Genomic DNA, 72089 nt, shown 5'->3' with positions numbered 1-72089 from the left:
TTAGATATACCTCCCATATACAGTTTCCTCCGATTTCATGTAAATGGTGCCCCAAAGTCCCTATATATCTTTCGATTTCCACGAAATTTGGCATATCGTACTGAATTAAGCCTAGAGTGATGTCTGTCAAGTTTCGTGAAAATCGGTCCTGATTTAGATATAGCTCCCATATATAGTTTCGTCCGATTTTATATAAATGGTGCCCCAAAGTCCCTATATATCTTTCGATTTCCACGAAATTTGGCATATCGTACTGAATTAAGCCTAGAGTGATGTCTGCCAAGTTTCGAGAAAATCGGTCCAGATTTAGATATAGCTTCCATATATAGTTTCGTCCGATTTCATGTAAATGGTGCCACAAAGTACTTATATATCTTTCGATTTGCACGATATTTGGCAATTTGCTAAGTTTCGTGAAAATCATATATAGTTTCGTCCGATTTCATATAAATGGTGCACCAAAGTCCCTATATATCCTTCGATTTGCACGAAATTTGGCATAACGTACTGAATTGAGCCTAGAGTGATGTCTGCCAAGTTTCGAGAAAATCGGTCTATATAGCTCCCATATATATTTCATGTTAATAGTCCTGTTTAATATACCCATAGTGGTGAAGGGTATCATATAGTCGGCCCCGTCCGACTTTACTACTTTCCTTACTGGTTTTTTTGCTGCAGTTTGTAGGGAGTGGACAATTCTCTGCCATTGTGCTTCTATATTATTATCGGGACCAGGGGTGCTTTCGTCAAGCAGTTGGGTAAGTTGAGCGGAGGAGGCCTCGGCTATCTGTTGTGTTTGCAGCTTTTCGACGTTGAGTTTCCGTGATACATTAGATCGCACCATTGCTGCTACATTAAGACCGGTGCGAACCCTGCTACAAGGTAGTGTTCCGAATCGATATTCGCTCCTCGGATCGATAGAACGTCTTATACACTGGATGAATGCAGTCCGTCTATCACAACATGATCAATTTGATTTCTCTTCTCGTTGCATGATCAGGAGAAATCCAGGTGGCCTTGCGTATATCGAGATGCTTGAATGTGGTGCTGCTAACTACAATGTTTTTTACTGCCGCGAAGTCAATCAACCTCATGCCTTTGTCGTATGTTTCTTCATGAAGGCTGAATTTTTCGACGGTGGGGCCAAAGATATTTTCCCTTCAGATTGTTGCATTAAAATCTCGTAGCAGAATTTTAATGTCATGGCCAGGGCAGCGTTCATATGCTGTTTCCAGGCGCTTGTAAAAAAATGTCTTTGGTCTGTTCATCTTTGCCTTCCGTCGGAGCATGGACGCAAATAAGACTGATGTAGAAGAACTTCGCTTTTATACGGATTATAGCAATTCGCTCATCTACTGGAGTGAATCTGGAGACAAGGTCTTTTATTCTCCTGTTAACCATAAATCCGCAGCCAAATTCATGTCTCGTTTCATGGCAGCTATAATACAGGGCGTAATCATCTGATTTACTTACGTCAGTCCATTTCCATCGCATTTCCTGTTAGGCTATAATATCGGCTTTGTACTTCTTGAGTACATCCGCCAAAGCGAACACTGCGCCAGTTCTGTACAACGTGCTCACACTCCAACTGCAGATTCGCAGATCGTGGTCCTTTATACGTATGCGGGGGTCGTCAACATTGGGGGGTTTGGTTTTCTTTTTCGTTGCTTTTTCATATAAGGAGGGGTTTTCTGAGAGTGGGCAACTAACCCGACGCCTCAACCCATTGGTGAACTCGCGGCACATATCAGCTCACTATTTCATCGGGTGATGAAAATAGCTACCCTAGGTGGCATCACGGACCAAGATAAACCTGGACTTCTCCATGTTAAAGCCAATCAGAGCCTTTGCTTGGTATTTATCATCCCCTACGTCACTCCACGCCCACCTACGCCTTATATAGGCTGAGAACAAAAATTATTAAAACCAGTAAGGAAAGTAGTAAAGTCGGACGGGGCCGACTATATGATACCCTTCACAACTATGGGTATATTAAACAGGACTATTAGCATGAAATGGGATGAAATAAAATATGTGATATTTTTTTAAATGTGAATCTACCTAGATCTATCCATAAAGTATGTAAATCGACATCAAACAAATATAAATAGGTCATCCCTGGGCTATGTCTGTACTTCTAGAAAACGCAACTACGTTATTCTATGCTCAATTTTCTACGTTGTGCAAAATGTGATGTCATTCTGACTAACATGAGGAGTTTGATGCCCAATTTACTTGAAGCTCTATCCAAATATTAAGCGATTTCAAACAAACTTGTCACAGCTTAGGTTATACTAATTTCAGAACGTTCTTGGTTCCCTGGTGCGTCAATTATTTAAAATCAATCTATAATAAAAGGGAGCTATATCTAAATCTGGACCGATTTTCTCGAAACTTGGCAGACACCACTGTAGGCTGTAGTACGTTATGCCAAATTTCGTGCAAATCGAAGGATACATAGGGACTTTGGTGCACCACTTACATAGAATCGGACGAAACTATATGTGGGAGCTATATCTAAATCAGGACCGATTTTCTCGAAAATTGGCTGACATCACTCTAGGCTCAATTGAGTACGTTATGCCAAATTTTGTGCAAATCGAAGGATACATAGGGACTTTGGTGCACCATTTACATAAAATCGGACGAAACTATATATGGGAGCTATATCTAAATCAGAACCGATTTTCACGAAACTTGGCAGACATCATTCTAGACTCAATTCAGTACGTTATGCCAAATTTCGTGCAAATCGAAGGATATATAAAGACTTTGGTGCACCATTTACATAAAATCGGACGAAAATATATATGGGAGCTATATCTAAATTTGGACCGATTTTCTAGAAACTTGGCACACATCATTCTACACCCAATTTAGTACCCTATGGCAAATTTCGTACAAATCGAAAGATATATAGGGACTTTGGTGCACCATTTACATAAAATCGGACAGAAATATATATGGGAACTATTTCAAAATCTGGACCGATTTTCAGGAAACTTAACAAACATCATTTTAGACTCAATTCAGTACGCTATGCCAAATTTCGTGCAAATCGAATGATATATAGGGACTTTGGTGCACTATTTACCTAAAATCGGGCGAAAATCTACTTGGGAGCTATATCCAAATCTGAACCGATTTTCACGAAATTTAAAATACATCATTCTAGACTTAATTCAGTTCTAAATCTGAACTGATTTTCTCGAAATACACATCATTCTATACCCTATTCAGTACGCTATGCTAAATTTCGTGCAAATCGAAAGATATATAGGGACTTTGGTGCGCCATTTACGTAAAATCGGATGAAAATCTAAATCTGAACCGATCTTTTTAATAGGGTTCGTCCTTCTGCCAAATAAGTGACTTGTGCCAAATTTCATCCAAATCGAATCATAAATGTGACCTGTACTTTGTTTACAATTTAACATGGACAGACGGACGGATGGACGGACATGCATAAATCAGACAGCGATTCTATGCATATTCTCAAAAGGAACCATGTGTCGATCTTGTTTCCTTTTGCCTGTTACAAACATATACACAAAGACATAATACCCTGTACCACAGTGTGGTGAAGGGTATAAAAATGCACGCCTTATATAGGTTGAGGAAAAAATTGCTTTAAAAATCCACGTCTTTTATAGGTTGAGGAAAAAATTATTTAAAAAATTCACGCCTTATGTAGGTCTTGTAAAAATATCCGCGCCTTAATTTCTTGGAAAAAAAAATATTTTATAAATCTACGCTTTATGTGGATCTCTAAAAAAATTATCTCTCTCATTCAAAACAAACATCTCAAAGCTCTCTATTTGTTAATTTACAAATAATTGTTCAAACTTTGCTATAGCCTTCTAGGGCAGGTTGCGAATAGAAAAAGAAGCGAATCAGCAGAATGCCAAAAGCTAAGACAATTAGAATGGAAATGAAAAAAAGGAACGATGCCACATCCTGTGTGAAATACCACAATTCTGTGTTGGAGATCATAATTTGTATCAAGGACGAGGCAAAAAAAACAGAAAAAAATCTACATCCTGGACAAAAGCATCCGAACGTATAGCTTGTTAACTTTTGCCATATATTTTGCTTAAGGTTAACTTGATTCTTGTTTCCCCCCATTCATTTTCAAATTGAATTATTGGAAAATTTTGTTCTCATTTCCCTCTAGTTTGGAAAAATAGGAAAACGGATGCATTTAAAGGTGCTTTCCATAACACCTTCAGTCAACATTCATCATCATCATCATCATCGTTGTCGTCATCGTCCTCATCATCGTCAACATCACCAATATGGACAAGTTTAAATAATATTGCATTGCTTTGATTTGCTTCCCTTTGCTCTCTTCTCCCTCTACCTCTCCCTCTCTCTCTCCCTCCGTCTTTGTTTGATTGGCCAATAAGTCCTTGATTGGCATTCACACAAAGTGACGACCAACTTACCTAAGTGATGATGATGATGATGGGTAAGCGGTTGCATATGTGTGTGTGTGTGTGGGAGAGAGAGGGGGAAAGAGTGTTTGATTTCCTTTTCTTGACTTTTGCCATGGTTTCCCTTTTGCCAACCTCATAACCGTGTAATCAACACTTTTCTGGCCAACATTGATTGAGTCAATACTGGCCCAGCCCGGGCCAGGACTTTTTGTTGTATGGCTTTGTAATAACCTTGAGGGGTTTGCTGGGTCTTATAAAGGGAAATCCAAAAAAAAAAGAATTGAAAAAAAAATCCCAGAAACAGAAACCCCCAGCATTTGATTGTCTTTATTAAAGATGAATGGGGTTTCTATTTCCATTCTGGCAAATTACAAACAAATTGCCAACAGCCTCATCTCCTCTCCTCTACCCTCCCTTTCCCTTCTTCAGCCCTCTTTTATGTTTTCAAATCCTTCTCTTTCTCTTTGTTGTTTTTTTCTCTCAAAAATCTCAGCAGGTGTTTTTATTACAAATCATGTCATCATAATTTACACCTAGCCGCCTGTGACCTGTGTTCCAAAGTTTCTGCGACAGATTGTTTGCCATGCAAAACATCGGAGCACAAGAAGGTCATAAATAAAAAGTCAGCAACTAGCTTTTCATTTTTTTTCTTTGCTTCTATGTTTCTTTGCCAAGTTTTTTTTATTGGTGACAAAAATTATCATGTTAAAACATGATTTAAATGCTAGGGATAATTATACCCTTCACAACTATGTTGTCAGGGTATTATAGCTTTGTGCAGCCCCAAGGGTTTGTGACGCCGCGAAATATTGGTCCTAGACCCAACTTTAAGGCCCACCGATCATCATATCTCGACTAGCTGAGTCGATCTAGACATGTGTGTCCGTCCGTCCGTCCGTCTGTCCATTATAATTTATAAACGCGGTACCGGCCACAGTTATTGGCCAATCTTCACGAAATTTTGCATGTAGGATGGGTTCGGCCCAATGAAGACCACCATTTTTATACCTTTCACCACACTGTGGTACAGGGTATTATGTCTTTGTGCATATGTTTGTAACAGGCAAAAGGAAACGAGATAGACACATGGTTCCTTTTGAGAATATGCATAGAATCACTTTCTGAGTCGATTTATGCATGTCCGTCCTTCCGTCCGTCTGCCTGTCTGTCCATGTTAAATTGTAAACAAAGTACAGGTCGCATTTATGATCCGAATTGGATGAAATTTGGCATAGGTCACTTATTCGGCCCAAGGACGAACCCTATTGAAATTGGGAAAACCGGTTCAGTTTTAGATATAGCTCCCATATATAGTTTCGTCCGATTTCATGCAAATGGTGCACCAAAGTCCCTAGATATCCTTAGATTTGCACGAAATTTGGCATAACATGCTGAATTGAGTCTAGAATGATGTCTGCCAAGTTTCGTGAAAATTGGTCCAGATTTAGATATAGCTCCCATATATAGTTTCGTCCGATTTCATGTAAATGGTGCACCAAAGTCCCTATATATCCTTCGATTTGCACGAAATTTGGCATAAGGTACTGAATTGAGCCTAGAGTGATGTCTGCCTTGTTTCGTGAAAATCGGTCCAGATTTAGATATAGCTCCATTTTATTATAGATTGATTTTAAGTAATTGACGCACCAAGGAACCAATAATTTTAGGGGACAAAATGGGACAATATTAGGGGACAAAATGGACCAAATACTTAATTTTTGTCGATTTTTCTGGTCGCTCTGCAATTATGGCCCAAACATCGAATTTTTACATGGAGATGGATTGGGCCAGAGAATATGCATGCCTGCTTTGATAAAGATCTTTGTGAAAAATGACAAAATTTTTATTCTATACCGTATATATTTACTCCTGAAGGATATAGACCCGAGAAGTTGTTGGTATATCCAAGAGGAGTGGTTGGCCTTATGTTGAAGTTGGAGTTACACATAAATATTTACAGGTGCTTACGTACTGAGATATTATTTAATAACCAATTTCAACACTGGAGGGCGAAAATATAGCGCTGATCGGTTTGAAATTTTCCATAAGGGTCCAGATATGGTCAAGGATAACGCCTTTAATTTACGGTGATGATTAGATAATAATTTTGGGATGAAGTGGAGCGAAAACTTTTTTTTTGCTGTGTTTTTCGAGGCCACAATTATAAGGCGAACATCACAACACAGCCCACGGTGAAGGGAATCTGGACAAGTACTGAATGTTAGTAATATTCGGAATATATGTCTGTGTAGGAAGAGGTGCTGTTGACCTCTAATCGGGCAATAGGGTGAAAATATCGCGAAATATTGCCCAGGCTCAGAATAAATATCCGCAGAAAGTTAGAGTTCCGTGGAAGTTGTGTAGGGTCGGCTGCGTCCGACTATACTGCTCCGCTCACTGGTTTCAATTTTTTTAAATAATTTTTTCCATGACCCATATAAGGCGTGGATTTTTAAAATATTTTTTTTCGAAGACCCATATACACATGTTTTCTACTTGGTCTTTCCATCTGATTCGTGGCCTTCCCCTTCTACGGGAACCATCAGTTGGCTCGCCTCTATATATGCCTTTTGAGCTGGGGCATTCTCATTCATTCGCAGAACATGGCCTAGTCATCGTAGTCGCTGCAGCACAATGCGACTGACTATGTCGATGTCCGCGTATAAATTGTAAAGCTCGTGATTCATTCGAGGCCGATATTCACAGTCGACTCAGACCGGCCCGTAGATCTTTCGAAGAATTTTTCAGACACCACAAGAGCTGCCTCATCTGCTTTCATAAGTACCCCTAAACTGCTTACTTAGACCATAGTAGCATCTGTTGGCCATCACAATCCTTCTCCGAATTTCAAAACTGATGTCATTCGTTTTATTTATGACGGTACCAAGGTATATAAAATCTTTGACTACCTCGAAGCTGTAGTTCTCAAGTTCCACAGTTGGTCCGAGTCTACTGGACGTCTTGCGCGATGATACCATTAGCTTGGTCTTCTCGCCGTTTACTGTCAGACCCACTTTGGTAGACTTCTTCTCAAATTGTTCAAAGGTGGCTGTTACCGTTCGCAATGTTCGACCCATTATATCGATGACATCGGCGTAGACGAGTAACTGGTGTTGTTTGGTGTACATAGTGCCATTTCTGTTCACCTTTGCCTCTTGTATGACCTTTCCCAGCAGGATGATAAAAAGGTCACTCGACAAACTGTCACCTTGCCTGAATCCTCGTTCGGTATTGAAGGGCTCCGAAAAGTCCTTTCCGACTTTAACTGCTGACCTTGTGCCACTTAAAGTTACCCTGCATAGCCAAATTAATTTTGCAGGAATACCAAACGCAGCCATGGCTTTAAACACATCTGAACGGATAGGGCTGTCAAATGCGGGTTTATAGTCGACGAATAGGTGGAATGTGTCGATATGTTTTTCGTGGGTCTTTTCCAGGATTTGGCGCAGAGTGAAAATCTGGACAATCATGGATTTGCATGGGTCTGAATCCGCATTGGTATGGTCCAATAATGTCATTGACCATTGGCTTCAATCGTTCACACAGCACAATTGATAGCGAAGGGAAGGAGACGGATTACTCTATAGTTGGCACACATATCGTCTAGTCTCCCTTTTTGTGCACGGGACACAGGATGCTGAGGTTCCAATCATTAGGCATACATTCCTCTATCCAAATTGTACTAATCAGCTGGTGCATGATCCAGACCAGCATCTGACCACCAGTCTTAAATAGTTCGGCAGGTAACCCGTCGGCTCCTGCTGCATTATTATTCTTGAGCCGATTAATTGATTTTATGACCTCATCTTGGCTAGGTAGTATACACTCTATACCGTCATTATTGGTTCTTGGGTATCGTCTTCACCGTTACTATTTGATACCACAAATTTTTCAAAATGCTCCTTTCAGATCCTCAACACGCTGTCTGCAGCGTGTTCCTGTACATCTCGATTTGCTCACGCTCATGTTTATCATTTTCTTTCTTCTTTTTTCTGAAAATATGTTTCTCCTCTCTCCTTTTCTCTCGATAATTCTCTATCGCACTGCGTGTTGCTACTGTCTGCAGGGTTGCCCTACACGCTACGTTTTTCACATCAGTAGCATTACGACACTCCCGATCGTGCCATGGGTTTCTTGATGGTGGTTTTTGGTACCCAAATGTTGCTTTTGCTGCAGTTGTGGGGCAATTCTTTGCCATTGTGCTTCTATGCTATTATAGGGACAAGAAGTGCTTTCGTCAAGCAGGTGGGTAAGTTGAGCGGAGTAGGCCTCGGTTACCTCTTGTTTTTGCAGGTTTTCGACGTCGAGTTTCCGTGTTGTGTTAGATCGCACCTTTGCTGCTTCATTATGACGGGTGCGAACCTTGGCTGCCACAAGGTAATGGTCCGAGTCGATATTCGCTCCTCGGATCGATCGAACGTCTAATACACTGAATGAATGCCTTTCGTCTATCACAACATGATCAATTTGATTTCTCGTTGTTCGATCGGGAGAAATCCAGGTGACCTTGTGTATATCGAGATGCTTGAATCTGGTGCTGATAACTACCATGTTTTTGCTGCCGCGACGTCAATCAACCTCATGCCGTTGTCGGATGTTTCTTCATGAAGGCTGAATTTTCCGGCGGTGGTGGCTAATAATATTTTCCATTCCGATTTTTGCATTAAAATCTCCTAGCAGAATTTTTATGTCATGGCCAGGGCAGCGATCATATGCTGTTTCTAGGCGCTCGTAAAATATGTCTTTGGTCTGTTCACCTTTATCTTTGGTCGGAGCATGGGCGCAAATGAGACTGATGTAGAAGAACATCGCTTTTATACGGATTATTACAATTCGCTCATCTACTGGATTGAATCTCGAGACGAGGTATTTTATTCTCCTGTTGACCATAGATCCGCAGCCAAATTCATGTCTCGTTTCATGGCAGCTATACTACAGTGCGTAATCGTCTGATTTACTTACGTCTGTCCCTTTCCATCGCATTTTCTGTAAGACAATAATATCGGCTTTGTACTTCTCGGGTACATCCGCCAAAGCGAAAACTGCGCCTGTTCTGTACAAGGTGAGCACATTCCATGTGCAGATTCGCAGATCGTGGTCCTTTACACGTTTGCGGGGGTCGTCAACATTAGGTGGGTTTGGTTTTCGTTTTCTTTGCTTTTTCATAATAGGAGGGGTTTTCCGAGTGTGGGCAACTAACCCGACGCCTCAACCCATTTTTTTATAGTTCTTATGGGTGAAATTGCGGCCCATATCAGCTCACTATTTCAACGGGTGATTAAAATAGCTACACCAGGTGACACCGCGGGTAGGTCAGTGGTGCGCCCTATATAAGGCGTAGATTTTTAAAATAATTTTTTCGGGGCCCTATATAAGGCGTAGATTTTTAAAATAATTTTTTCGGGGCCCTATATAAGGCGTAGATTTTTAAAATAATTTTTTCGGCGGCCTATATAAGTCGTAGATTTTTAAAGTAATTTTTTTCGGGGCCCTATATAAGGCGTAGATTTTTAAAATAATTTTTTTCGGGGCCCTATATAAGGCGTAGATTTTTAAAATAATTGTTTTCGGGGCCCTATATAAGGCGTAGATTTTTAAAATAATTTTTTTCGGGGCCCTATATAAGGCGTAGATTTTTAAAATAATTTTTTCTGAGCCCTATATAAGGCGTAGATTTTTAAAATAATTTTTTTCGGGGCCCTATATAAGGCGTAGATTTTTAAAATAATTTTTTTCGGGGCCCTATATAAGGCGTAGATTTTTAAAATAATTTTTTCTGAGCCCTATATAAGGCGTAGATTTTTAAAATAATTTTTCGGCGGCCTATATAAGTCGTAGATTTTTAAAGTAATTTTTTTCGGGGCCCTATATAAGGCTTGGATTTTTAATATAATTTTTTCGGGGCCCTATATAAGGCGCAGATTTTTGAAATACTTTTTTCGGGGCCCTATATAAGGCGTAGATTTTTAAAATAATTTTTTCGGGGCCCTATATAAGGTGTAGATTTTTAAAATAATTTTTTCGGGGCCCTATATAAGGCGTAGATTTTTAAAATAAATTTTTCGGGGTCCTAGATAAGGCGTAGATTTTTTAAATAATTTTTTCGGGGCCCTCTATAAGGCGTAGATTTTTAAAATAATTTTTTTGGGGCCCTATATAAGGCGTAGATTTTTAAAAATAATTTTTTCCAAATCTGACTTTGTTTTCGTTTCGGTTCGCTGTATTTCATGCCCACATGCCGTGTCCTTTCTTAAGAACAACTACTTCTCCGATTCATTCCAGCCTTTGTTTTTCCTTGTCTTTTCTATTATTATCTCCTTTGTTAGAAACAAAAGCTGGAATGAATGGAATAAAAAGTCATCCTGCAGAGCAAATTGCAACTAGATGCTGCTCAACATGGCCATTAAATCAGCCAGGCAGCCATCCAATGGCTTGGCATGAGTTATGATGGCGGCCAGGAATGCCACAAATCTTGTTGTTGCACACGCAGCGGCTGCATGCAACAAATGCAAAATTCTCGCTGCGTAAATGATGATGAATGAAAATGGGAAATTTTGTTCTAAGGAAAACGTGGTTTTCCTTGGCTCAGTTTGCGGGATAATTTCAATATAGAATTTCAAGGATAAGAAAGACAAATGGATGTGTGGAGAGGTTAATAGGAAATTAAACAGAAAATTGTCAATGAACCAAAAAAGGAATTTTTAAAATACCTTTGCTTTGAAATTATTGAGGCCATCTTAAGAAGCCAAGGCAATCCACAGCTTCCATCCTTGGCCAGAAATCCTTTAGATCCTTACAAATCTAATCAGATGGCTGTTGAAATTCCTTTTTATTCGAAAATATAAGTTGTCATTCTCAGCTGCAGCTGCATCATCAAATGTTTTCAATTTTTTTCTGTCTTCTTCTTCTTTCGTGCATTTTCTAGTTCTGTTCCAAATCTCCACATAAAAATGGAAACATCCCGTTAAATTTTACAATTACCGATGCTCTGACATTTTCGAAGACAACGAAATTTTGTTGGCAAAACAATTTCTTTTCATTTCTTGGTCATCATTAAAAATGTATGAATGAAGTGGTGTGTGTGTGTCAGTACGTGTATATATGTGTGTGTATACGTGTGTCTGTCAAAGCCTTGCCATTCGACGAAGAGTGTTTTCGACATTGGCTGCAGGTTAAAAATAAATAGCAGAACGAACAACAAAAAATTGGCCTCTGCAACATTTTTTTAAAAAAAGTTGTCAATAAGCGATTACAACAGCAGACTGCAGAACCGCCAGGGAGGTAAATCGGACAGTTGGTGGAATTGTTGAAACAGCAATAAAACTCGGATTAGATGAAGTATTTCAAAACAAATTTTTCAAGATCCTAAATAAGGCATCGATTTTTAAAATAATTTTTTGCCAAGGCCCATATAAGGCGTAGATATTTAACATAATTTTTTCCAAGGCCCATATAAGGCGTAGATTTTTAAAATATTTTTTTCCAAGGCCCATATAAGGCGTAGATTTTTAAAATAATTTTTCCCAAGACCCATATAAGGCGTAGATTTTTAAAATAATTTTTTCAGAGTCCCATATAAGGCGTAGATTTTTAAAATAATTTTTTCCAAGGCCCATATAAGACGTAGATTTTTAAATTAATTTTTTCCAAGGCCCATATAAGGCGTAGATTTTTAAAATAATTTTTCTCAAGGCCCACATAAGGCGCAGATTTTTAAAATAATTTTTTCCCAAGGCCCACATAAGGCGTAGATTTTTAAAATAATTTTTTCCAAGGCCCATATAAGGCGTAGATTTTAAAAATAATTTTTTCCATGGCCCATATAAGGCGTAGATTTTTAACATAATTTTTTCCAAGGCCCATATAAGGCGTAGATTTTTAAAATATTTTTTTCCAAGGCCCATATAAGGCGTAGATTTTTAAAATAATTTTTCCCAAGACCCATATAAGGCGTAGATTTTTAAAATAATTTTTTCAGAGTCCCATATAAGGCGTAGATTTTTAAAATAATTTTTTCCAAGGCCCATATAAGACGTAGATTTTTAAATTAATTTTTTCCAAGGCCCATATAAGGCGTAGATTTTTAAAATAATTTTTCTCAAGGCCCACATAAGGCGCAGATTTTTAAAATAATTTTTTCCCAAGGCCCACATAAGGCGTAGATTTTTAAAATAATTTTTTCCAAGGCCCATATAAGGCGTAGATTTTTAAAATAATTTTTTCCAAGGCCCATATAAGGCGTAGATTTTTAAAATAATTTTTTCCAAGGCCCATATAAGGCGTAGATTTTTAAAATAATTTTTTCCAAGGCCCATATAAGGCGTAGATTTTTAAAATAAGTTTTTCCAGGCCCTATATAAGGTGTGACGTAGGGGATGATAGATACCAAGCAACGGCTGTGATTGGCTTTACAATGGCAAAGTCCAGGCTTATCATGGTCCCCCTTTCATCTCAATTGTGGACACTGACCTCCCCGCGGTGTCACCTGGGTTAACAATTTTCATCACCCGTTAAAATTGTGAGCTATAAACTATAAAAAATGGGTTTAGGCGTCGGGTTAATTGCCCACACTCGGAAAACCCCTCCTACTACGAAAAAGCAAAGAAAAAGAAAACCAAATTCCCCCAATGTTTACGACCCCCGCAAACATATAAAGGACCACGATCTGCGAATCTGCACTTGGAATGTGCGCACGTTGTACAGAACAGGCGCAGTTCTCGCTTTGGCGGATGTACTCAAGAAGTACAAAGCCGATGTTATTGCCTTACAGGTAATGCGATGGAAAGGGACTGGCATAAGTAAATCAGATGATTACGCCCTCTAGTATAGCTGCCATGAAACGAGACGTGAATTTGGTTGCGGATTTATGGTCAACAAGAGAATAAAAGACTTCGTCCCCGATTCATTCCAGTAGATGAGCGAATTGCTATAATCCGTATAAAAGCGAAATTCTTCTATATCAGTATTATTTGCGCCCATTCTCCGACCGAAGTCAAAGATGAGCAGACCAAAGACATATTTTATGAGCGCCTAGAAACAGTATATGACCGTTGCCCTGGCCATGACATTAAAATGCTGTTAGAAGATTTTAATCCATAAATCGGAAGGGAAAATATCTTTGGCCGAAAAATTCAGCCTCCACGAAGAAACATCCGACAACGGCATGAGGTTGATTGACTTCGGGGCAGCAAAAACATGGTCGTTAGCAGCACCAGATTCAAGCATCTCGATATACATAAGGCCACCTGGATTTCTCCTGATCAAGGAACGAGAAATCAAATTGACCATGTTGTGATAGATGAAAGGCATTCATCCAGTGTATTCGATGTTTGATCGATACGAGGAGCGAATATCGATTCGGACCATTACCTTGTGGCAGCCAAGGTACGCACCCGTCTTAATGTAGCAGCAAAGGTGCGATCTAACACAACACGGAAACTCGACGTCGAAAAGCTGCAAACACAACAGATAGCTAAGGGCTACTCCGCTCAACTTACCCACCTGCTTGACGAAAGCACTTCTTGTCCCGATAATAGTATAGAAGCATAATGGCAAAGAATTGCCCACACCCTTCAAACTGCAGCAAAAGCAAAACTTGGGTACCAAAAACCACCATCAAGAAATCCATGGTACGATCAGGAGTGTCGTAATGCTACTGATGTGAATAACGCAGCGTATAGGGCAACCCTGCAGAGAGTAGCAACACGTAATGCGATGGAGAATTATCGCACAAAAAATAAGACAAGACGATATGTGCCAACTATAGAGGAATATGTCTCCTTCCCATCGCATATAAAGTGCTATCCAGCGTACTGTGTGAACGACTGAATGGTCAATGACATTATTGGACCATACCAATGCGGCTTCAGACCTGGCAAATCCACCATTGACCATATTTTCACTCTGCGCCAAACCAAACTCACACTCTACAAGACACTGATACTACCCGTGCTATTATATGGATCTGAAGCATGGGTACTTATGCAAGCAGATGAGCCAGCTCTTGGAGTATTTGAGAGAACAATTTTCCGAAAGATCTATGGGCTGATCTGCGTTGACGGTGAATATAGCCGTCGAATGAACCATGAGCTGTACCAGCTATTCTCGGACATCGACATTGTTAGACATATTGAGCTGCAGCGACTACTTTGGCTAGGTCATGTTATGAGAATGGATGAAGATGCCCCAGCCCAAAAGGCATATAAAAGGAAACCCGCTGATGGTTCCCGTGGAAGGGGAAGGCCACGAATAAGATGGAAAGATCAAGTGGAGGACAATATTGCCGAATATGGTCTTTCAAACTGGAAAAAAATGCGCAAAAGACCGATGCGCCTGGAAATATTTGTATACCCGTCACCACACTGTGGTACAGGGTATTATGTCTTTGTGCATATGTTTGTAACAGGCAAAAGGCATCGAGATAGACACATGGTTCCTTTTGAGAATATACATAGAATCGCTTTCTGAATCGATTTATGCATGTCCGTCAGTCCGTCCGTCCGTCTCTTGATGTTAAATTGTAAACAAAGTACAGGTCGCATTTATAATCCGATTTGAATGAAAATTGGCACAAGTCACTTATTTGACACAAGGATGAACCCTATTGAAATTGGAGAATATCGGTTAAGATTTAGATATAGCTCCCATATATATTTTCGTCCGATTTTAGGTAAATGGCGCTCCAAAGTCCCAAAAAAACATTGTAATGAATTAGGTCTAGAATGATGTGTGTTAAGTTTCCTGAAAATCGCTTCAGATTTAGATATAGTTCCCATATATATTATCGTCCGATTATAGGTAAATGGTGCACCAAAATCCCTATATGTCTTCGATTTGCACGAAATTTGGCACATCGTACTGAATTAGGTCTAGAATGATGTGTGGTAAGTTTCCTGAAACTCGGTTCAGATTTAGATATAGCTCCCATATATATTTTCGTCCGATTTTAAGTAAATGTTGCACAAAAGTCCCTATATGTACTTCGATTTGCACGAAATTTGGTACAGCGTACAGAATTTAGCCTAGAATGATGTGTGGTAAGTTTCATGAAAATCGGTTTAGATTTAGATATAGCTCCCATATATATCTTCGTCCGATTTTAGGTAAATGGTGAACAAAAGTCCCTACATGTCCTTCGAGTTGCACGAAATGTGGTACATCGTACTGAATTAGGTCTAGAATGATGTGTGTCAAGCTTCGAGAAAATCGGATCAGATTTAGATATAGCTCCCATATATATTTTCGTCTGATTTGAGGTAAATGGTGGTATCGGCGAGTTAAATGGGAGGTAAACTGATGCCAGCTAAATGTTCCCATTCCCGTGCTTCAGTATGGTTGCGTCTGGTGTTGACAACTCTGGAGAGAATAAAAATCATACGTTTTTGTGACATATTATGCAGGTTCTCGGTCGGGAACCTGCATTTGCATAGAATAATTGGTAATTTATGTGGTTTAATCCAGAGACCTTGTAACAGACCATGGTTCCTGGATTAGACCGATGTGTATATTACAATTAATTAGTTTTTCCAGCAGAGCCATTGTTGCCGTCTCACTCCGATGGAGGTTTATTTGAATGACTTCGATTATTCTTCATCCAAAAGGTGATCTTCTTGGGAGTCAGTTATCTTCTCTTCGACTCCCTCGCCACTCTTTTTGGCTTCTTCTTCTCCGATCTTGAAGTAGACAGCGTTTGACACGTAGTGGGTCTCGCCTTTAGTCTTGGCCAGACTTGCCATTGAAGACCTGTCCAAGCCTACCACAAGGAGGGTCCCGTCTTTGTTCTCCTCGCCTTTAGTCTTGGCCAGACTTGCCATTGAAGACCTGTCCAAGCCTACCACAAGGAGGGTCCCGTCTTTGTTCTCCTCTCTGTGGAAGACTTCCCATTTCTTCACCAGCAGTGTCATGGGCTCTCCTCCTTGCCGCCGGTGCTCCATGATCTTTTTGTTGACCGCATTCATCACCTCATCATGCGTCTCCTTTTTAAGTTTACCGGATGCACTACATTCATCGATTACTGCATAGCAGAGCTCGTCCCTGTAGCGCCTTCTGGCAACCTTTGCATAAGACGGCGGCTCCTTACCGATTGTTGCTACTGCCTTCCTCTTACGCGAAGACCGGGCGTTCCTTTTGGTATTCCCAGTGTTGTCGGAAGATTTCGGTGTAGCGCCCGTCTTTTCGACATTAGAGCCAGCTTCGCCACCCTCAGTCGATAGATTCTGTGGACAGCCTCCTTGACTGGGGGTCATGCTAAGCCTTCTCTTGCTATCGGTCAACGTGAAGCTCTTTTTCTTTTTTGCAGGTTTGGCATTGGTCTGCTCCTCCGGAGACCTAATCCTCTTCGCCGCTTCCGAGGAAGTGGAGGGAAGGTCAGGCTTATCCTTCAGGGCATCCCTTTCCTGTTTGATTTTGTTTCTCCGGTTCATCCTGGCCAGTTTTCGCCATTGTGCCTTTGTGTTGTGAGCTTCGCTATGTCCTTGCTCACTTCTTCCACCATCCTATCGGCCTCTTCTCTCTTCCGGCATTCTAGGACTGTTATATCGATCTTGCTTTCTTGGTCAGACCCGGAGTTAGAATTTGAGTCCCAACCTGCCTCTGAAGATTGGGTCAGGCTTTCCCCTCCCCTATGGTGACCGTAGTCTAAGTTGTTTGTGCCTGCTGGCTGAGTGCTTGTAGCGATACCTCGACTACATCTTTAGGAGATTTTTGCTCACGATCACTGGATGACGACGGGGCGTGACTCGTGGGCAGATCAACGACACCCGCCGGTACTAAGTTATTTAGGCTCTGCACCGTAACTTTTATTTTATCTTCCTTGTTTTCCATCTTTGTTTTTTGTTTTAAGGGAACACCCCCGTAGTCAGTTTTGGTCCTTTACCTCCAGGGTTTAGCTGATAGTAATGAGATAGTCTGATCATCCAACTTCCCCCCATCCGCCGCCTGGGGACGCGCCCGGTAGGAGACTGACAAACTCCCTCGGGAAAAGACCTATATAAGGCTTGGATTTTTCAAATAATTTTTCTCAACCTATATAAGGCGTAGATTTCCAAGACCCTACATAAGGCCTGGGTTTTTAAAAAAATATTTTTTTATTTATTAGTTTTCCCAGCCTCTCACAACCTCCCTCGTTGTTCTCTACCAAAAAATGATATCCTTATAAAACTATACTCAAAGGATAATCGAAATGCTACAACACCAACAATTACCAAAATTCGTACATGTGTTTGTGTGTGTGTTTGGAAAATTGAATTCAGTTGAATCTTGTGTTTTTGATATTTGACAAACGGATAACACATTTGACAATGCGAATCGAAAAACAACAACAAGAATTTTTGGTATTTTTCAGAATTTTTTTTCGAAACGATACACTTTTGTTGTTGGCCACAAAGGAGTTTGTGACGAATTGCCTGGAAGGATAGATATACTTCTTCGGTGGAGAAATGGTCACAGGGATACAATTTCTTCAACTAAATTTAATTTCGAAAGAAACATTCAAAGCTAAAGACAGGGAATGAACGATTTGAAATGAGTACTCGCCACTTTAAGGATCAAGGATATTTTTTGTTGTGTCCTTTTTTGAAAGAAATAAAATAAAATTTCTCATTCAACTGCAGTGAAGCATCGATTTTTGCTGATTGGTTTGTAGGTCTATGCAGCAGTGGCACCGTGATGTTTAAAGGATTGTCACTACAAAATGTCCTTTAAGGATATCCAAATATTCTCCACATTTCGTCAGCGATAACCACAGTTTCGAAACAAAATCTCTTCAACAGATTTCTTGTGCTAACTTTATTTCTCTACAGAGTCTTTAGTTTTGCATTCCCAAAAAAAACAGAGACTCTCTACTCGAAGGATAAACACAAAATAGGATTTCCTTCACAAAAATAACAACACCAGCAACCCGAACAACTTCCAAACTCAACTGAAATAGATTTACGTTGAACATTTCTTGCATTGCTGATGACGAGGATGAGGACAACAACGACGATGATGGTATCCTGCAGTAGCAGCAGTTTTGGTTCCCATTGCCAGTTTTGGGCCAAAAGGATTGGAAATGGAAACGACAATGACTCGAAAGTGTCCTTTTGGTCCTTTACTAGGATTTGCGTATCTACTCGGCTAATGGTTTATAGTTGTTTTGTTGTTCTTTGCCTTGTTGCTGTTGTCAAAGACAATTTAACAATTTGTAAAGTTTATCGAGTCTCACACAAAATTATTATCCTTTGAAAAATACACACACACACACACTCAAACATAGTTGTGATCAAATTTTACCTTTTTGGAAGTTGTAAATAAATGAAATAATTCATTTGCAAATACTATGAGAAAAAAACAACGTAAAGGAAATTATTTATGAATGTCCTTTTTCTTGTTGGCCCGAGGACATCTGCAGTAGTCAGGTAATTTAGTTTTTATCTACAATTATCCTGGTTACAGGATAACAAAGTGATAAAAGGATAAAGACTAAAATTGTATGGAATATTTTATTAATAATTTTTAAAGATCCTTGAACAAATATTTTTTTTGGAAATAGAACATTGAAAAATTAGTATTTAAAATCGGACTGGACCGACTATATGATATCCTTCACCACTTGGGGTATGTTCTACATATGTATCCTTACAATTGCATGTCATTGTGCCCTCCAGGGAACATGCTCATTTCTTTCTGTAACATATGCTAAATTTATTTTTATTTGAGCAGATTTATGTAAAATCGGAACTATATCGAAATCTGAACCGATTTTCACGAAACTTAGCACACATCATTCCAGACTTCATTCAGTACGCTATGCCAAATTTCGTGCAAATCGAACGATTTTCAGGGACTTTGGTGAACCATATACCTAAAATCGGGCAAAACTATATATGTGGGAGCTATATCTAAATCTGAACCGATTTTCACGAATCTTAGCACACATCATTCTAGGCTCATTTCAGTATGCTGTGCCACATTTCGTGCAAATCGAAGGATATAAAGGGACTTTGGTGCCCCATGTACCTTAAATCGAACGAAAATATATATGTCGGAGCTATATCGAAATCTGAACCGATTTCCCCGAAAACCACCACTTATCATTCTAGACTAAATTCAGAACGCTGTGCCAAATTTCATGCAACTCGAAGGATATAAAGGTACTTTGGTGCACCATTTATCTTAAATCGGGCCGAAAATATATATGGGAGCTATATCTAAATCTGAAGCGATTTTCAGGAATCTTAACACACCTCATTCTAGACTTAATTCAGTGCTCTATGCCAAATTTCGTGCAAATCGAAAGATATATAGGGACTTAGTGCCCCATTTACCAAAAATCGGACGAAAATATATATGGGAGCTATATCTAAATCTTAACCGATTTTCACGAAATTTAACACACATCGTTCCAGACTCAATTCAGTACCCTGTGCTAAATTTCGTGCAAATCAAAGGATATAAAGGGACTTTGGTACACCATTTACCTAAAATCGGACGAAAATATATATGGGAGCTATAACTAAATCTGAACCGATTTTCACGAAACTTAGCACCCATCATTCTAGGCTTAATTCAGGACGCTGTGCCAAATTTCGTGCAAATCGAAAGATATAAAGGGACTTGGGTGCACCATTTACCCAAAATCGGACGAAAATATATATGGGACCAATATCGAAATCTTAACCGATTTCCACGAAACTTAGCACACATCATTCAAGACCTAATTCAGTACGCTGTGCCGAATTTCGTGCAAATCGAAGGATATAAAGGGACTTTGGTGCACTATTTACCTAAAATCGGACGAAAATATATATAGGAGCTATATCTAAATCTGATCCGATTTTTACGAAATTTAACACACATCATTCTAGACGCAATGCAGTACGCTATGCGAAATTTCGTGCAAATCGAATGATATATAGGGACTTTGATACACCATTTACATTAATTCCGACGAACATATATATAGGAGCTATATCGAAATCTGAACCGATTTTCACGAAACTTAGCACACATCTTTCTACACTCAATTCATAATGCCATGCCAAATTTCGTGCAATTCGAAGGATATAAAGGGACGTTGGTGCACCATTTACCTAAAATCGGGAGAATATATATATGTGAGCTATATTTAAATCTGAACCGATTTTCACGAAACTTAACACACATCATTCCAGACTTAATTCACTACGCTATGCCAAATTTCGTGCAAATCGAAGGATATAAAGGGACTTTGGTGCACCGTTTGCCGAAAATCGGACGAAAATATGTATGGGAGCTATATCTAAATCTGAACCTATTTTCTTCAATTTCAATAGGGTTCGTCCTTGGGCCAAATAAGTGAGCTGTGCCATATTTCATTCAAATCGGATTATAAAGCAACCTGTACAATTTAACATCAACAGACGGACAGACAGACAGACGGTCGGACATGCATAAATCGGTACCACAGTGTGGTTATGGGTATAAAACCACGACTTATGTGGAACCCTAAAAAAATATTTTTTAAAAAATCCACGCTTTATGTAGAGCCTTGAGAATTTTTTTTTAAATTCCACGCCTTATATAGGACCCTAAAGTTTTGTTTTAACCCAAACCTTTGCTCTAAAAAAGATTGTTTAATCCTCTTCTCGGAACTTCAAACATTTTTGCCCACTTATCATGTCAATGTCGTAATATCATGATAAGATGACATGCACCGAAGAAAAGAGCTTTTGCCACAAAGGCCGATTCCTTACAAAGGCCAAAGAATGATGATGTTCAGGTGCAACAGCCTTTTTTCGTCTTTTTGATGACGATGATGATGACGACGAGGACTAAAAGCACTTTAACGCATCATTCATCTCGACTGGTATTCATGAAGTCCTCTATTTAGTATTTTTCCCCCACTCAAGGATGTCACTTATGGAAATTTTTTATTTATACACACACACACAAATTTATGAATACGTCAAGGTTTCTTCACGAGAGAAAAAAACAGTAGCAACAACAACAACAATTTCATACAACAACTAAATGAACTATACAGCTATCCAGAAGTGGAAACTTCCATAGCTTGAAGTGGTGTTCTTCTCGGTTTTTTTGTGTGTTAAACATAAGGAGTAGACATTTGAAAAACATAGACATAGGTTCCTACACCTTCGGATGAAGATCCTTCAAAGGAGAGACTAGAGTTTCCTTTTTAAATGCGAACTCCTTTTTTGAGGCTTAACATTTTTCCCTGTCCTCGGGGATCATATAAAACTTCTTCCTCCACCTCTTCCGCCATATAAGGAATCTAACAACACTGAAAGCCCTGAAGTTGTTTGTTTCCGTTCGGGTAATATTTTGCATATGTTAACACTCCACCACGAGTCCTTATGTTTCGACAACGACAGCAACACAAACACTGTTGCACAGACTGCTTCCTTAACTGTTGTCCTTTTTGCAGGTTGTTGTTGTTGCTGGTGTTTAGAAAGGTCTAAAGGAGTTTACGAAGGCGAAGGCATAAATATATTTTTCAGATCCACGTAAGGCGTGACATTTCTAAATATTATTTTCAAGGACCTCTATAAAGTGTGGTTTTTTTTAAATTTTTTTCAAGATTTTTTTTTTAAATATTTTCAAGGACCTCTATAAGGCGTGGAGTTTTAAACCCTTCACCACATTGTGGTACAGGGTATTATGTCTTTGTGCATATGTTTGTAACAAGCAAAAATAATCGATATAGACCCATGGTTCCGTTTGAGAATATGCATAGAATCACTTTCTGAGTCGATTTATGCATGTCCGTCCGTCTGTAGATGTTAAATTGTAAACAAAGAACATGTCACATTTATAATCCGATGTGGATGAAATTTGGCACAGCTCACTTATTTGGCCCAAGGACGAACGCTATTGAAATTGGTGAAAATCGGTTCAGATTTAGATATAGCTCCCATATATATTTTCGTCCGACATAGGCACCAAAGTTAATATATATGTATCGATTTGCACGACATTTGGCATAGAGTACTGAATTAGGTCCAGAATGATGTGTGTAAAATTTCTTGAAAATCGGTTCAGATTTAGATATAGCTCCCTTATATATTTTCGATCGATTTAAGGTAAATGGTTCACCAAAGTCCCTATATATGTTTGATTTGCATGAAATTTGGTATAGAGCACTGAATTGAGTCTAGAATTACGTATGTTAAGTTTCGTGAAAATCGCTTCAGATTTAAATATAGCTCCCATATATAGTTTTGTCCGATTTTATGTAAATGGTGCACCAAAGTCCATATATATCTTTGGATTTGCACGAAATTTGACACAGCGGACTGAATTGAGTCTAGAATGATGTATGGTAAGTTTCGGTAAAATCGGTTCAGATTTCGATATAGCTCCCATATATATTTTCGTCCGATTTAAGGTAAATGGGGCACCAAAGTGCCTATATGTCTATCGATTTACACGAAATATGGCATATTGTACTGACTTAGGTCCAGAATGATGTGTGCTAAGTCTCGTAAAAATCGGTTCAGATTTCGATATAGCTCCCATATATATTTTTGTCCGATTTAAGGTAAATGGTGTACCAAATTCGCTATATATCATTCGATTTGCACGAAATTTGGCAGAGAGTACTGAATTAAGCCTAGAATGATGTGTGTTATTTTCCGAGAAAATCGGTTCAGATTTAGATATAGCTCCCATATAAATTTTCATCCGATTTAAGGTAAGTCGTGCACCAAAGTCCCAAAATATCTTTCGATTTGCACGAAATTTGGCACAACGCCTAGAATGATGTGTGCTAAGTTCCCTGAAAATCGGTTCAGATTTAGATATAGCTTCCATATATATTTTCGCCCGATTTGAAGCGAAATTGTGTACCAATGTCGCTATATACCATTCGATTTGCACGAAATTTGGCACAGCATACTAAATTAAGTCTAGGATGATGTGTGTGGCTTTCCGAGAAAATCGGTTCAGATTTAGATATAGCTCCCATATATACTTTCGTCCGATATAGGCACCAAAGTCCCTATATATCATTCGACTTGCACGAAATTTGGCATAGGGTACTGAATTAGGTACAGATTCATGTGTGCTAAGTTTCGTGAAAATCGGTTCAGATTTAGATATAGCTCCAATATATAGTTTCGTCCGATATTATGTAAATAGTGCACCAACGTCCCTATATAATCTTAGATTTTCGCGAAATGGGGCATCGAGTACTGAATTAAGCCTAGAATGGTGGGTGTTAAGTTTCGTGAAAATCGGTTCAGATTTAGATATAGCTCCCATATATATTTTCGTCCGATGTTGGCACCAAAGTACCTATATATCTTTCCATTTACAAGAAATGTGGCATAGCGTATTGAATTGAGTCTAGAATCGCATATGTTAAGTTTCGTGAAAATCGCTTCAGATTTAGATATAGCTCTCATATATATTTTCGTCCGATTTTTTGTAAATAGTGCACGGAAGTCCCTATATATCCTTCGATTTGCACGAAATTTGGCATAGCGTACTGAATTGAGTATAGAACGATGTGTGTAAAATTTCTTGAAAATCGGTTCAGATTTAGATATAGCTCCCATATATATCTTCGTCCGATTTTATGTAAATGGAGCACCAAAGTTCCTAAATATGTTTCGATTTTCACGAAATTTGGCACAGAGTTCTGAATTAAGCTTAGAAGGATGTGTGTTAAGTTTTGTGAAAATCGGTTCAGATTTATATATAGCTCCAATATATCGTTTTGTCCGATTTTATGTAAATAGTGCACCAAAGTCCCTATATATCCTTCGATTTGCACGAAATTCGGCATAGCGTACTGAATTGAGTATAGAACGATGTGTGTAAAATTTCATGAAAATCGGTTCAGATTTAGATATAGCTCCCATATATAATTTCATCCGATTTAAGGTATATGGTGCACCAAAGTCCATAAATATCTTCGATTTTTTTTTCTTCTTTCCTTACTGGTTAAAAAAAATATTTATATATATATTTTTTTTTTTGAAAAACCTCCAAAAAGCGCCAAGTTTTAAAGAATATCTCCCCATCCCATTCCCTCTAACAAATTACCCTCCCCACCGCCCTCATGGATTTATGAACACACTGACTTCGAATAAATGCTAAACTCTTGGCATTTGTTATTCCTTGAATGGGTCCTGTTGCAAGTGCAACATCCCAGTGAGTGAGTCAGTGAATGAATGAATGACTGAGTGAGTGAGCGAGTGAGGGTACTTTGGCTACACTTCAAGAGCTTAATAGTGGTGTTATTGTTATTGTAACTGTTTGTTATTATTGTTGCAATTTCCATCATTCATTTCTGGTAGCTGGTGTTCCCCATCGTCATCGTCATCGGCATCGTCATCCAGAGGCATTTGACAACAAAGCCTAACAACGCTGAACGAACGCTTGAACCCCCAGCTGAAAAGCCAGGACACTTAACGAAAACTTCAAATGCCACTGGCAACAATAACAACAACAACAACATCTATAGCAATTGCAAGAGCTTTAAAGCAATTTTCCGCTTAGGTTTTTTCCTAGCGTTTTTTATGTTGCACTTCAGCATAGAAAAGAAATGAAATAGAGGAACGAAGCAATGAATGGAAGACTAAAGCGTCCTGGATGAATTGGGGAGCATATAGGAAATATTTATGTGGATGCTTAAAAAATATATTTTTAAAAATCCTCGCCTTATGTGGATGCTTGAAAAAATATTTTAAAACAAATCCACGACTTATGTAGTGCGCCGAATAATTTTTAAAAAATATTTGAAAACTTTGTTAAAAAAAAAATATTCCCAAATTATCAAAGAAGTAATATGCGCCTAAAAGAATGCTGCACTTTTTGTCAATATTAACAATTAAATTAGCTTAATATCTCTTTCATTTCCAAAGCATTCTTTGGGGTGTATAAGAGTTTTGTATAACAGTTTTATATATTTGATGTATAACAGTTTGGATATAAAAAAATAATAAAATGTGAAATTTTTTCTTTTTTTAATTTTATTTAAATTTTTATACAAATTCGCCCACAATACTTTACATATCAATTATTTTCTACTGAATAAAAGTTATAATCGATTTTTTTGTCATGTATTTTGCAAACTTTTTATTCCGAACATATGATGTTGAAAGGTAAATTTAATTGATATCATCATTTTCGGTTGACATCATATTGAAAGCATTTGTTACAATTTCATATATAGAAATAACATTTCCATAACCTCCTCAGGTCATGTCAATCAAATTCGGTAATATTTTTCGGTTAGTGAAGGCTATTGATTATTCAAAATGGGTAAAAAAAAAACAGTAAGGAAAGTTCCAAAGTCAGACGGGGCCGACTATATGATAATCTTCACCACTATGGGTGCATGCAAGACATGTTAATATCTATAATATCCTGTAGGTAGAACTGTCATAGAATCTTTGGAGGACCAACAAATATTGGAACTTTGGTGCATCATTCACAAAAAATCGGGCAACAATATATATGGGAGCTATATCTAAATCTGAACCGATTCCAACAAAACTCCGCACACATAAGCATGGACCTGATTCAGTGCGCCGTGCAAAATTTTGTCCCAATCGGACAAATATTGGGAATTTGGTGCATCACTTGGGCCAAATACGTGAACTGTGTCAAATTTCATCCAAATTGGATCATAAATGCGACCTGTACCTGTTGTTAACATTGGCGGACGGACCGACAGACGGATGGACATCCGTAAATCGACTCAGAAAGTGATTCTATGCTTATTCTCAAAAGGAACCATGGGTCTATCTCGATTCCTTTTGCCTGTTACAAACATATGCACAAAGACATAATACCCTGTACCACAGTGTGGTGAAGGGTATAAAAATATTTTTTCAGGACCTATGGAAGGCGTGCCAACTATAGAGGAGTAAGTCTACTTCCCATCGCATATAAAGTGCTGCACAGTGTGCTGTGTGAACGATTGAAGCCATCATTGGACCATACCAATGCGGCTTCAGACCTGGCAAATCCACCATTGACCAGATTTTCACTCTGCGCTAAATCCTGGAAAAGACCCACGAAAAACACATCAACACATCCCACCTATTTGTCAACTATAAAGCCGCATTCGACAGCCCTATCCGTTCAGAGGTGTTTAAAGCCATGTCTAGGTTCGGCATTCCTGCAAAATTAATACGGCTATGCAGGATAACTTTAAGTGAGACAAGGTCAGCAGTTAATGTAGGAAAGGACCTGTCGGAGCCCTTCAATACCGAACGAGGATTCAAACAATGTGACAATTTGTCACACGCTAAGGTGAACAAAAATTGCACTCTGCACACCAAACAACACCAGTTACTCGCCTACGCCGATGACATCGATATAATGGGTCGAACATTGCGAGCGGTAACAGCCACCTTTGAACAAATTGAAAAGGAGTCTGCCAAAGTGGTTCTGGCAGTAAACGGCGAGAAGACCAGCTGATGGTATCAACGCGCAAGACGTCCAGTTGACTCGGACCAACTGTGGAACTTGAGAACTACAGCTTTGAGGTAGTTAACGACTTTATATACCTTGGTACCGCCATAAATAAAACGAATGACATGAGTTTTGAAATTCGGAGAAGGATTGTGATGGCCAACAGATGCTACTATGGTCTAAGTAAGCAGTTTAGAAACAAGGCCACCTCTCGCCAGACCAAACTCACACTTTACAGGACGGTGATACTACCCGTGCTATTATATGGATCAGAAGCATGGGTACTTGCGCAAGCAGATGAGGCAGCTCTTGGGGTGTATGAAAGAAAAATTCTCCGAAAGATCTACGGGCCGATCTACGTCGAGGGTGAATATTGGATTTTTTAAAGAATATTTTTTCACGGACCTATATAAGGCGTGGATTTTATAAAGAGTATTTTTTTCAGGGACCCATATAAGGCGTGGATTTTTTAAAGAATATTTCTTCAGGTCCTATATAAGCCGTCTATTATTTAAAGAATATTTTTGCAGGGCCTATAGAAGGCGTGGATTATTTAAAGAATATTTTTTCAGGGCCTATAGAAGGCGTGGATTATTTAAAGAATATTTTTTCAGGGGCCTATAGAAGGCGTGGATTATTTAAAGAATATTTTTTCAGGGGCCTATGGAAGGCGTGGATTATTTAAAGAATATTTTTTCAGGGGCCTATGGAAGGCGTGGATTATTTAAAGAATATTTTTTCAGGGGCCTATATAAGCGTGAATTATTTTAAATTAAAAAAAATAAATTACAAATATAAATTGAAAAAACCAATCTCTGCGATCCTGCCAGGAGTCGAACCTGGAATCTTCTGATCCGTAGTCAGACGCGTTATCCATTGCGCCACAGGACCGTTATACACACATTTTTAAACTATTTATAAAATGTTCCCTGTACATTTGCACTTCAGATTGTCAATTTGTCTTCCAACGAAGTTAAAAATTGGCAGATCCGCATGGCTGCCAACTTTCCTGTCTAATTGCGGACCCTTGCCAAGAACTTGTAATTGTAATTCTTCTTTTGCAAAAATTACAATGTAAATTTTGTGGCTTATGGTCCTGTGGCGCAATGGATAACGCGTCTGACTACGGATCAGAAGATTCCAGGTTCGACTCCTGGCAGGATCGCTTTTAGGTGGTTTCTTACAGTTTTTTTCTTTTTTGTGGCAGGTAAAATAGGGTTATTAAATTGGTGCGGATATGAGGAGGGTTGGTATTGGATATTTAGAAAAGGAGGGGAGGACTGGACTATGATTAAATTTTTAGCAAGGGTATGTATCTGTCCTAATTTATGGGCCTCTTTTATATTATGAAATTGCTGGGTATGTATCTGAACGGACAGATATGCAGATTAATTAAAATTTGCTTAGAATTTTCAGCTAATGGATTATGGAAGACCATCATCTATTTTATGTTAAAAGCTATTAGAACAGGTCGCAATATTCTTACATAGTCAAAGAAAATATTTAATTGGAACCTACTTCAGAATATGAAGGCATCCGACAAGGGCTTACTGACCTGACATGGTCCCATTTACCTTATTTTTCAATAGAAAAGTATTAATTGGAATTTTGGAAAAAAAACCAGTACTGTCGGGTCCTGTGGCGCAATGGATAACGCGTCTGACTACGGATCAGAAGATTCCAGGTTCGACTCCTGGCAGGATCGAAAATCTTTACTTTTTGCCCAATTTATTGGAATAATGTCAAGTTGCAGAAGAGTATACTTTACATTACCCATGTCTAATCCTGACAGAGAGTGATTTTCTGAAAACTCAAGCTAAACTGTGGACCAAGGTCTCGAAGTTACAGATGGGATGGGTATTTTTATATCACTGATATATATTTCGTGTTTTTGAAGTGGTCCTGTGGCGCAATGGATAACGCGTCTGACTACGGATCAGAAGATTCCAGGTTCGACTCCTGGCAGGATCGATGATACATTTTTATAACCTCTCCATTAAAATAAAAAAATAGAATAATCAACGGAACCGCCGCCGATATAGCGGATAAATAAAATATGTTTAGATAGATAGCTAAGATCTATATATCAATCTGAGATTGCAAAAAAATCTAATAATGTGTCGAAGATCGACCTTAGTCCTACAAAATGTAGGACTTTCCGATACCTCAGTTTGATCTCTAGAATTGTAGTTAGGGATTTATTATATATGTATAGAGATTCAATATTGATGTTGTAGATGGTCGACTTGAACTTTCATGTGGTCCTGTGGCGCAATGGATAACGCGTCTGACTACGGATCAGAAGATTCCAGGTTCGACTCCTGGCAGGATCGAAAATATTTATTTTTAGCCAGCTGTCTATTAGAATACATATACTATTACAGAGTGGGTAATTATATATGATCACGATCAGTAATCATCGGGGAGACATTTTTCTGAGAACCGTCTCGGATCTGTGGATCTGGATCCCAAATTTATTATAGTAAAATATGTTATACGTTTTTCTTTTTATAGATCGGCAACATATCCTTTTGTGGTCCTGTGGCGCAATGGATAACGCGTCTGACTACGGATCAGAAGATTCCAGGTTCGACTCCTGGCAGGATCGAATAGATTTTTAATAAATTTATCGAAATTTCTCCAGATCATCCTCATGCTATGAAAGAGATTAGCCGAAAGATATGATGATGATGGGAAAATAAAGGAGGAAGTAGTAGTGTAAGTAGTGTGGGTCCGGGGGGGGTCACCCCGGTCCTTTCATTAAAAATTCTAAATCGTCATAAATTCTATGTCCAATATTATGAAAGATAGTTGGTAGTAGATTTTGCTGCAAGATTATCTCTATCGGTCTAATGCTAAAATTTCCAATAGAGCTGGAATGACTATTTTGCACATTTTCATATTTTCAGTACATTTGAAAATCGGATTAGAAACCCTCAAACAAACTATTTTTGTCTATCTTGATAACTTTTCTGAGAATATTTTTCTGTACACTCAGGATACCAAATATTAAACGTTTTCAAAAAAGGGGCTGGCGAATAGCGATATTTCGTTATAAGCTATATCAAAAAAAGGTCAGAACTGTTCTTGGGTCTTTCGGATAAGTCGTTATAAGCAATATGTCGTTATATACGTTTTCCAGTGTAATTTATTCAAAGCCTGAAGACCTGACCTGGTTCAATTTTGTAAGGAATATTCACCAATTAATATTTAGGTAACTGCGGAATATCAATATTTCAATATCCAAAATATTTATTTCGAATTTCATTATAGATTTCGGAAATTATTAAATGCAAGTGCTCATATTTTTATATGAATTGATCTACTATGGTCCAGATATTACGAAGATATGGATGGAATATGGGACTGGTATAAATATATATTTAATAAAACTTCAAGCATATTTTTAGTGAATTATATATTTCTGCCGATATAATTACACCGTTACTATATACTATATGGTCCTGTGGCGCAATGGATAACGCGTCTGACTACGGATCAGAAGATTCCAGGTTCGACTCCTGGCAGGATCGATTACATTTTTTTAATTTCAATAGTTTCATATTTCGTTATTTTATTTAAAATTTTAGATGAAATTAAGCCGATGATTACTCAGGTCATCTCTAAATCATGTTCAATATTCAATAATCTATTAGTTACGACAATTCAAAATAATAATGAAAAATTTTAATTTTTTAAAGCTTCTGTTTAGCATACAATGAAGTGTGATCGGATCACTAATCTGTTCTCACACAATATAACCATTCAAATTTGGTTATGTTCCGACGTTGTTATTAATAACCTAATTTACATACAACCAACATTGTTGAATACATAATTATGTTAATAGTTCTGGCTATTGAATAATTAATGGAAATGGCTTGAAATATTCTCAAACGATTTCAGCTCGATTATAGACGGAATTATCTTGTTATGTGGTCCTGTGGCGCAATGGATAACGCGTCTGACTACGGATCAGAAGATTCCAGGTTCGACTCCTGGCAGGATCGATGATTTTTTTATTACAAACTTTGATTTCAACAAATGGAGTGAGTGGTATCCCTTGGTTTTAGGCCGAAAACCCAGGATTTCAATAAAATTCTCCCAAATTTTGGCCTGGCTTTTATGTGGTTCCTAAGTATTTTAGGCCCTCAATACCAATTTACGGATATTGTTTGAAATTACCATTTTCTTTAGTGTGTTAACCATTATTTATTATTTAGCCATTAAATTTGCATTTCGTTGTAATAAAAGAGATCAAATAATAGAAGCAAATTTACACTGTGGGTTATAAGTAAACACAGCTGTGTAAACATTGTAGCACTTTTATATTGTTACTATTATTTTTCTAATTTACAAACTTCCAAAAATACCTAAGTGGTGAAAAATATGGTCCTGTGGCGCAATGGATAACGCGTCTGACTACGGATCAGAAGATTCCAGGTTCGACTCCTGGCAGGATCGAAACTTTTTTACCTCGACGGACTATTTTGTATCTAGAATATATAGAACTCAAAGTAAACGGGATCCGTCAAAGGTGAATTTTATATCAAGACAAATAAAAAAAAAACATTTTTCAATTCTTGGCAAGGCATTTTCATTCTGGCACTCTTTTCCATATTCCACAGCGTTGACAGACAGATCATTAATTCGAGTTCATTGTTGGTTTTTGAACAATTTCAAGTTTTTTGAAGACAAACAAACCACTTATTGTCATCTTCAGTTTCTCTTTGTAATTAATTGTAATCTCCAAATTGTGTATTGAAAGTAAATATCTGCACCTGTGCAAATAACGATGTCCAATCAAATATTGAAATATTTTCGAAAAGAACCCTAAAGAAAAATCATTTTCAAAAAATACTTTTTAAGATTGTGCAACGGTCCTGTGGCGCAATGGATAACGCGTCTGACTACGGATCAGAAGATTCCAGGTTCGACTCCTGGCAGGATCGAAGTTATATATTTTATTCGAATTATATTGGAATAATGTCAAATTACAGAAGAGGAAACTATATATTACTACTGTGGTCACAATCGGTGGCCAGGGAGGGATTATTCTAAGAACTTCAGATAAACAGCGCATCTAGGTCCAGAATTTAATATATTACGAAGTATATTTTTCATTTTTTATTATTGTTTTATACACTGAAGATATGTTTTTTTATGTGGTCCTGTGGCGCAATGGATAACGCGTCTGACTACGGATCAGAAGATTCCAGGTTCGACTCCTGGCAGGATCGAAAAATTTAGATTTTTATAGCTTGCAAGAAAATATTGTGGCTATAAACAGGCGTGTACCCCCCTGGATCCATTTGGTTGGTTGGTGGGTTCCAGAAATGATGAAGGAGATGGCTATTATTATAGAAGAGGTACCAATTAGCTTAGCATACATGCACTAAAACTATTCTGAAATTCTATTATATGAGGTTATGTTACATAGTTTTCAACTGTCTACAGGATTTAAAAACTTCTTACATAGTTTTCAAATAATCACATATTTATTTTTTGAAACAAATTGGTCTAAAATTTTACTTTAATATTTGAAGAGTTATTGTCCTGTGGCGCAATTTCGAAATATTTTCCACAATAAAGGGAGTAGACCATATTTTGTGAATATCGTGTCAATTTAAGTTGGATTATCCAAAATTCTGGCCAGACCTCAAAATCTTCACTTGTTCAATATTTTTAGTATTTCTTTTGCTGGCTTCGATCTCATTTTTTAAGAGAGAAAATTTCAATTATTTCTTCTGTAAACGAGAATAAAATGAAACAGGATTATATTCTCGTGGAGTGCTGTAAAATCTGTCCAGGCCCCTGTACATTTAATCTGTAATACAAAATAACCTAACATAAACTAATCTAACCCAAACATACCACATGTGGCAATAGAAAAATCGCTATCTAATTTTAATAAAAATAACTTTCTGCTAACCGAAGTCTCAAAGGGCTGTAGACAAAAATAGATCCCTCATTAACTTAATTTTCTCTCCTCTTCACAAGAGACCTCCCGCTGGACATACACTATATCTATTAAAAGGAAATCCAAATTCGCTATATAAAAAAGAGATTTAGAAGTCGACATCAGATTTTTTTTTTTTTTTTTTTTGATTATTGTATCTGACAATTTATTTTCATATCATACCAAAATCGATTTTCGAAATATGAAGTATATACCTAGTGTGCTTATATTAGAAAGTATAACAAATTGGGTCCGGACCAAGTCATTTCCGAAAGGTGGAATCACTTGCCAACAAAAGATCTCCTATCCAATTTTTATTTCGTATTCAAATTTATAGTTCATAAGATGTTGAAAATGTGGTCCTGTGGCGCAATGGATAACGCGTCTGACTACGGATCAGAAGATTCCAGGTTCGACTCCTGGCAGGATCGAAATAGATTTTTAATACATCGTATAAGAAATGGCATGGATAATTTTAAAGCCCATGATATGAAAATCCAAGATTTTAACGGACAGAATATGTTGGAATGGGTCGACTATAAATATTAGTATATAATTAGAGTCCATCATTCTATATTCTCAAAATCAGCATCAGTCAAACTAACGCACGCTTTTGATATCTTTGAGACTACTTTGTATATAAAAAATCAAAAGAGAGTTCTCTTACCGAACCTGCTCCTCCTCCTCATCATCTCTTTATTGAGATGACATGAAAGATAGATTTTTTTGTGAGATCGATATATCAGAATTTGTTTCTGTTGCCGAGCCTTGTTCAACTGGTAAAAATTACTTTTACTTACTTACATGATCCCCATTTTTACAGAGTTTTCAAAACTTCACATACTTTTTTTCTGGAGAGAAATTTCCGCTTAAATGATGTATTATTCAAAATTAATCTTGAATGTATTGTCCTGTAGCGCAATGGATAACGCACCTGATTTCCACAATGAGAGAGAACATTTAAAAAGGAATTTTCATACGAACCCGATCTGTCAGAGATGGATATTTGACGTTTTAAATAATTGAAAATTAATGGGAAGGGAATGATGATTTAAGTGAGTGGTATAATGGTGAAGGAAGGAATAGTGTACCAGGTTTGTTGTATTCGGTGAAGAACTCACCATACATATTTTTTTAATTCTGTGGCAAAATTTTCAGTAGGCCTCTTCTTATCCTTAATGTACAAGTTAGATACGTTGGCCTACAGCTTGCCGACAATGGGTATCACCGCCTAGCATAGATAAAAACAGGCGACGGTTGTTGCTGATTTGCCCTCCTTACTTGACATTTTCTCTTGTTGAAATGTACGAGCTCGACGATCCTATGAAATCGCTAATATACTCTTGCTTATACTTACACTTTTTTCAAATTCTGTTTCTAGGTGCTGGGAAATGAAGTGTAATTTTCTAAATCGAATAATCGGAATATTGTCATATAATACTACTGTGGGATTTTGAAAGAATGATCATCAAATATAAAGTGTCACTTTATTTTGATTAGAATACCAAAGTTTGTTTAATCCAGCTATGGATCGATTGTGGGACTCCAGTGCCCTAAATGTTTATTTAACAAGATTTTTATAGATTATAATATTCGGAGATATAATAATACCGTTATAGTATGTGTGGTCCTGTGGCGCAATGGATAACGCGTCTGACTACGGATCAGAAGATTCCAGGTTCGACTCCTGGCAGGATCGATTTTTTTTTCACAATTACTTTACAGATTTTTTGTGCACTCCCAGTGGTTGAACGTTTTTTTTATTTGTTGCACGAGCAACTCCGAGATATTCCGAAAACTCCCACACGAAATATGTAAGAGAATGTAAATAGATTATGGGATTTTGAATACAGCCGATCAAAAATTCTATCAGGGTGTTGCTTGAAAATCCGAGTTTATAACAATGCATGAGCAGCATTGATTTTCTATGACATAGTCGCCATGCAGTTTTCCCGACCGATTAAACAAAGCACAGCAAATAATGAAGGGTATAATAAACACTAAGTTAGGTAGCCATTACTATGTTACTAAGTAATTATTTTCTTATCGGATATCAATTTTAACCCCCATATTAAAGATCCAAGTTTATAAACGGGGGCATTACTTCCCAAAATAGGAGCCATATAATAGTCCCGACCGATGCAAAGAATGCATAGCTAATAGGGAAGGGTATAATAATTTTCTCACGGCCGAACTTCACGCCACTCTTACATGTTTAGAGAAAAAATCTGGAGTTAAGAAAAAATTATAAATGATGTGATTTCTCAACGATTCACCGAAACCAAAAAAAAATTAGACCTAGTGGTCTAGAATATATCTTGCCAAAATGGGGAGCTATATTTTCTGTAGGTTGTCCAGAATTATGTATATATGGTCCTGTGGCGCAATGGATAACGCGTCTGACTACGGATCAGAAGATTCCAGGTTCGACTCCTGGCAGGATCGTAAATTTCTATTTTTATATGCAATCTAAAGAGGAACTTTTATCAACATTTCTATAGCATCGAAAACTATATATTCAGAATAGTCTGAGAAGTCATATAGGGAACTTCGAACACATGGACCATTTGCAGAACTAAGTTCTGAATTTATTAACAAAAATTTCATATAAAAATCATAATTTTTAATCAAAATTGATTTTAGAAAGTATACGGTCCTGTGGCGCAATGGATAACGCGTCTGACTACGGATCAGAAGATTCCAGGTTCGACTCCTGGCAGGATCGGAAATATCTATTTTATCACAACTTTATAGGAATAGTGTCAAATTGCAGAAAAGTAAACTATATATTACTTCTGATGTCGCGATCGGTGGTCAGGGATTGATTATTTTGAGAACTTCGGAATAACTGCGGATCTAGGTCCAGAATTTTAAAAAATTATGATGTAAGTTTTTCATTTTTATATTGTTATGTTCTATATTGAGGGGTTGTTTTTTATGTGGTCCTGTGGCGCAATGGATAACGCGTCTGACTACGGATCAGAAGATTCCAGGTTCGACTCCTGGCAGGATCGAAATTTACTTTTAATTTTTTGACTTTAATTATGGATTTAGTTTGATTGTCGCATACAATTCTGGAAAGTATTACTTAGACAATAATATTTCTCCAGAAAATAATTTTCATCGTCATTGTTCACAAAATAAATGTCAATTTTTTTTATTTTTATTTAAATAATTAATTGGAAACCTCTTGAATTTTTGAATACAAAACATGAACTAGTTTCTACCACTTCAATGAGACAAACTTTCAAGTGGTGTTTTGTTTTTTTTTATAAGAGCATTGTTCATCTTTCAATTGTTTACCTTTAACAAACATTAAATAATACTTATGTATCGAAAACAAATACATAAAAAAACTATTAATGATTTATTGAGTCGATTTTCATGAATAAATTCCAAAAAATAAAACATTTATTTTGAAATCTACCTACAGATTACGCACCCCGGTCCTGTGGCGCAATGGATAACGCGTCTGACTACGGATCAGAAGATTCCAGGTTCGACTCCTGGCAGGATCGTAACTGACATGTTTCTAACTCTTTTTTGGTGCTGTGAGGAAGTTAAATATTGTATAACGAAGGTAAGATGCTAACAAAGGCCGGAGCCGCGACCTCACAAATTCGGAAGGAATAATTATGAAGCTATGATCGATATCCCACCGGGCAGTGTTCTGAACTGGATTGGTATATAATTCACTGATGCGTGACAGACCCATTTGAGAAGCCTATATTTGCGATTGAATGTATATTCCGCCACATGAGAAGCTGAATTTATTGTATAATATATATTATACTATTTTTTCTCCAAAATATATCTAGTTTTTTATGTGGTCCTGTGGCGCAATGGATAACGCGTCTGACTACGGATCAGAAGATTCCAGGTTCGACTCCTGGCAGGATCGTTGCTTATAATCTTTTTTGTGCCCAAAGAGAAACGGTTCAGAAGTTGGATTAAGATATACAGTAGTGTTTAAAACAATATATACACCTGTTTGCCCATATTTTCATCACAACATGGAAAGCGATTGTATTTAGAAGTATATGTAAAGGGTGTCCCAAGTAGAACGAAAGTTTTAAAGTTTATATATAACACAGATAATAAAAAAAATTTTGAAACTTTATTTTATCGTAAATAGACAGAATCAGGTTATATATGGAACAAGATATCGTGCAGATGGCCGCCGCGGCTTTGCTGGCACGCCCCCGATCTTTTAATGAAATTTTTTTTACACAAATGCTGCCATACTTCATTAATGAAGCGTACAATATCTTCTTTTAAGGCTAGTGAAACGTTGAGAATGAATTTGTTTCTCATCTCCTAGACGAGGTACTTGAGTAAGTTCTGTTCTTAAAGTCCATTATTTTAGAAGATGCACCCGAAATTATGTGCTTAGAAAATCCTTTGTTTATTCTTGTATTTGCATTTCTAACTGACACGACAGAATTCTTTAATCAATTAAATATGAAACTTCCGGGTAAAGATAAATAAATTTTTCAATTAGTTGTTGCAGTGAAAAATTTTATTAGAAAACATAAATTTCTTTTTAGAAAAACTAAAAAAGAAGATGTAAGCAGCTTTATATGAACAAAAGACCAATTTTATACAAATATGGGTTACAAATTGTGTCAATACGCCAGTTTTATACTACACTTAATAGAAGAATATAATCAACGATTTTAAAATTTTAAACAAATAGAAAATATCATTGAAATCCTACGATCAATTTTCTTGTGACATTTTGGAACAGAATGAAGATCTTCACGAAGAGTTGATTAGAATGCGAATTAGGAACAAAAGACGAATTTTAGACTAATATGGGTTAAAAAATGTGTGAATACGCCAGTTTAATGCGAAACATAATAGAATATTATAATCAACGATTTTAAACAAATAGAAAATATCATTGGCCTCCACAACGATAAATTTTCTTGTGACATTTTGGAACAGAATGAGGATCTTCACGAAGAATTTAGTAGAATGTGAATTGATACATCTTTGCCAATAAGTGGTGGCTTGAATTTTTGAAGAAACGTGGAAATGTATATATATCCAAGAATTAGGAACATGTTTCTTAAATTTTATTCTGTTCTTGTATGTGCGTGAATCATCTTTTTCGTATTTAAAGATAATTACAAATAAGAGCAGAAACTTTTTTTCCGATTTACACATAGAAAACCTCCTCCGGAAATAATGTTGCCCTTACGAACTTAACATAGACGAAATATTCAAAAATTCTACAAAGATAGAAAATCCGAACTGACAAAAAATAGGCAAATACCGAGACAATAATAAGATATGCCGTGGATTTAAAACTTATTTAAAAAAGAGCATTATATATTTTTTTGGAAAAAAAATTATTTATCACTATGGAACCGTTATATGGTCCTGTGGCGCAATGGATAACGCGTCTGACTACGGATCAGAAGATTCCAGGTTCGACTCCTGGCAGGATCGCATAAACATATTTTTTCTATACAATCAATATGAAATTGTACCAAAATGTTTTTAAAAGACATTTTAAAAAATTACGTATTCCGATTAGTTTGAGAAGAGTAAACTTAGGAATTTTCGAATATTAGGATTATTTTTTCTGGACCAATGTTTGTAATTTATTATAATAATTTCATAATTTTTGGCATGCTTTTTAACCCAATTGGTTGTAATTTGGCATTTTGGGTTGTCATTGGGTAGTAAATCTTCCTACTGAAAAGGAATCACATTTTTTCTACTTTTTAGAGTAGCCCCCACAAAATGCTACATTCCAAATATCTGTATTTTGAGGATTTTCGACATGTTTTCAACCAATTTAGATTTTTTAGATTATCGTTGGGTTCAAATATTCCAATTAAATATTATTTATTTCGATATACGTTTCAGTATTGGTCTGTTCCCGTACTGCAAGAATCTACTATTTCTTACTACGATAACACTTTTTTCCTTTATGATACCGAAAAAAATAGTAAAAACTCGTACATTCTTGCAGTACGGGAACAGACCATATGTTAGAGACTACAGCTGAATTTTTTTCCATCGAAGTGGCTGTAATTTGGTTTAAAGGGTTTTTGAAAACTCACATACACATATATAGAGAAACATATATATAGATCCATGTTATTACATTGTTCGCATATAAAGGATGTGCATTCCGGGATACTGGAAGGTAAAATAATGTTTGCAGAAAATTATTCATATAGGGCCAAGTTTTTATATAGCCCCCACATAAAGACCACGCCCCATTTTCCCAATTTTGTTTTGGTGTTTGACAGGAGTTTCCCATCGAATTTTTTCGAAATAGTTGACATACTTCCATATAAGGTCCCGTTATTTTAAAGGGTTTAGCCGATTTTCCCGCTAAAGTTACTGTAGTTTGGGTTCTCTCAGAGCAAAAAATATATTTTTAGACAATTTCCAAACTATAACCTCCATAGGAAGATCCCACCCAACTTTCGATAATATCAAGGTTTTAATCGAGTTTTCTCATCGATGTAGCGATAATTTAACATATCGTGTTCGTAGTGAATAAAATTTTCTATCCACAATACTTTCGTCGTTAATGGGGGCCGGAGAACCGCGCCGCAAATCTAATCACCTTTTTCTATACATATACAAAATGCACTGAAATTTAATTTACTGGCAAAATTGGCAATACTGGCAATACAAGGCAAAATTTGAAATTATGTTAACGTGCAGGTGACGATCAGTGTTGCCAGAAGTTGTAAAAATGCTAAATTACAGAATAGATGCTAAACCGGCACTGCAAATGCAAAAAATATAGTAATCCACAATGTAGCTCGGACCGACGCAACATGAAATTGCAACGGCGCAAATCAAATTTTCTGGTTTTTGAAAAACGACGCAACTCGAAACGTCGCAAATCGGGACGACGCAAGTTGTGGCTCTAGTGTATACAGTATACCACGGATATAATAACATCCAAAAAATCGAGAAATTTTTTGTTATAAGCGGGTTTTTCTTATATTAATGTATTTTATATAACAAACTGGTTTTCATTTATGGGCGAAACATTATCTTATATCCGTGTTTTTCTTATATAAGATGTTGTTATATCCGTGGTCTACTGTATTCATTATTGCTTAATTTTTTAAAATAGCCCCCATTCAAATGTTCCGTTTAATTTTCGGCATGTTGAAGTTCGTAGTATATCAACCTTTGAATACACACCACATGGTCTAGGGTATACTTGTTTTTATAAAAATAAATAATAAACACAAAAAAATGTTAATTAGATAAAAAATTATTTGAAATATTTTCTTATATTTTTTCATTAATATTTTTTAAATAAAATAGCTATTTTTAAATATTTCATATACCTTATTTCTTTATTTAAATTTATTCTATGGTATAAAAAATTAAAAAAAACATTTCTAATAAAAAAAAATCTTCGATCCTGCCAGGAGTCGAACCTGGAATCTTCTGATCCGTAGTCAGACGCGTTATCCATTGCGCCACAGGACCGTGTTGTCAAAGCCAGCCATATCCAACAGCAACAAGTCACACAATTCTTATGCGTCTACACACATCGATCATTTGACCGCATGGCCAGTGCCAGCCACAACCATTCATTATCACGTGTGTGTGTTTGTTCTATTCTATTGTTGTTGTTGCTACTTTTGTGGAGCCTCTCTGGCTGCTCCCCACACACTCTCTCTCACACACACGAGTTCTGTTTGCTTTACTATTCTCCAAATATTATGTGTGTTTGTTTAGATGTTGTCGGTTGTTCGTTCATCGTCGTCGTCACTATAGCCATTCTAATCGTCATTGACGAACACACACCGCACATGGCTCCCAATTCTATTAAGTATGTATTGAGACAGAAAAAAAACAAAACAACAACAAACAACTATTTCTATTTTTAGCCACAACTACAGCAACAACAAAAAGCACACTGACCTAAGTGATGGGTTGTTTGGCGATTGTTGTTTTTTTCTTTTTGTTTGTTCGATTACTGTTGGGCCTATAATACGAAATGATTGGAGTGTGGTGGATGGTTGCGAGAAGAGAGGGGTTAGGTGTGATGGGGTTCTTTCAAAGCGGACAAAGTAGATACAAGTGTATTATAATAAAATAAAAAAACCTAATATTTAAAATCTTTTGCATACATTTATTTATGGAACTAATTTTTTAATGTCGGCAAATATATTTGGAATGTGTGTATGTGTGTTCATATGTATATTGGGGTGTAATGCGATATTTACACCTTTCACTAGTAAATGGAGAGTAATGTTTACCAGCAACTTCAAATATATGCCAGAGATTGTAAATGAGGTTAGGTATTAAAAAGGGAAGCCCGTGACCCAGGTTCTGCTATAGACCCCAAATGGTCCGATTTTCGCTATTTTCACAAAATAGCTGTAGTTTAGCATTTGGAATAATAAACCTAGACTTCGCAAACTCCTCTTAATGAAATATTAAAAAATCGTTTCATTAAATAAACCGGTTTTTATGGCATTTATCCGGGTTTTTATTTTAATAGAAACCGGTTACATGGAAATTTATACAAACAATTATGGATGCGGAATATGTAAAATAAAATATGCAAAAAATTATTTTTACTTATAACCGGGTTTTTGGGGTATTGAATCGGTTTTTTGGGAACCATGTTTTGGGACTTCGCCAAATTTAAGTCTATCCGAACTGGTATCTGACTTCCTCCATCAATTAATGGGAAAGAAAACATAATAAAACACCTTAAATTATTAAACATTAAATTATTGGAGGGACCTGCATGGACCCGGACCAAATTAAAATCTATTCGTACTGGTATCTGAATTCCTCATACAAATGAATTAGGAAAAAGAATCGGGTAATTTATAACCCGAAGAAAAAATATTGTTTATTGTAACCGGGTTTTTTTATTAAACCGGTTTTTACTTATAACCGGGTTTTTGTGGTATTGAACCGGTTTTTGGGAACCATGTTTATGGGGCTTCGCCAAATTAAAGTCTATCCGAACTGGTATCTGACTTCCTCCACCAATTAATGGGAGAGGAAACATAATAGGTGGTTTTAAAGGTGATTTTGAATCCGGATTTTCTAGCGATGATCCGGTTTTTTAATTTGTTAATTTATTTCACTGGGAACCGGGTTTTTGTGGCATTGAACCGGTTCTTCAGGTCTACAGCTAACGGGTTTGGTAATTCTTAACAACAAACCGTCATATTTGATAGATATTTTATTACATAAACTAATATCGTTTTAATTTCGAACCGGTTTTTGTTTGCATTAAAACGGGTTTTTGTCCAAACAAACCCGTTTTTTTTTTTTGGTAATTGCACAAAAAATTATTAAAATTGTAAAGATTTCTATAAAATCACGGTTATTTTGGATATCTAGAACCGGGTTTTTGTGACATTGAACCGGCTCTTCAGGTATACACCTACCGGGTTTAGTAATTTTTAACATCAAATCGTCATATTTGATATTTTATTTATTACATAAAATAATTTCATTTTAATTTCGAACCGGTTTTTGTTTGCATGAAACCGGGTTTCGTCCAAACAAACCCGGTTTTTTAGTAATTACACAAAAAATTATTAAAACTGTAAAGTTTTCTATAAAATAACAGTTATTTTGGAAGTCTGGAACCGGGTTTTTGTGACATTGAACCGGTTCTTCAGGTTAACAGCTACCGGGTTTAGTAATTTTTAACAACAAATCGTCATATTTGATATATATTTTATTACATAAAATAATTTCATTTTAATTTCGAACCGGTTCTTGTTTGCATGAAACCGGGTTTCGTCCAAATGAATTCCGGTTTTGGGTAATTGTAATAAAAATTGCTAAAGTTGAATAGATTGCTTTAAAATAACAGTTATTTTTGGATCTGTTACAAATTATGCACCACTTATGAACCGGGTTTCAGTTCAAAACCACCGGGTTTCGGCTATTTTTAAAAAAAAATTCTTTGAATTTCATACAAATTATATAAATTAGACTAAATTTATCATATTTTATAACCGGTTTTCGGTAGTATGAAACCGGTTTTTGTATTCACGAAACCTGGAAAAATTCCTATATTTACATTAAATCTTTGTAGTTCGAAAAACTATTATTTTATACCACTTTCTAGTAATATAGAAATGAACTATATCCGGGTTTTCTATTACATTCTTCAAAATTTATTTCACTGGGAACCGGGTTTTTGTGACATTAAACCGGTTCTTAAGTTTACAGCTACCGGGTTTGGTAATTTTTAACATCAAATCGTCATATTTAATATATATTTTATTACATAAAATAATTTTGAACCGGTTCTGGTTTGCATGAAACCGGGTTTTTTTCCAAATAACCCCGGTTTTTGGTAATTGTACAAAAATTTGCTAAAATTTAATAGATAGCTATAAGACTATTTCTATTATATTTTATAACCGGTTTTCGGTAGTATAAAACCGGTTTTTGTATTCACGAAACCGGTTTGTTGGAAAATTTTACATAATTTCATTAAAATTGTTTAGTTTTTTATCAAATGTATTATTTTGTGCCACTTTGTAATAGTTTATAGGTTTTTTATATCCGGGTTTCTATTTATTTTCTATTATATTCTTCAAATTTTTCCTTAACCCCATTCACCTCAAATTTCTAATTAAATTTTCTTTAACTTTGAAGTGTTAAACCAACCATGAAAATTTGATTACTTATATACCACTTCTGTGATTTCCCGTCCTGACCAAAAATATTATTTTCAAATTTCCGTTCAAAAAATCCACTCCTGAAATAATAATTCAATTACCACGCCAATTAATATTGAATGTCAATCAAATTAGTGATGAAGAAAATTCATTCTCAATTTAATTAGAATTTTTTTGGAAAAGAACACAAAATCTCTTTTCTCATTTCGTGGGCCATCATCGACATCCATATCGACATCGTGATGTCATGTCGTCGGCGTCTTCGTCTTCTTACATTCATTCAATTATCGGAGGAGGCATAATTAGTAAGTAATAAAGTTCTAACTTCTGTTGCATATTTTTAGGAGACAAGGCAAAAAAAGAAGACTTGGCAAAAGTTTGTGAAGAAGGGGGGTACTTAGGGTTGGCCGGTGTTGTATTTCGCGAATCTAGTAGTTGTTGTATCAATTATCTGTTGTCTTGTTTGCTACGCACATTTGGCGGAACGGCCAAACATCAATGTCAGACTGCCTAAAAAACCCCCCACCTCCTCACATCCCATCCACAAAAAAAATACATCCTGCCTTGAGACATTTTAACCTTTTTGCAGCATCAGGAATAGATGGCCATCCACTTCTTGGAAACATTGGCAAATATCCTTTGCCAAACTACTGTAGTCAGAAAATGGACCCAGAACAGCAACAACAACAACTGTCATTACAAAAACAAAAGTGTCATTCCCTATTAATTTGCAACAGCTCACTGAAATGGTTTGCTTACACATAGAGCCTGTGGCTTTGCCAACCAACAGTCGAAGTTGTTTTCGTTCGTCCTGCTAATGTTATTGACACCCCCTGATAGAGTGTTGACGGCAAATCGGCCCAGCAGAAAAAAAGTGTTAATTATGCTGTTCTCCACTTTTTCTTCTTCGGCTTTTACGACATCATCTTCTAAGTACATTAAAATCTATAGTTAAGTAATAGAGTTTTGCGTTACACAGAAGCCTAGAAAGGGGGAGGAAGGGTGGAGATGGAAACTAAAAGAAAAAAAATCCTGTTCGAAGCATCATCAAAAAGGAATTTGCCCTGAAAGGGGCAAAGTCAATGGCATTTCCATTAGAATGGCAAATAAACAGCAAATAGTTTGGTGTCGACATGGTAATTAGGAGGTCGGAAGTAAGGACAGTGGGTCTAAGGGCTTCCAGAAGGCCACCTAAGGTCTTATAAGGTGTGGTTTTTTTAAATAATTTTTTTTTCTGAGATCTACTTTCTTACTTAGATGTATTACTACTTATTTCCTGCCCTGGCTTGTGACACAACTTCCGTTCCATAAGCAGAACTTCGAAAAGATTCCCAGGCGCGTCGGTCTTTTGCGTAGGTTTTCCAGTTAGAAAGGTCATATTCGGCAATGTTGTCTTCCACTCGATATTTCCATCTTATTCGTGGCCTTCCCCTTCTGCGTGAACCATCACCTGGTTCACTTTTATATGCCTTTTGGGCTGGGGCATCTTCATCTATTCTCACAACATGACCTAGCCAATGTAGTCGCTGCAGCTCAACACGTCTAACAATGTCGATGTTCGAGAATAGCTGGTACAGCTCATGGTTCATTCGACGGCGATATTCACCTTCAACGCAGATCGGCCCACAGATCTTTCGGAGAATTTTTCTCTCAAACACTCCAAGAGCTGCCACATCTGCTTGCGTAAGTACCTATGCTTCAGATCCATAAAACGGGTAGTATCAGCGTCTTGTAGAGTGTGAGTTTGGTCTGGCGGGAGGTGGCCTTGCTTTTGAGTTGCTTACTCAGACCATAGTAGCATCTGTTGGCCATCACAATCCTTCTCCGAATTTCAAAACTGATGTCATTCGTTTTATTTATGGCGGTGACAAGGTATATAAAATCTTTGACTACCTCGAAGCTGTAGTTCTCAAGTTCCACAGTTGGTCCGAGTCTACTGGACGTCTTGCGCATTGATACCATCAGCTTGGTCTTCTCGTCGTTTACTGTCAGACCCACTTTGGCAGACTCCTTCTCAATTTGTTCAAAGGTGGCTGTCACAGTGTTCGAACCATTATATCGATCTCATCGGCGTAGACGAGTATCATGTGTTGTTTGGTGTACAGAGTACCATTTCTGTTCACCTTTGCCTCTCGTATGACCTTTTCCAGCAGGATGTTAAAAAGGTCACACAACAAACTGTCAGCTTGTCTGAATCCTCGTTCGGTATTGAAGGGCTCCGATAGGTCCTTTCCGACTTTAACAGCTGATCTTATGCCATCTAAAGTTATCCTGCATAGCCGAATTAAGGTATATAAAATCTTTGACTACCTCGAAGCTGTAGTTCTCAAGTTCCACAGTTGGTCCGAGTCTACTACACGTCTTGCGCATTGATACCATCAGCTTGGTCTTCTCGCCGTTTACTGCCAGTCCCACTTTGGCAGACTCCTTCTCGATTTGTTCAAAGATGGCTGTTACCACACGCAATGTTCGACTCATTATATCGATGTCATCGGCGTAGGCGAGTAGCATGTGCCATGTACAGAGTGTCATTTCTGTTCACCTTTGCCTCTCGTATGACCTTTTCCAGCAGGATGTTAAAAAGGTCACACGACAAACTGTCACCTTGTCAGAATCCTCGTTCGGTATTGAAGGGCTCCGATAGGTCCTTTCCGACTTTAACTGCTAACCTTGTGCCAGTTAAAGTTATCCTGCATAGCCGTATTAATTTTGCAGGAATGCCGAACGTGGCCATAAATACCTCTGAACGGATAGGTCTATCGAATGCGGCTTTATAGTCGACGAATAGGTGCAATGTGTCTATGTGTTTTTCGTGGGTTTTTTCCAGGATTTGGGGCAGAGTGAAAATCTGGTCAATGGTGGACTTGCCAGGTCTGAAGCCGCATTGGTATGGTCCAGTAATGTCATTGACCATTGGCTTCAATCGTTCACACAGCACGCTGTATAGCACTTTCTTATGCGATGGGAAGAAGGCTAATTCCTCTATGGTCGGAACATATCGTCTTGTCTCATTTGTTTTTTCAACGGGACACAGGATGCTGAGGTTCCAATCATTGGGCATGCATTCCTCTAGCCAAATTGTACTAAACAGAAGGTGCATACTCCTTACCAGCATCTGACCACCAGTCTTGAATAATTGGGCTGGTAGCCCATCGGCTCCTGCTGCTTTATTGTTCTTGAGCCGATTGATTGCTATTTAGACTTCATCTTGGCTAGGTGGTATGCACTCTATACCATCATCTCTTATTGGTTCTGGGGTATCTTCTACACCGCCACTATTTGACACCAGAAGCTTTCAAAAATGATCCTTCCAGATCCTCAACACGCAGTCTGTATCTGTCAACAGGTTTCCTACCTCATCTCTACATGAGATGTAGTATGTGCCTGCACCAAAACCTTCGGTTTGGTGTTTTAGCCGTTGGTAAAATTTCCGGACTTCATTCTGACCCCTGTAGATCTCGATTTGCTCACGCTCACGTTTTTCTTGTTCTTTCTTCCTTTTTCTGAAAACACGTTTCTCCTCTCTCCATTTCTACTGTCTGCAGGGTTGTCCTATACGCTGCGTCTTTCACATCAGTAGTACCATGGGTTTCTTGGTGGTGGTTTTTGGTACACAAGTGTTGCTTTTGCTGCAGTATGTAGGCAGTGGGCAATTTTTTGCCATTGTGCTTCTATGCTATTATCGGGACAAGAAGTGCTTTCGTCAAGCAGGTGGGTAAATTGAGCGGAGTAGGCCTCAACTACATGTTGTGTTTTATTTGAGGTCCTTATTAGTCTTCTAAATTATGCAATTAAACCTCCGATCCGAATTCAACTTTTTCTATCGATTTCGTATAGAATACTAGAGTTATCCTATAGCCGACTTCCCATACTTACCTCCTTTACCGAATCCCTTTACATTGTCCCAAGGTGCTGATGTTTATTGACGGCCTGGTTCATTTTTTTCGACGTCGAGTTTCCGTGTTACATTAGATCGCACCTTTGCTGCTACATTGAGAGGGCGGCGAACCTTGGCTGTCACAAGGTAATCGATATTCGCTCCCCGTATCGATCGGGCGTCGAAAACACTGGATGAATGCCTTCCGTCTATCACAACATGATCGATTTGATTTCTTGTTGGCCTTGTGTACATCGAGATGCTTGAATCTGGTGCTGCTAACTACCATTTTGCTGCCGCGAAGTCAATCAACCTCATGCCATTTTCGGATGTTTCTTCATGAAGGCTAAATTTTCCGACGGTGGGACCAAAGATATTTTCCCTTCCGTTTTTTGCATTAAAATCTCCTAGCAGAATTTTAATGTCATGGCCAGGGCAGCGATCATATGCTGTTTCTAGGCGCTCATAAAATATGTCTTTGGTCTGTTCATCTTTGTCTTCAGTCGGAGCATGGGCGCAAATGAGACTGATGTAGAAGAACTTCGCTTTTATACGGATTATAGCAATTCGCTCATCTATTGCAGTGAATCTGGAGACAAGGTCTTTTATTATCCTATTAACCATAAATCCTCAGCCAAATTCATGTCTCGTTTCATGGCAGCTATAATACAGGGCGTAATCATCTGATTTACTTACGCCAGTCCCTTTCCATCGCATTTCCTGTAAGGCAATAATATCGGCTTTGTACTTCTTGAGTACATCCGCCAAGGCGAAAACTGCGCTTGTTCTGTACAAGGTGCACACATTCCAAGTGCAGATTCGCAGATCGTAGTCATTTATACGTTTGGGGGGTCGTGAGAAGTGCGCCTTCTAAGAACACCATTAAGCGTTTATACGAAAAAATTTCGACTGGTAAGGCTCTTTTTAATCCGAAGAGGCCATATAAAAGTCGACCAAGGCGATCGGCCGAGAATATCGCTGCCGTACGTGCCAGTGTTGAGAGGTCCCCAAGAACATCCCAAAAACGCCGTTTTCAGCAGTTGGACATGGCTCGGTCCACTTTACAACGGATTATTCGCATTGATTTGCATTTGTTCCCGTACAAAATTCAATTGACGCAAAGAATGTTGCCTGCGGACAAGCCTCGTCGATTGGAATGTGCCCAAAGAGTCATCGAAATGGCCGAAGATGACGAGCAATTTTGGAACAAAATTATCATGTCCGATGAAGCCCATTTCACATTGAATGGGACCGTAAATAAGCAAAATTGCCGTTTTTACGCCACTGAAAATTCTCAGGAGATTCAAGAAGTGCCTCTTCATGACGACAAAGTCACAGTTTGGTGCGAAAACGGTCATTGGACCGATTATCTTCCAAAAAGAAAATGGTTATGCTGTTACCATCAATCAGGAGCGTTATCGCGACATGATGACCAATTTTGTGACGCCAATTATTCGTCGAAAACGTATGAGGCAGTTCTGGTTTCAACAAGACGGCGCTCCACCGCCACAAGTCGCATAACAATCGATTTTCTGAAGAATTTGTTTCCGGGCCGTTTGATGTGGAAAAGTGGTGATTTGGACTGGCCACCGCGTTCGCCCGATTTGACGCCGCCTGACTTCTTCTTGTGGGGATATTTGATGTCAAAGGTTTACGTTAACAAGCCAAGGACCGTAGAAAAGCTCAAGGACAACATTCGTGAAGAAATAGCCACTATTCCGGCCGAAATGTTGGCAAAAACGATGGAAAATGCAGCAAAAAGGGTACAATACGTCATCAACGCCAGAGTCGGCCATTTGAGAGATATCATATTCAAAAATTGATGTAAACAAATCTACTTGGAACAAATTAAATGATTAACATAGCTAACCGCCAAATTTTTATTTTTTTTTTCTTTGATTAAAAAAAACATGGGTCCGTCGAATATGGGCAACCATGTAGGAGGGGTTTTCCGAGCGTGGACAACTATCCCGACGCCTCAACCCATTTTTTTATAGTTCTTATGGGTGAACTCGCGGCACATATTAGCTCACTATGAAAATATCTACGCCAGGTGGCACCGCGGGTTGTCCACAATTGAGATGAAAGAGGGACCAAAATAAGCCTGGACTTCGCCATGTTAAAGCCAATCAGAGCCGTTGCTTGGTATCTACATCACCTACGTCACTCCCCTGCCTTATATGGGACGAAGAAAAAATTATTTAAAAAATCCACACCTTCTGTGAACCACTGTCTCCCTCCAATATATCATCAAAGACCAGGTTTTAGAAAGCTTTCCGATGTCTACAACATTTCAATTCCTACATTATTTCACACCCACATTTGTCATCCAATTACCTTTACTTTTTACATAACTTCTCCGTGGGCTCTACCCTGCAGCTATTCTCTTCTTTTCTTCTCATATCTCAACACCTCAACGCTGTGACACCATCATCGCCGTCATTACCGCCTGTCAAAACTAAAACTACAAGAAGAAGAAGAAGCACATTACAAATCAAAAAATTCGCTGCCCTGCTAAGAGGGGTTTTTTTTGTTTTTTTCGTGTGGTTGATGTCGAACAAGCAAGCACATAGCGAATGCACCCGAATAATTAATTAAAAGTCAAGTGATTTACAAAGAGGTCAAGTGTTGGATGGAGGAGTGGGTTTCAAAATGTTCGCCTAGTGCCACTAAAAACTGGTGTTAATTGCTGGCTGCATTTGCCAATAAGTTCGTAAAATCCGAAAAACAAACTTTTCGGAACGCATTTTTGGATTCTTATTGTTTTTGTGAGAGCGTGCATTTTAGTTGGCTATTAGGAATACTACAAACATGAAGGGGGAGGTTTAGAAAATTTGGAGAAAATTTTAAAATGATATACTTCGTGGTAAATTCAAGCCTAGTTATGTCAAGGCCTTGCTAGGTTTTCAAGACGAATTTCTGTTTGATGCCCTTATTAGTCTTCTAAATTATGCCATTAAAGCCACGATCCGAATTCTGCTTTTTATACCCTTCACCACACTGTGGTACAGGGTATTATGTCTTTGTGCATATGTTTGTAACAGGCAATAATAATCGAGATAGACCCATGGTTACTTTTGAGAATATGCATAGAATCACTTTCTGAGTCGATTTATGCATGTCCGTCCGTCTGTTCTAAACAAAGTACAGGTCGCATTTATGATCCGAATTGGATGAAATTTGGCACAGCTCATTTGGAGCTATGGAAATTGGGAAAAATCGGTTCAAATTTAGATATAGCTCCCGTATATATTTTCGTCCGATTTTATGTAAATGGTGCACCAAAGTCCATTAATATCATTCGATTTGCACGGAATTTGGTACAGCGTAATAAATTAGGTCGAGAATGATGTGTGCTAAGTTTCGTGAAAATCGGTTCAGATTTAGATATAGCTTCCATATATACTTTCGTCCGATTTAATGTAAATGGTGCACCAAAGTCCCTAAATATCTTTCGATTTGCATGAAATTTTGCACAGGCTACTGAATTAAGCCCAGAATTATGTGTGCCAAGTTTCGTGAACATCGGTTCAGATATAGATATAGCTCCCGTATATATTTTCGTCCGATTTTATGTAAATGGTGCACCAAAGTCCACATATATCTTTCGATTTGTAAGAAATTTGACATAACATACTGAATTGAGCCTACAATGATGTCTGCCAAGTTTCGCGAAAATCGGTCCAGATTTAGATATAGCTCCCATACATAGCTTCGTCCGATTTAAGGTAGATGGGGCATCAATGTCTCCATATATCTTTCGATTTTCACAAAATTTGGCATAGGGTACTGTATTAGATACAGAATGATGCGACCTAAGTTTCGTGAAAATCGGTTCAGGTTTAGATATAGCTCCCATATATATTTTCGTCCGATTTTATGTAAATGGTCCACCAAAGTCCCTATATATCTTTCGAGTTGCACGAAATTTGGCACAGCGTAATGAATTAGGTCTAGAACGTTGTGTGTTAAGTTTCGTGAAAATCGGTTCAGATTTAGATACAGTTCACGTATATAGTTTCATCCGATTTCATGTAAATGGTGCACCAAAGTCCCTGTATATCTTTCGATTTGGAGGAAATTTGGCACAGCGCACTGAATTAAGCCCAGAATTACGTGTGCCAAGATTCGTGAACATCGGTTCAGATAAAGATATAGCTCCCGTATATATTTTCGTCCGATTTTATGTAAATGGTGCACCAAAGTCCACATATATCTTTCGATTTGTACGAAATTTGGCCTAAGGTACTGAATTGAGCCTACAATGATGTCTGCCAAGTTTCGTGAAAATCGGTCCAGATTTAGATATAGCTCCCATATATATCTTCGTCCGATTTAAGGTAAATTGTGTACCAAAGTCCCTATATATCTTTCGATTTGCACGAAATGTGGCACAGCGTAATAAATTAGGTCGAGAATGATGTCTGCCAAGTTTCGTGAAAATCGGTCCGGATTAAGATACAGCTCCCATACATAGTTTCGTCCGATTTAAGGTAGATGGGGCACCAAAGTCCCTATATATCTTTCGATTTTCACGAAATTTGGCACAGCGTAATGAATAAGGTCTAGAATGATGTGTGTCAAGTTTCCTGAAAATCGGTTCAGATTTAGATATAGCTCCCATATATATCTTCGTCCGATTTAAGGTAAATTGTGTACCAAAGTCCCTATATATCTTTCGATTTGCACGAAATGTGGCACAGCGTAATGAATAAGGTCTAGAATGATGTGTGTCAAGTTTCCTGAAAATCGGTTCAGATTTAGATATAGCTCCCACATATATTTTCGTCCAATTTTTGGTAAATGTTGCACCAAAGTCCCTCAAAATCTTTCGATTTGCACGAATTTTGGCATAGCGTACTGAATATAGTCTATTATTATGTGTGTTAAATTTCCTGAAAATCGGTGCAGATTTAGATATAGCTCCCATATATATTTTCGTCCGATTTAATGTCAAAGGTGCACCAAAGTCCCTGTATATCTTTCGATTTTCACGAAATTTGGCATAGGGTACTGAATTAGGTACAGAATGATGCGTCCTAAGTTTCGTGAAAATCAGTTCAGGTTTAGATATAGCTCCCATATATATTTTCGTCCGATTTTATGTAAATGGTGCACCAAAGTCCACATATATCTTTCGATTTGTACGAAATTTGGCATAACATACTGAATTGAGCCTACAATGATGTCTGCCAAGTTTCGCGAAAATCGGTCCAGATTTAGATATAGCTCCCATACATAGTTTCGCCCGATTTAAGGTAGATGGGGTATCAATGTCTCCATATATCTTTCGATTTTCACGAAATTCGGCATAGGGTACTGACTTAGATACAGAATGATGCGTCCTAAGTTTCGTGGAAATCGGTTCAGGTGTAGATATAGCTCCCATATATATTTTCGTCCGATTTAAGGAAAATGGTGTACCAAAGTCCCTTTATATCATTCGATTTGCACGAAATTTGGTACAGCGTAATAAATTAGGTCGAGAATGATGTGTGCTAAGTTTCGTGAAAATCGGTCCAGATTTAGATATAGCTCCCATACATAATTTCGTCCGATTTAAGGTAGATGGGGTATCAATGTCTCCATATATCTTTCGATTTTCACGAAATTTGGCATAGGGTACTGAATTAGGTACAGAATGATGCGTCCTAAGTTTCGTGAAAATCGGTTCAGGTGTAGATATAGCTCCCATATATATTTTCGTCCGATTTTATGTAAATGGTGTACCAAAGTCCCTATGCATCCTTCGATTTGTACGAAATTTGGCATAACGTACTGAATTGAGCCTACAATGATGTCTACCAAGTTTCGTGAAAATCGGTCCAGATTTAGATATAGCTCCCATATATATTTTCGTCCGAATTAAAGTAGATGGGGCACCAATGTCCATATATATCTTTCGATTTTCACAAAAATTGGCATAGGGTACTGAATTAGGTACAGAATGATGCGTCCTAAGTTTCGTGAAAATCGGTTCAGATTTAGATATAGCTCCCATATATATTTCCGCCCGATTTAAGGTAAATGGTGTACCAAAGTCCCTTAATATCATTCGATTTGCACGAAATTTGGTACAGCGTAATAAATTAGGTCGAGAATGATGTGTGCTAAGTTTCGTGAAAATCGGTTCAGATTTAGATATAGCTTCTATATATATTTCCGTCCGATTTAAGGTAAATGGTGCCCCAAAGTCCCTATACATCTTTCGATTTGCATGAAATTTTGCACAGGCTACTGAATTAAGCACAGAATTACGTGTGCCAAGTTTCGTGAACATCGGTTCAGATATAGATATAGCTCCCGTATATATTTTCGTCCGATTTTATGCAAATGGTGTACCAAAGTCCACATATATCTTTCGATTTGTACGAAATTTGGCATAACGTACTGAATTGAGCCTACAATGATATCTGTCAAGTTTCGTGAAAATCGGTCCAGATTTAGATATAGCTCCCATACATAATTTCGTCCGATTTAAGGTAGATGGGGCACCAATGTCCATATATATCTTTCGATTTTCACGAAATTTGGCATAGGGTACTGAATTAGGTACAGAATGATGCGTCCTAAGTTTCGTGAAAATCGATTCAGATTTAGATATAGCTCCCATATATATTTTCGTCCGATTTTATGTAAATGGTGTACCAAAGTCCCTATGCATCCTTCGATTTGTACGAAATTTGGCATAACGTACTGAATTGAGCCTACAATGATGTCTGCCAAGTTTCGTGAAAATCGGTCCAGATTTAGATATAGCTCCCATATATATTTTCGTCCGATTTAAGGTAGATGGGACACCAAAGTCACTATATATATTTCGATTTTCACAAAATTTGCCATAGGGTAATGAATTAGGTACAGAATGATGCGTCCTAAGTTTCGTGAAAATCGGTTCAGATTTAGATATAGCTCCCATATATATTTTCGTCCGATTTAAGGTAAATGGTGTACAAAAGTCCCTATACATCTTCCGATTTGCATAAAATTTTGCACAGGCTACTGAATTAAGCCCAGAATTACGTGTGCCAAGTTTCGTGAACATCGGTTCAGATATAGATATAGCTCCCGTATATATTTTCGTCCGATTTGGTGTAAATGGGGCACCAAAGTCCACATATACCTTTCGATTTATACGAAATTTGGCATAACGTATTTAATTGAGCCTACAATGATGTCTGCCAAGTTTCGTGAAAATCGGTCCAGATTTAGATATAGCTCCCATACTTAGTTTCGTCCGATTTAAGGTAGATGGGGCACCAAAGTCCCTATATATCATTCGATTTTCACGAAATTTGGCATAGGGTAGTGAATTAGATACAGAATGGTGCATCCTAAGTTTCGTGAAAATCGGTTCAGGTTTCGATATAGCTCCCATATATATTTTCGTCCGATTTTATGTAAATGGTGCACCAAAGTCCACATATATCTTTCGATTTGTACGAAATTTGGTACAGCGTAATAAATTAGGTCGAGAATGATGTCTGCCAAGTTTCGTGAAAATCGGTTCAGATTTAGATGTAGCTCCCGTATATATTTTCGTCCGATTTTATGTAAATGGTGCACCAAAGTCCACATATATCTTTCGATTTGTACGAAATTTGGCATAACGTACTGAATTGAGCCTACAATGATGTCTGCCAAGTTTCGTGAAAATCGGTCCGGATTTAGATACAGCTCCCATACATAGTTTCGTCCGATTTTAGGTAGATGGGGCACCAAAGTCCCTATATAGTGAAAATCAGTTCAGGTTTAGATATAGCTCCGATATATATTTTCGTTCGATTTTATGTAAATGGTGCACCAAAGTCCCTATATATCCAGTCCGACTTTACTACTTTCCTTACTGGTTTCCATCGATTTCGTATAGAATACTAGAGTTATCCAAAACCCGATTTCCCATACTTACCTCCGTTACCCAATCCCTCTACATTGTCCCAAGGTGCTGATGTGTATAAACGGCCTGGTTAATTCCATGTTTGCCTATCGATAAAATAACAAAATACGAAACTTTTCCACAAAATTTAACGATGGTTGGCTGGTTGGGTTGCATTGTAAAACTACCACTTCGTTAAAATAAAACTTTGTTCGGAAAACTTTGTCTATAACTAGAATTTTGTACACGAATTCGAACTTCGTGGAAATGGAAGACAATTCTCTGGCAGGGCCATAAGAAGCCATTGACTAAACCATTGTCTACCGAAGAGAAGGTGGTGGTAGTTTGTTTGGTTATTCGGTTTAACAATATTATTAAAATTGAACCTGACAATCTAAGATTGCCTGAAGATTTTTGAGGAGGGGAGAACTTAGGAGTATAGTTTCAGGGGTGCTGAGGGTGCTATTTAATGAAATAATTTCATTAATTTAATGGCAATTAATTGCATAGCTTCAGGTTGAAGCTTTCCTCTAAGTGATAGCTTTGCATGACACTAGACATAACAAATCTAATTAAAATATTATAGAGTATACCTTTAGGATGAAGAGTCAACGTTGCAAATGTGATGTATACTTTTAGGAGCCACTGATAGTGTATCACTGCCGTTCATGTCACTGCAATAAAGATTATTGTTTATTATGTTCCCGTTTTTTTCTTCCATCTTGGAGAATTTGTTGTTGTTGTTGCTTCTTACCGGCAAATCATTTCCGTTTTATGGTCATTCCTTATGATCCTGCACACAGAGCATTTTTGCTGTCATATCAACAAAAAATATACAATCTCTATGGCACTTAATTTCATGTGATGCTCATCGTCGTTATCATTATTTACCACCCGCAACTCCCCATCCCGCTGCTGCACATCATCATGACATGTCATATAAACTTTTCAATTTAGCTGGACGACGGACGACATCACATTTATATTGCACATCGCACGAAGCATAATATCAGGATATCTGTTGTAATTCATTTGTTGTTGCTGTTGTCTTTTTTATTTCATTTGACGCTGCAATGGCTGCTATCCGGGCTAGCTGACTGACTGCCTGCCTGGGATCTCTGTTGGTGTCAGCCGGATTATTGCCATCATTTCTCATGATGTTTATATGAGTTTTCATTTTCGGATTTTCACCGCTTATTTATTTCCTCCCACCCCTCTGCATTTTTTTATGACAAAGCAATATATGCTGGTCAGGATTTTTACTATGGTCAGGATGTGGCATTCTCGTTCGGGTTTTTTTGTTAACTCTTTTTTTATATTATTGCCATCCACGGCAATGATAAGTAAATATGTTAAGAATTACTGTTTATGGATTATAGATTGCCGGATCGTTTTATTTGCATTGTCACTCAACGAAATGAACTGCTGCGGAGCTGCAATTTTATGTTGACATATATGTCATAAGTTTTGTAGATAAATTCAAAAATTTTCAAAGGGATGGGAATGAGGATGAAGGAAGGGAACAATAATAAAACATACGGAACCCATAGTTCATAGGTCCTCCTTAGTATGATTTACTTCTATCCCCAGAAGGGCTATAACTTTCCATTGTCTGAGTTATAGGTGCTTACCACAGTTTTTTTCCATTTTGGAGACTCCAAAGGCAGGCAGACATTATGTACAGTTATCGACTTTTACTTACTTAGTTGGTTTGTGACAGAACATTTGTTCCATAAGCCAAGCTTAAAAAATATTTCCAGACGCATCGATCTTGCGCGCTGTTTTTCCAATTTGAAAGGCTATGTTCCGAGATGTTCTCTTCCACTTGATCTTTCCATCAGATTCGTGGCCTTCCCCTTCTGCGTGAGCTGGGCATACTCATCCGTTCTCACAATATAGCCTAGCCAACGTAGTCGCTGCAGCTAGATACGTCTGACAATGCCGATGTCCAAGATTATATGTTACAACTCATGATTCATTCGATGGCGATATTCACCATCAACGCAGATCGGCCCAAAGATCTATCGAAGAATTTGTCTCTCAAACACTCCAAAAGCTGACTAATTTGTTTGCGTAAAGGAGGAAACACATAAGATGACTTCAGGGTTGGCATGTTAAGCTGTAGTTCTCAAGTTCCATAGTTGGTCCGAGTCTATTGCACGTCTTGCCCGAATATACCATCAGCTTGGTCTTCTTCCCATTTACTGTGAGATCCACTTTGGCAGACTTCTTCACAATTTGTTCAAAAGTACTAGTTCAAATGAACTATTCAGTATAAGGAACGATCGGTACTAGGTTCATTTTTATACCCTTCACCACACTGTGGTACAGGGTATTATGTCTTTGTGCATATGTTTGTAACAGGCAAAAATAATCGAGATAGATCCATGGTTCCTTTTGAGAATATGCATAGAATCACTTTCTGAGTCGATTTATGCATGTCCGACCGTCCGTCTGCCTTTCCATGTTAAATTGTAAACAAAGTACAGGTCGCATTTATGATCCGAATTGGATGAAATTTGGCACAGCTCTTTTGTTTGGCCCAAGGACGAACCCTATTGCATTTGGGAAAAATCGGTCCAGATTTGGATATAGATCCCATATATATTTTCGTCCGATTTAAGGTAAATGAGGTATCAAAGTCCCTAAATATCTTTCGATTTGCACGAAATTTGGTACAGCGTACTGAAGTAGGTCTTGAATGATGTGTGGCAAGTTTCGTGAAAATCGGTTCAGATTTATATATAGCTCCCATATATAGTTTCGCCCGATTTTAGGTAAATGGTGCTCCAAAGTCCCTGAAAATCATTTGATTTCAACGAATTTTGGCAAAGCGTATTGAATTAAGTCTAGAATGATGTTTGCAAAGTTTCGTGAAAATCGGCTCAGATTTAGATATAGCTCCCATATATATTTTCGTCCGATTTAAGGTAAATGAGGTATCAAAGTCCCTAAATATCTTTCGATTTGCACGAATTTCGGCATATCAAGCTGAATTAAGTCTAGAATGATGTGTGCAAAGTTTCGTGAAAATCGGTTCAGATTTCGATATAGCTCCCATATATGGTTTAGTCCAATTTTCGGTAAATAGTCCACTAAAGTCCCTGGAAATCTTTTGATTTGTACGAAATTTGGCATAGCGTACTGAATTAAGTCTAGAATGATGTGTGCAAAGTTTCGTAAAAATCGGCTCAGATTTAGATATAGCTCCCATATATAGTCTCGTCCGATTTTAGGTAAATAGTCCACTAAAGTCCCTGGAAATCTTTTGATTTGTACGAAATTTGGCATAGCGTACTGAAATAGGTCTAGAATGATGTGTGCCAAGTTTCGTGAAAATCGGTTCAGATTTAGATATAGCTCCCATATAGTTTCGCCCGATTTTAGGTAAATGGTGCACCAAAGTCCCTGAAAATCATTTGATTTACACGAATTTTGGCAAAGCGTATTGAATTAAGTCTAGAATGACGTGTGCTAAGTTTAGTGAAAATCGGTTCAGATTTAGATATAGCTCCCATATATAGTTTCGTCCGATTTTAGGTAAATAGTCCCATAAAGTTCCTGGAAATCTTTTGATTTGCACGAATTTCGGCATATCAAGCTGAATTAAGTCTAGAATGATGTGTGCAAAGTTTCGTGAAAATCGGCTCAGATTTCGATATAGCTCCCATATATAGTATCGTCCGATTTTAGGTAAATAGTCCACTAAAATCCCTGGAAATATTTTGATTTGCACGAAATTTGGCATAGCGTACTGAATTAAGTCTAGAATAATGTGTGCAAAGTTTCGTAAAAATCGGCTCAGATTTAGATATAGCTCCCATATATATCCTCGTCCGATATAAGGTAAATGGTGTACCAAACGAATTTCGGCATAGCGTACTCAATTGTGTCTGGAATGATGTGTGCAAAGTCAATGATGCCAATGGCCTCAATTAGCTACGACCACCTGAACGGACCATTGCTGCAGCCTTGGATTTTTTCCAAGGCGTTCTATACGGTCGATCATTCCTAGCTGATATCCGACATCGAAAATTTCACCCTTTTGAGCGATATAAAACGTTGGATTGCCAATTAACTTAGCGGTCGACGAGCCTTCGTTGATATCCGTGGCCAAAAATCCAAAGATCAAAATGGGAGTACCGCAAGGCTGTGTCCTATCTCAATATGTATCTTGCGAGACTATTCATTCCTGCACCAGATGTTTCAGTGGTCTCGTACGCCGATGACTGTACGGTTATTTCGTTCGGCGAAAGTGTACAAATTTCCAACTACTTAGGCACCATCAGCTACTTCTCCCGGGAACGCAATCTAAAATTATCCACTGCAAAGACTACTGTGTCACTTTTCATTTCCTGGACGCGAAACTTTTCACTTTACCGTCCATAATCCGAAACTGCTTAGGGGTGATCTACTATAGCCTCCTTCATTTCTACTCGCATTCAAACTAAATCAATCAGATGGTGAAAGCTAGGAATGTAGTTCTGAAAACTTTGGCTGGCGAGAGGTCAATTTAGAACTTGACATTGCCATCGAATGGAAGGCGTATCCCCACCGTCCATAATCGGAAAATCCTTGGCGTGATCTTCGATAACCTACTTCATTTCTCTTCGCATTCCAACTACGTCAACCAGAGGTGAGAGCTATTATTGAAGTTCTGAAAGCTTTGGCTGGCACCTCCAGCGGCAAGGATAAAGAAACGTTGGTAACGGCATACAAGGTCATCGGTTGTTTCATCCTTAGTTATGCTACCCCGGTCTGTACTTCCTTGCATAGGGAGATCGTTGCAAACTATGCACTCCCAATTGCAACCTGGTGTGTCCAGATGACGAGCGTCGATCACCTCCATGACGAGACCAGGTTGCTATCAATCAAGCAACATAATGTGCTGTAAACTAGACAGTTTCTGCTATCATGTTATCTGCCGAGTGTGGCTGGTTGGGATATATCCGTCAGGCCTTCAGTTGCTACAGTGAAGGCATTCAATACGTCACACCATCGAACGTCAACAAATGGTCGATAGCGAATGCGATGAAATCCGTACATCAGCAGGCCGTCTCCGAAACCATAAATGTATACAGATTCTACAAAGTTCTACTCCAACGTCCCCTCGCAATTTCGGACAGTGAGAGACATCTACCTTGTCAAACCCGTTCGATTCTGGCACAACTAAGATCTGGGTATAGAAATGTTCTCAATTCGCATAGGGAGCGCTTTGTCCCCGGAATCCTAAATAGGTGTAACTCCTGAAATTTCGGACAGTGAGAGGCTTCTTCTTGGGCAACCTCGTTCAACTAAGATCCGGATATAGCAATGTTCTCAATTCGTATCGAAAGCGTATTGTCCCTGGAATCCTAAAACTGTGTCCCTGCTTCCAGGTGATATCGAGAAGGCATCCAAGACGTCATTCCATCGGACGTCAAAAGATCGTCGATAGCGAATGCGATGGCATCCGTGCATCAACTAACGTTCTCCGAAGCCATAAATTGCTACAGGTGAAACAAAGTCCTACTCCAACATCTTTCTGCAATTTCGGACATGCAAACCCCTTCGATTCTGGAACAACTAAGATCTGGGTATAGCAATGTTTTCATTTCGTATCTAGAGAGAGAGAGAGTCCCCGGAATCCAAATAGATGTCCCTCCTGGAATTTCGGACAGTGAGAGACTTCTTCTTGGGCAAATTCTGGCGCAACTAAGATCCGGATATAGCAATGTTCTAAATTCATATCGGGAGCGCATTGTCCCCGAAATCCTAAATAGGTGTCCCCCCTGCCAGGCGCTATCGTGAAGCAATCCAAGACGTCATTCCATCGGACGTCGACAACGGACATGATGACATCCGTGAATCAACTGGCGGTCTCCGAAGCCATTGATGGCTACAGATGCAACAACGTCCTACTACAACATCTTTCTGCAATTTCAGACAGAGAGAGGCTTCTTCATGGGCAAACCAGATCGATTCTATCACAACTAAGATCAGGGTATAGCGATGTTCTCAATTCGTGCCAAAATGTTGTATCGGTTACATTTCCTCCTCCCAGCCATGAAAATTGGCACTATGACTATATTCAAGTCTCTGCTTTTTTTTTTGAGGGTCTTATATTCTGTGGCCCTCAAACAATAAAAGCAGGACTTGATTATAGTCATAGTGCCAATTTCCATGGCTAGGGAGAAATTGTAACCGATACAACATTTTGATACGAATTGAGAACAATGCTATACCTCCCCCCCCCCCAAAAAAAAAAAAAAAAAAAACAATAACCTTCTGCGTCAAACCTCTCTACGCCTCTGTTATTATAAAAATTTCACGTTTGCCAATTATTTTTATATAAATTCTATAAGCAAATTACTTTCCACCCACTTTCCTTTTGGATATACTTCAGAACAGCAGAAGTCCTATGAAAATCATCATCAGCCACAGCCGTTGCCCCGCAGTCATAATGGTGGTGGCTATAAAAATCGTAGATCTGATGACAAAGGCGATGACTATGGCAAATCAACCCAACAAATTTGGTAACAAGAAAACAAAAATGAAAGAAAAGCGAAGCAGATAAAGTCGAAGTGGAAGAAGTCATATCAGGATAGGCTAGACGACACTGCTGCTGCGACTACTGCTGCTTATGAACAACACCAATAATAATAACAACACGGGCATTAAAAGAAATCAAGCATCTAAAGGCAGCATCTACACGCATAAAGCTTATCCTCGGCTATGCTAACTTGGTGTGACATGTCATCCCCTGTGTGTGTGGATGTCATGGTTAGCTGAATATCTAACTGGCTGGTTGGCTGAATACGCGCGTAACAATTACTGACAAATGTGACACTACGACAACATAAGAATCTCTTTTTGGCTGAACTGTCAACAAGGCATAAAAAGGATTTTTTTTTTTTGAGAATTCATATTCAGATTTGTCTGCTAAGATATCGTTTGCTTTTGGAATTTTCGTTCTTCTACCAACCCATACCTTATATTGGCTGGTCTCTTCAGGACAGGGTGGTTTGTTCGCCAATGAAATGACAACATGCTGATTTAGCATTAAATGTTAATAGGGTTATACGCCGTCTAAGCTAAATAAAGGTTGACTCGAACATTTTTGGAATGGCAATAAAAATGACTTTTGATTTATGAACTTGGCTATGGATGTTTTTTTTTTTATTAATCAGGGTAGACAAATGGAAATTATGCTTAAGTAATTGGACTATTTGGAAGTGTATACGATGTGATAAAATCACGGGAGATACAGAATTTATATTGGACTCATGGCTTTTTAAAACAACGTTTATTGATGTGACCTAAATGGAGTACGTATTAAACTTCGAGATAAAATTCTTATAGAGGTCTCCGATTTTTTTTAAATACACGCCTTATATAGGTCTCAGAAAAAATTATTTAAAAAATCCACGCCTTATATAGGTCTCAGAAAAAAATTATTTAAAAAATCCACCCCTTATATAGGTCTCCGAAAAAAAACTTATTAAACCAGTAAGGAAAGTAGTAAAGTCCGACTTTATGATACCCTTCACCACTTTGGGTATATTGTACATATGCATCCTTACAATTGCATGTCAAGGAACATACTCCTCGAAGGAACATACTCAGGTCTTTCGGCAACCTATGCTAAATTTAATTTCATTTGGACAGATTTAGAGTCATCTGCGTAGCATGGGACAAATGTATGGAAAACGATTTATAGAAAAATTTATACACGCTATTCGGTACGCCGCACAGTCAAAAATTTAATCTCAATCAGACACCCGTTCGAAGTACATATAGATACTATGGCTGCATATGCACCAATTTCACCAAAACGCAATAACGTCATTCAAGCCTCAATCGAAATCTGAACCGATTTTCCCGAAACTTACCACACATTATTCTAGACTTAATTCAGTACGCTATGCCAAATTCCGGGCAAATCGAAGGAGATATAGGGACTTTAGTGGACTATTTACCTAAAATCGGGCGAAACTATATATGAGAGCTATATCTAAATCTGAACCGATTTTCACAAAACTTTGCACACACCATATATGCACCATTTACCAAAAATAGGACCAAACTATAAATATGGGAACTATATCTAAATCTGGACCAATTTTCACGAAACTTAATACATATCATTCTGGACCTAATTCAGTACCGTATGCCAAATTTCTGAACCGATTTTCAGGAAACTTAACACACATCATTCTAGACCAATTTCATTAGGCTATGCCAAATTTCGTGCAAATCGAAAGCTATATAGGGACTTTGGTGCACTATTTACCTAAAATCGGACGAAAATATATATATGGGAGATATATCTAAATCTGAACCGATTTTCACGAAACTTTGCACACATCATTCTAGACTGAATACAGTACGCTATGCTAAATTTCGTGCAAATCGAAAGAGATATAGGGACTTTAGTGGACTATTTACCTAAAATCGGATGAAAATATATATGGGAGCTATATCTAAATCTAAACCGATTTTCACGAAACTTTGCACACATCATTCTAGACTTAATTCAGTACGATGTGCCAAATTTCGTGCAAATCGAAGGATATAAAGGGCCTTTGGTGCACTATTTACCTAAAATCGGACGAAAATATATGGGAGCTATATCTAAATCTGAACCGATTTTCACGAAACTTTGCACACATCATTCTAGACTTAATTCAGTACGATGTGCCAAATTTCGTGCAAATCGAAGGATATAAAGGGCCTTTGGTGCACTATTTACCTAAAATCGGACGAAAATATATGGGAGCTATATCGAAATCTGAACCGATTTTCCCGAAACTTTGCACACATCATTCTAGACTTAATTCAGTACCATATGCCAAAATTCGTGCAAATCGAAAGATATATAGGGACTTTGGTGCACTATTTACCTAAAATCGGACGAAAATATATATGGGAGCTATATATAAACCTAAACCGATTTTCACGAAACTTACAAATCATAATTCTAGACTTAATTCAGTACGCTATGCCAAATTTCGTTCCAATCGAAAGATATATAGGGCCTTTGGTGCACTATTTACCTAAAATCGGACGAAAATATATGGGAGATATATCGAAATCTGAACCGATTTTCCCGAAACTTTGCACACGTCATTCTAGACCAAATTCAGTACGCTATGCCAAAATTTGTGCAAATGAAAAGATTTCCAGGGACTTTGGAGCACCATTTACCTAAAATCGGGCGAAACTATATATGGGAGCTATATCTAAATCTGAACCGATTTTCATGAAATTTTGCAGACATCATTTTAGACGCAATTCAGTACGTTATGCCAAATTTCGTGCAAATCCAAGGATATATAGGGACCATTTACATAAAATCGGATGAAAATATATGGGAGCTATATCTAAATCTGAACCGATTTTCACGAAACTTTGCACACATCATTCTAGACCTTAGTCATTACGCTGTGCCAAATTTCGTGCAAATTGAAAGATATATAGGGACTTTATAGGACTATTTACCTAAAATCGGGCGAACCTATATATGGGAGCTATATCTAAATCTGAACCAATTTTCACGAAACTTTGCACACATCATTCTAGACTTAATTCTGTACGCTATGCCAAATTTCGTGCAAATCGAAAGCTATATAGAGACTTTGGTACACTATTTACTTAAAATCGGTCGAAAATATATATGAGAGCTATATCTAAATCTGAACCGATTTTTCCCAATTTCAATAGGGTTCGTTCTTGGCCCAAAAAATGAGCTGTACCAAATTTCAGCCAAATCGGATTATAAATGTGACCTGTACTTTGTTTACAATTTAACATCAACAGACGGACGGACATGCATAAATCGACTCAGAAAGTGATTCTATGCATATTCTCAAAAGGAACCATGGATCTATCTCGATTATTTTTGCCTGTTACAAACATATGCTCAAAGACATAATACCCTGTACCACAATGTGGTGAAGGGTATAAACAGTAGTTAACGCGGAAACCTAAGAAGAAAGCCTCGAAGAATTCGAAGGTGTAAATGGACACATTGAAGCTTCCATAGAATATGGATTGAAACATCAATACAAGCAAGTTATACTCCATGTGCATCATAGCGGAAATGATGAAGAGTGGAGGGAGAAATCGCCTCAGAGAAATTGTGTTGCCTGGATGATGAAAGGCCGTTAATGTAGGTTAAGGAACTTTTAACGGAGGCTCTATAGAAAATTCGATTAGTGGGTGCTGTCACGTAGAAGCTTCTGCATGAGTTTGGTTTTTCCTAATTACAGTTCTTATGTTAACATTTTTGTTAAATACCTGCCGCATTCTTGCTCCTTTTTTATAGCATTTATGGCTCACTAGTGAATAGGCTAGAAGTCCGTACCTAAAAGTTATTCCATGATAGCTGCTTCATAAGAAAAAATATCTAATATTAGGACAAAAAAACATTCCAATAGCTATCCTCCCATAACTACCTTCTAAACCCCCTCTTTAAATAATCCCCACCTACGCCACTGTCGAAAAAACGACAACAAACAAACTCCCATTCTCATTGTTTATTAACCGAGCAGAAAATTACCTCCCACATATACACAAAATATTTCTACATTACATTCAAGATAAGGAATAAAAGTCTATGTGTGTGTGTTTCTGCTTTGGCTTAAGGACATCACAAGAGATCACGGCTATATCTTCGGGGGTAAAACGAACGTGTTTTTATTAAGGAAATAATCTAAATGTGCCAGTATATGATTTGCCTAGCCTGTCAATTTGCACCACACCGCAAATGTTCGGAGGCATAATTGTGCAAATGTGAATTATGAAAAGGCTTTGGAAACCAGACACTTTTCGACACTCCACTCCACTCTTCATCAAAAACAACAAATTCAGGCTAAAAGCTTGCCAGACTCTTCTACGGTGTGTGCTAAATTTAATTTGAATGAGGTAAAAATTTGAGTGGCTTTTACGTGATATTTTGTAAATAAGAAAAAACAAAATATGAGGAGGTAGGATGGGGTTCTGACAAAGAAGTAATCAAAAGATAAAGATGTGCTCTTTATACAAAATAATGAATTTGAAAATGCACGCCTTATATAGAACCTGGAAAAAAAATTTTCTAAAAATTCTCACCTAATGTAGGACCTAGAAAAAATATGTAGGTGGTAGAAAAAAATATTTAAAAACTACACGCCTTATGTAGGTGGTAAAAATCCACGCCTTTTATAGGTTGTGGAAAAATCATTTAAAAATCCGCACCTTAAGTAGAACCTAGAATTTAATTTTTTTATATCTTCCTTAAAGCTTTTCACCATGTGTGTCGTTAAAAAAAAAACATTTTCGTTTATTTTTATACCCTTCACCACACTGTGGTACATGGTATTATGTCTTTGGGCATATGTTTGTAACAGGCAAAAATAATCGAGATAGACCCATGGTTCCTTTTGAGAATATGCATAGAATCACTTTCTGAGTCGATTTATGCATGTCCGTCCGTCTGTCTGTCCATGTTAAATTGTAAACAAAGTCCAGGTCGCATTTATAGTCCGAATTGGATGAAATTTGCAATAGGTCACTTATTTGGCCCAAGGACGAACCCTATTGAAATTGGGAAAAATCAATTCAGATTTAGATATAGCTCCCATATATATTTTCGTCCGATTTAAGGTAAATGAGGTACCAAAGTCCCTATATTCCTTTCGATTTGCACGGAATTTGGTACAGCCTAATCATTTAGATCTAGAATTATATGTGCCAAGTTTCGTGAAAATCGGTTCAGATTTAGATATAGCTCCCATATATAGTTTCGTCCGATTTAATGGAAATGGTGTACCAAAGTCCTTATATATCTTTCGATTTGCACGAAATTTGGCACAACGTACTTAATTGAGCCTAGACTGATGTGTGTTAAGTTTCCTGAAAATCAGTCCAGATTTAGATATAGCTCCCATATATAGTTTCGTCCGATTTCATGTAAATAGGGCACCAAAGTCCCTATATATCTTTCGATTTGCACGAAATTTGGCATAACGTACTGAATTGAGACTAGAGTGATGCCTGCCAAGTTTCGTGAAAATTGGTCGAGATTTAGATATAGCTCCCATATATATCTTCGTCCGATTTAATGTAAATGATGCACCAAAGTCTCTATATATACTTCGATTTACACGAAATTTTGCATAGCGTACTGAATTGCGTCTAGAGTGATGTGTGTTAAGTTTCCTGAAAAACGGTTCAGATTTAGATGTAGCTCCCATATATATTTGTGTCCGATTTTATGTAAAAGGTTCACCAAGGTCCCTATATATCTTTCGATTTGCACGAAATGTGGCATAGCGTACTGAAATAGGTCTAGAATGATGTCTGCCAAGTTCCCTGAAAATTGGTTCAGATTTAAATATAGCTCCCATATATAGTTTCGTCCGATTAAATTTAAATGGTGCACCAAGGTCCCTATATATCTCTCGATTTGCACGAAATTTGGCATAACGTAGTGAATTGAGCCTAGAGTGATGTCTGCCAAGTTTCCTGAAAATCGGTTCAGATTTAGATATAGCTCCCATATATAGTTTCGTCCGATTTAATGGAAATGGTGTACCAAAGTCCCTATATATTTTTCGATTTGCACGAAATTTGGCACAACGTACTGTTCAGATTTAGATATAGCTCTCATATATATTTTCGCCGATTTAAGGTAAATGGTGTACCAAAGTCCCTGTATATCTTTCGATTTGCACGAAATTTGGCACAGCGTTCTGAATTGCGTCTAGAATGATGTGTGTTAAGTTTCCTGAAAATCGGTTCAGATTTAGATATAACACCCATATATATTTTCGTCCGATTTAAGGTAAGTGGTGCACCAAAGTCCCTATATATCCTTCGATTTGCACGAAATTTGGCATAACGTACTGAATTGAGACTAGAGTGATGTCTGCCAAGTTTCGTGAAAATTGGTCGAGATTTAGATATAGCTCCCATATATATCTTCGTCCGATTTAATGTAAATGATGCACCAAAGTCCCTATATATCTTTCGATTTGCAAGAAATTAGGCACAGCGTAATGAATTAGGTCTAGAATGATGTGTGTCAAGTTTCGAGAATATCGGTCCAGATTTAGATATAGCTCGCATATATAGTTTCGTCCGATTTCATGTAAATGGTGCCCCAAAGTCCCTATATATCTTTCGATTTGCACGAAATTTGGCATAACGTACCGAATTGAGACTAGAGTGATGCCTGCCAAGTTTCGTGAAAATTGGTCGAGATTTAGATATAGCTCCCATATATATCTTCGTCCGATTTAATGTAAATGATGCACCAAAGTCTCTATATATACTTCGATTTGCACGAAATTTTGCATAGCGTACTGAATTGCGTCTAGAATGATGTGTGTTAAGTTTCCTGAAAAGCGGTTCAGAATTAGATATAGCTCTCATATATAGTTTCGTCCGATATCATGTAAGTGGGGCACCAAAGTCTCTATATATCTATCGATTTGCACGAAATTTGACATACCGTAATGAATTAGGTCTAGAATGGTGTGTGTTAAGTTTCCTGAAAATCGGTTCAGATTTAGATATAGCTCTCATATATATTTTTGTCCGATTTAATGTAAATGGTGTACCAAAGTCCCTATATTTCTTTCGATTTGTACGAAATTTAGCATAACGTACTGAAATGAGCCTAGAATGGTGTCTGCCAAGTTTCCTGAAAATCGGTTCAGACTTAGATATAGCTCCCATATATATTTTCGTCCGAATTAATGTAAATGGTGTATCAAAGTCCCTATATATCTTTCGATTTGCACGAAATTTAGCATAACGTACTGAATTGAGCCTAGAATGATGTCTGTCAAGTTTCGTGAAAATCGGTCCAGATTTAGATATAGCTCCCATAGATAGTTTCGTCCGATTTAATGTAAATGATGCACCAAAGTCTCTATATATACTTCGATTTGCACGAAATTTTGCATAGCGTACTGAATTGCGTCTAGAATGATGTGTGTTAAGTTTCCTTAACATCGGTTTAGATTTGGACATAGCTTTTATATCTGCCCAAATGAAAAATTTAGTATCGGTTGTAGAATTACATGTTTATGGATCCAATTTCATTTTACGGGTCCTTTAAAAATGCGACGTCTTTTCGGATACATATGTTGAGTATACCCAAAGTGGTGAAGGGTATCATATAGTTGGCCCCGTCCGACATTACTATTCTCCTTACTGGTTTTTTCCTGTCTTCTGTGGAAATTTTGAGTAATTTTCATAATTTACTTAATGTAACAGTTTAGCATTTATTTGTCGCCGTATTCATAAGAATACCAGTACAAAAACCAACAACCAAAATAATATTTAAATATTACAATAACAACAACAACAAAAATATTATGGCTTTAATACAGAAATTTCCATATGAAAACGCCAACAACCCCCTCCACAGAAAAAAAGATTCTGTTGAGTCCTTTTAGGATAATAAAATGAATAAAAAGAGGTGATGGAGGGAGGATGGGGTAAGACGCAGTAAAACAATGTTGTCGCTACTGCTGCTGCTGCTGCTGATGATGACAATAAATGTATTCAAATATATTCTGATTGAATTCAATGAAAGTCATCAGCTAAGAGACTCAGTGATATTTACCCATTCCGATGGCTACATATTCCAAATGGATGTATGATTCCAGTTGTTGTTGTTTTTTTTTCCTGCTGCTGGTACTTTTGTTTTAATGCCATCATTTCAAGTTAAGTGGCCAAAGGCTTTCTTATCGGTAAATCCCTCAAAATGTCCATGGCCAAATACAGCATTGGAACTTGTTTGTTTTTCTTAGCCGGAGTTTTTTTCGTCCTTTGTTTTTTCTTCGATTTTTTTTTAATTTTTGTTAGGTTAGGTTCGACCATTTGTTTGTCCTGCCGGTGTCGCTCACACTTATGTAAATTTCCGCACACTCCCAACTCCATAGTCCATACAAATGAGCATCAGCACTTTGGTCATTTGTCCTGCTTTCGTGCAGGGTTTTGAGATTCGTTTACATTTCCAATGTGTCAGTCGTCGTTCATGTCGTCGCATGGTATTTGCGTAACGTTTGCCGTCTACATTTATTTTCATAATGGAAAAACTGTGTTCGGTAATTTTTCTTTGCATTATACATTTATATTTCTTATTTTTTTCTTCGTTCAACTCTCTTTAGATTTTTTCTAAGTTCGTTGTTTTTTCTTTCTAATACTCCTTGAAACGCTTCATCTCAATTGGATTGGGGTAGTAGGGGGGGGGGGGGGGTGGGCAGTGGTATAAGGCGAAAGGGTGGGTTTATGTTTGAAATAGAATAATTTTACTAAAAAGAGATTTTCAAATAGATGCCGAACGGATGTCACACGTGCAGGGTAGCACTTTAGAAGGGGTCGCAACAAAGAGTAAAGTGCTCTAAAAAATATTTAAAAAAATCACGCCTTGACTTAATTCAGTACTCTGTCTAAATTTCGTGCAAATCGAAATATTTATAGGGACCTTAATGAACCTTTTACATAAAATCGGACGTAAATATATATGGGAGCTATATCTAAATCTGGACCGATTTTCAGGAAACTTAACACACAGCATTCTAGACCCAATTCACTACACTATACCAAATTTCGTGCAAATCGAAAGATATATAGGGACTTTGTTACACTATTTACATTAAATCGGTCGAAACTATATATGGAAGCTATATCTAAATCTGAACCGATTTTTACGAAACTTGAAACACATGATTCTAAACCCAATTCATTACACTATACCAAATTTCGTGCAAATCGAAAGATAGATAGGGACTTTGGTACACCATTTACCTCAAATCGGACGAGACTATATATGGGAGCTATATCTAAATCTGAACCGATTTTCAGGAAACTAAACACACAACATTCTAGACTTAATTCAGTGCACTATACCAAATTTCGTGCAAATCGAAAGATAGATAGGGACTTTGGTACACCATTTACCTCAAATCGGACGAAACGGTTTTAATTTTATTTTCTAGGCTCACAATTAGGCATGAATTTTTTAAGAATATTTTTTTGTGATCTATAATTGCGATTTTTTATTGGATTTTTAAAATTATTTTTAAGACCTAGAATAGTGCACTAAAGACCCACCACGTTTTTCTGATTGATTTGAAATTTTTGGAAACACATCTGTTTTTTAATATGAAAATATTAAAAAAAAACTATTTTGGGCTCAAAGTCTAATCACTTGACTAATACACCAGTTAATCCACCACAAAATTCCAATCTATTCACTAAAAAAAAACATCAAAAATAAAACAAATATCATTTATATATATGTCTATATATACATATATATAAATATATATAGACATATATATATATATTTATTCAACAGTTGGTTTCATCTTTAAAAACCAAAAAAAAAGAAAAACATAAATTGGTTGAATCATGTGACACTGTCCGAAACACACACAAAAAATATCGAAAACTTAATGGTTCCGAATTGTCTCATAAAACATTTGTTAATTATGTGAGACATCGACAACAACAACAACCACAAAACACAAAATAAATAAATATGTTTATAATTAAATAATAATAATAATGAAAAGTGTGCGAATGGAATTTAAAAGAACAAATATTTTTAATATATAAGAATCATCGGATGAACTTCGACCATACCGAACTGTACATGAAATCGGAAATCAGTTTAAACCAGTAAGGAAAGTAGTAAAGTCGGACGGGGCCGACTATATGATACCCTTCACCACTTTGGGTATATTCAACAGATGAATCCTAACAGACGTCTCATTTTTAAAAGACCAGTAAAATGAAATTGGATCCATAAACATGTCATTCTGCAACCGATATTTAAATTTTTCATTTGGTCAGATATAGAAGCTATATTTAAATCTGAACGGATTTTCACGAAAATTACCAC

At 37.5% G+C, this 72089-nt stretch overlaps 20 non-coding genes across 20 annotated transcripts; 18 read left to right on the top strand and 2 right to left on the bottom strand.

Moving 5' to 3' along the window:
- Positions 1-27658: 27658 nt before the first annotated feature.
- Positions 27659-27731, bottom strand: Trnar-acg (transfer RNA arginine (anticodon ACG)). Its single transcript has one exon. It is a non-coding gene; the product is annotated as a tRNA-Arg (tRNA).
- A 201-nt stretch (positions 27732-27932) lies between these two features.
- On the top strand, positions 27933-28005 carry Trnar-acg (transfer RNA arginine (anticodon ACG)). The gene has a single exon. It is a non-coding gene; the product is annotated as a tRNA-Arg (tRNA).
- A 467-nt stretch (positions 28006-28472) lies between these two features.
- On the top strand, positions 28473-28545 carry Trnar-acg (transfer RNA arginine (anticodon ACG)). The gene has a single exon. It is a non-coding gene; the product is annotated as a tRNA-Arg (tRNA).
- Positions 28546-28738: 193 nt separating this feature from the next.
- Trnar-acg (transfer RNA arginine (anticodon ACG)) lies at positions 28739-28811 on the top strand. Its single transcript has one exon. It is a non-coding gene; the product is annotated as a tRNA-Arg (tRNA).
- Positions 28812-29100: 289 nt separating this feature from the next.
- On the top strand, positions 29101-29173 carry Trnar-acg (transfer RNA arginine (anticodon ACG)). The gene has a single exon. It is a non-coding gene; the product is annotated as a tRNA-Arg (tRNA).
- Positions 29174-29375: 202 nt separating this feature from the next.
- On the top strand, positions 29376-29448 carry Trnar-acg (transfer RNA arginine (anticodon ACG)). The gene has a single exon. It is a non-coding gene; the product is annotated as a tRNA-Arg (tRNA).
- An 852-nt stretch (positions 29449-30300) lies between these two features.
- Positions 30301-30373, top strand: Trnar-acg (transfer RNA arginine (anticodon ACG)). The gene has a single exon. It is a non-coding gene; the product is annotated as a tRNA-Arg (tRNA).
- Positions 30374-30777: 404 nt separating this feature from the next.
- On the top strand, positions 30778-30850 carry Trnar-acg (transfer RNA arginine (anticodon ACG)). Its single transcript has one exon. It is a non-coding gene; the product is annotated as a tRNA-Arg (tRNA).
- A 381-nt stretch (positions 30851-31231) lies between these two features.
- Positions 31232-31304, top strand: Trnar-acg (transfer RNA arginine (anticodon ACG)). Its single transcript has one exon. It is a non-coding gene; the product is annotated as a tRNA-Arg (tRNA).
- A 415-nt stretch (positions 31305-31719) lies between these two features.
- Positions 31720-31792, top strand: Trnar-acg (transfer RNA arginine (anticodon ACG)). Its single transcript has one exon. It is a non-coding gene; the product is annotated as a tRNA-Arg (tRNA).
- A 215-nt stretch (positions 31793-32007) lies between these two features.
- Trnar-acg (transfer RNA arginine (anticodon ACG)) lies at positions 32008-32080 on the top strand. The gene has a single exon. It is a non-coding gene; the product is annotated as a tRNA-Arg (tRNA).
- A 1077-nt stretch (positions 32081-33157) lies between these two features.
- Trnar-acg (transfer RNA arginine (anticodon ACG)) lies at positions 33158-33230 on the top strand. Its single transcript has one exon. It is a non-coding gene; the product is annotated as a tRNA-Arg (tRNA).
- A 1195-nt stretch (positions 33231-34425) lies between these two features.
- On the top strand, positions 34426-34498 carry Trnar-acg (transfer RNA arginine (anticodon ACG)). Its single transcript has one exon. It is a non-coding gene; the product is annotated as a tRNA-Arg (tRNA).
- A 673-nt stretch (positions 34499-35171) lies between these two features.
- Positions 35172-35244, top strand: Trnar-acg (transfer RNA arginine (anticodon ACG)). The gene has a single exon. It is a non-coding gene; the product is annotated as a tRNA-Arg (tRNA).
- A 207-nt stretch (positions 35245-35451) lies between these two features.
- On the top strand, positions 35452-35524 carry Trnar-acg (transfer RNA arginine (anticodon ACG)). The gene has a single exon. It is a non-coding gene; the product is annotated as a tRNA-Arg (tRNA).
- Positions 35525-35740: 216 nt separating this feature from the next.
- On the top strand, positions 35741-35813 carry Trnar-acg (transfer RNA arginine (anticodon ACG)). The gene has a single exon. It is a non-coding gene; the product is annotated as a tRNA-Arg (tRNA).
- A 431-nt stretch (positions 35814-36244) lies between these two features.
- Positions 36245-36317, top strand: Trnar-acg (transfer RNA arginine (anticodon ACG)). The gene has a single exon. It is a non-coding gene; the product is annotated as a tRNA-Arg (tRNA).
- Positions 36318-36627: 310 nt separating this feature from the next.
- On the top strand, positions 36628-36700 carry Trnar-acg (transfer RNA arginine (anticodon ACG)). The gene has a single exon. It is a non-coding gene; the product is annotated as a tRNA-Arg (tRNA).
- Positions 36701-38180: 1480 nt separating this feature from the next.
- Trnar-acg (transfer RNA arginine (anticodon ACG)) lies at positions 38181-38253 on the top strand. The gene has a single exon. It is a non-coding gene; the product is annotated as a tRNA-Arg (tRNA).
- A 1949-nt stretch (positions 38254-40202) lies between these two features.
- Positions 40203-40275, bottom strand: Trnar-acg (transfer RNA arginine (anticodon ACG)). Its single transcript has one exon. It is a non-coding gene; the product is annotated as a tRNA-Arg (tRNA).
- Positions 40276-72089: the final 31814 nt, after the last annotated feature.

This window comes from Musca vetustissima, unplaced genomic scaffold, assembly GCF_032173495.1.
Source record: "Musca vetustissima isolate MV318-11 ecotype Yass unplaced genomic scaffold, APGP_CSIRO_Mvet_v1 utg1530, whole genome shotgun sequence".
Classification (NCBI taxonomy): domain Eukaryota; kingdom Metazoa; phylum Arthropoda; class Insecta; order Diptera; family Muscidae; genus Musca; species Musca vetustissima.
This window is presented reverse-complemented; position numbering and strand designations above follow the sequence as displayed.